This window comes from Ylistrum balloti, unplaced genomic scaffold, assembly GCF_031769215.1.
Source record: "Ylistrum balloti isolate Yb309-2 unplaced genomic scaffold, AGI_CSIRO_Ybal_v1 Utg370838, whole genome shotgun sequence".
NCBI classification, from domain to species: Eukaryota; Metazoa; Mollusca; class Bivalvia; order Pectinida; family Pectinidae; genus Ylistrum; species Ylistrum balloti.
Genome location: NW_026782483.1, coordinates 84,139 through 156,227, shown reverse-complemented (window position 1 = coordinate 156,227; position 72,089 = coordinate 84,139). Strand labels below are relative to the sequence as shown.

The window sequence follows — 72,089 nt, the reverse complement described above, 5'->3', positions numbered from 1 at the left end:
TTAATTGAATCATTGACAAAACAGACAACGTATATTGAATTTGTTTGTTTACAAATGTAGATTATGATATTATGACTTCGATGATAATTATGAACATACCATTTTGCCTGGTTATCCCCCACCTTATCATAGTTTTGACTTACCTGCACATAAACATGTCCGAGCTCAGATACAATTTTTTTTTTATGAAGGATGTGTCGGAGTTCCAACGCATTCTCTCAGATGAGAGGATATATATTCCTATGCTACATTAACATGTTTATTAGAAATTAAGCTTACCAACGAATTTAATAATTTCATAATTGACCCATTCACTGAAGCTTTGATAGGAATATATATATATATTTTATTTTCATTGTGGTATGAAGGGAAAACTAAATTGCAACCTGCATTAATTAAAATATCTAACAGTTGGGACTGTATATCGGGTGTAATTTCACTAGACACCGGCTGAAGTTTATGCGAATCAAAATATGACTTTGTTTGAATGTTTATATACTATGTTTATAACCTGTGCCCACTCAATACAAGATATATGCTGTCTTTGCACTGACCGCAAACCCTCAGCTTACCTTGGACTGACTAGCACAGTTCTCGAACAGAAAAGACTTACCTGCCCGCCCGCCCGCCTAGATACCTCAAGAGAGATCATATTCCAAACTATCCGAGAAGAAATAGTAGTTATGTTATTGCATCATAGTGTTTAGGTATTTTGGATGTGTCTCAGTTTGTGTGTAGATCAGAGACAAGATGGCGGTCACGTAGGAAGTTCTTAACGGTTGCTCAGCGGCATTCGTCGTTTATGAACGTCACACATCGTTTACCGGGCCGAAATGTATATGACCATATAGAGAACAGACTTGATAAGTATACAGCCGTAATCTGGAGTTTGATTGTGCGTATTTCTGATATTTCGCATGTTTTGGTTGATATCGTTACCGATAGTGTATTACTAGTATGTGTAATGAATCATGACCACGTATTGAACAGTGCCCACGGCAGAAATTTCGTCACGTTCTGCTGAGCACTTGGAAGATATACATGTATGTCTGATCCAGTCGATATGGACGCGGACGCGTTGCGGGTGTCATCTGCTTTATCTCAAGCCAGGGACGTCATTTTCGACGATACGAACACTATGTCTTCCCAAGCATTTACCAGCAGTTCTCCACCTAGCAATGAACTAATTGACTTTATGCATACTATTGATTCACGACTGAAGGCTTTTGAGGTACAGATTAAAAAGACAAATGATATACAATCAGCACTGTTGTCATTGTCTGTAAGAGTTCAAGAGGTTGAGGTCAAGGTCACTGACGTAACCAAGGTTACACAGGAACTAAAAGAAAGCACCAAGTTTATCAGTGATATGCATGCTAGTGTTAACGCTTCTGTCAATAAAACAAAGCCGATATATCCAAGGTTGAGGCTCAGTGTAAGGCGCGTGTGGATAAAGCTGCTGATGTTTCAGATAATTTGCGTCTGCAAGCCTATGAACTTAGGGAGGTTGTCACAGATATGCAATGAAGATCCATGAAGTATAACCTAGTAGAACACGGAAGCTTTTGGTTCGACAATTCATATGTAACGAGCTTTGGATAGATGAACATCTTGAATTCGGCAATGTTCACAGGTTTGGTAAGCGTCGGGGAAGCAAACATCGCCCTATCGTGGCTAGATTCATCTACCAGCACCAGCATGACGAAGTTTTGAAGCATGCGTTTCGATTGAGAGGAAAACCATTTGGAATCAACGAACAGTTCCCTCCAGCTATCGAAGAGATCCGGAAAACACTTTATCCTATCATGAAGGAGAAGCGCAGGGAGGGGTTAGGGTCAAGCTTGTCCGGGACAAGATGTTTGTTCATGGGAATTGTACACCGGCCAACCAAGTTCAGATAGTAGTCATGGACGGAATACATCACGTCATTCACCCGTTCGTTTCGACAGTGTTAATGACAATCCCAAGAGGTCGCGCGAACCTTCTACCCCCGACGGAGGAGGCATTTCGTCAACAGCTTACCCACCTTCACGTCGTGCGCGTTACGTTGATGACAATGGCGGACAAAGTGATGATGACGAGGATCAGACGTGTGCAAAGGTGGTGTCCAAATAGGGGTTACAGGAGAGCATTTCCACCATTAAGATATGCTCCTGGAACATTCATAGGGATATTTGCAATAAGATTGTAGATAATGATTTTATGGAACATTTTGAGGATTCGGATATAGCTTTGCTAAGTGAATGCTGGATAAATGAGAATTTTTCAGTGAGTGGCTTTGATTTTTTCCCGCCATTCAAGAGAAGTAAATGTAAAGGGGGTGGTATGGTTAGTTTATTTAAATCATGGATGAAGAAACATATTTCATTAGTTACTGTTGATGCTGACAGCGTTGTTTGGGTAAAGTTAGATGGTGGATTATTTAAATGTAATATTGATACTTATGTTTGTTTTGTATATCTACCGCCAGAAAGACCGACATTTTATGATATTTATGATGTTGATATCTTTGATGTATTGGAGTCTGGCATTGCTAAATACAGCAACATGGGGCGTGTGTTCATTGCTGGCGATTTTAATAGCAGAACAGGAAGAGATCCTGGCTTTATTACGCTTGATTCTCTTCACAATACTTTATACCATGTTATAGATAATGTTATCCCATATGAAGAGGAAAGTTCTAAATTTGTGCGCAAGTCTGAAGATTCGTTTGTTAACCAATTTGGGCTCCGTCTATTACACGTGTGCAAAGCTATGGGTTTTCGGATTTTGAATGGTCGGACTCCAGGAGACACCGACGGTTATTTTGACATTTTATAACGCTTTAAGTACAAGTACTATAGACTTTGTTCTTGCCCATGGAGATCATTTAGACATTTTAAAAACATGTAAAGTCGGATATTTCAACGAATATTCCGACCCTTCACCATTGTTTTTACCTTGAATGTGGCTACTAGTAAGTGTACGTGTTGTGACACAAGCGATAATCTCTATACAGTCAGTTCTGTGTCATGGACAGACGATGCTAGGATGAATTCTGGTGAACATGTTAATGAAAATAAGGAATTAATTGTTAATTCATTAAATGGATTAGAAAATACCAAAGATAGTATTGATTCCTGTCTAGAAGTGATGTTAAATAACGTTCATTCTATTCTTGATAAGCTTTGCTCCAATCAGAAAATTGTGAATACTTATAGTTGTTCATGTCATCAGAGATTTAAACGTAAAGTCAAGGAACCTGATAAAACCTGGTTTGATAGTGAATGTAAACGTTTATATAAAGTATATAAACAAGCTTTGTTTTCTTTCAATAGATGTAGATCTGCAGACAATAGAGATGTTGTGGTTCGCCATAGGAAAAAGTATCAGTTGTATGAAGAAAGAATGAAACGTAATTATCTTCAGATGGAAGGTGATATGTTAAGCATTTTATAGAAAAACTATCCAAATCATTCTATAAAACTTTTTCTCCACGGAAGACTAATGAACTTAAAAATTTATCCTTAGATCATTTTTACGAACATTTTAAAGGTCTTGCTAATATTTCAGTTGATTGTTCCCCTTTAAGTACCGAACATATTACGGATAACGATTGTATCTACTATGCGCTTGATAACGATTTTAGTCTTGATGAGCTGTTAGTTTCAATTAAGGGATTATCTAGGGGTAAGTCATCTGGGCTAGACGAAGTAATTAATGAATATTTTATTGAATACAGTGATGTTTGCACCAGTTCTATTGAAATTATTTAATACCATACTGCATGTAGGTTATTTTCATAAAGTTTGGTCAGAAAGAATTATAATTCCTTTACACAAGAAAGGTGATGAAGATGATGTTAATAATTATAGGGGCATCACATTGTTTACCACTCTTTTGAATAGACGCCTGCTTAAATGGAGTAAGAGCGAAAACGTAATATATGATGCTCAGTTTGGCTTTAAGCCGGGAAGTGGTACCCGAGACGCGATTTTTGTTCTTAATAGTTTGATTACCAAATCGCTACAAAGATTGAAAAGCTACATTTGTGGTTTTAAAATCTATTTTGGGTGTGAAAAAAACTGTTAATAACTCTATGATTTATCTCGAACTTGGTCGTTTTCTATATTATATACATCGAAGGATTTCTATCATTAAATACTGGATACAACTACTGAAGACCGACAATTGTATGTTGCGGACATGTTATAATGAATTATTAGAACATAATACAAAAAAAAACTAATTGTAAGTCAAATTGGATTTTTCATTTGAAACATGATTTATGTTCATCGGGTTTTGGTGATGTATGGATGGCACAGCATGTGCCTAATGAAAAATATTTTTGTCACCATATAAACAACGGATAAATGATATTTATATTCAAGAACTGAGAAATAGTTTTGAAAATTCTCCGAAGTGTCTATCTCAACAAACCATTGACTTTACAAATAAAACGTATCCTATCTAAGGACTGGTTAAATGCACACTCGTTGAATGTTGAAACCGGTAGGTACCATGGTATTTCCAGATCTCAAAGACTATGTACTCTATATGAGAGTAATGAGGTTGAAGATGAGACTCATTTTATATGATTATGTCCAACTTTTTTAGAATTAAGAGTTAAATATATTAATTCGTATTTTTATCGACGACCATCTAACAATAATGTAAAAACCCTAAGGATATTTAATTCATGCTACTGCTAAGAGAAAATTACTTTTAAACAGCTAACCTATTGTTTCTAATATTGTTGTTTACAAATACAAAATGTTGGTGAAAAGCTATGAAATAGCTTTCAATTTGATATGGATATTCTACGTGTAATAGTACATTAGTAATCTCTTTGGCACCATCGATTGAAAAAAAACCTAGAAAACAGACTCCCCTGGTTTTCAACTCGAGGTTTTAAGGAATGTTCATGATGACGTCATAATACGCTTACTTCGAGTAATATAAGTCTTCTTAGGAGTTGATGATTTGGGCAGAGTGAACTTTTTAGATGATTGACGTTGTTCTTCTACATGCTCAAACTTTTCTGGGTAATTTGTTTTGTCTTTTCTAGGCCTTCCCCTGGTGGACTTGGGACGTGCACCCGAAGTAGACGGCTAACCTGGAGGCTCGTTACTCTGTTGCGCGTGGGTGGTATCTACCATCGATCCAGTTGCGGATTCCAGAACTTCAGAATCTGGGACATCGATTTCATTATAGAATCGAGATATGGTTGTATTTGCGTTATCCTGTGATGCTGTCAACCATGTGTCAAATGCTGGAGTAGTGTAGGAAAACTCTGGGGCTTTCTCGAGGGTATAAACAGATTTGAGGAGACTGAAGAAAGAGGAATATTTGTTTTTATGGCGGTGATGGTTTCTCCATAGGATCTCGCAAAGATGGCTTTCAAAGTTGGTGACTGATGTTCCATTTATTTTACGGAAATGATCTTTGGCGTGTTTCCAAGCCCCCTCAATAGTGTTCGTATTGACGTCGACTATTTCACCAGTTTGGAGATTTTTGTAAGATTTACGGAAATGAATTTTGTGCACCAGTGAAAAATGGTTGTAGCCGATACTATTCAAGTGATCGTACCCTCCCCAACTATCTGTATAGATTGACGAATCTAAGTCGACATGTCTCGGTACTTCTATCAGAAACGGGATATAGTATCAATCCCCGCCCTACCAACCCGACAATCCAGACTTTCACACCACTGTTTCGGTGGCCTCGGTTGTACTTGCATTTTTTGCCAAATAAGGACTCGTCAATTTCAACTATACCCTCCAACTTCATACTAAACATCTGATGACACACATATTCTTTAAAAAGTTCCATGATAAAGGAAGCCCAGTCAACTGCTGTGCGTTTGTAATTTAATCCAGCAAGGGCGGCGGATTTGAATAACGTGTGGCCATCTAAAACGTTTATGATGAATTCTAAAATATCTCTGTCTAATTTGGATTGTTCAAAAAAGGAAAACTTCCTGTTGGAAAATTCGTGCTTGTTATTGGCTTTGCACCGCCACGTCATGCCATCTACTTTGTTGGAACGTTTCGCATGGCAGCATTCAGAGTTGCATTTTGGACATTAAAGATTTGATAATAGCCAGCCGTTTGTTTCACACAAGTTTAACACGTCATCGTCCCCAAGTAAAAATGATCCAAAGAAATTCCACGGATTCGAGAAATCGGAAAATGTTATGGTTTTGGCATCTGCTGCTCTTTTTCTAAAGTTTCCGTAATTGGTATCGGACGTCCCTCTTGAACTCATGACCTACAACCGAAAAACGATTAATTTTTGGTTAATTTATCAAAACACTCTTTCATGCCGTAATAATTTATATAATCTACATTTAAAATCAATATTTGGAAATACTAAAATATCATTCAAAATCTTCCAAACCATGGGTTAATCCTTTGCTGGCCCATAAGATATATTTAAAATATTGTTTACAAATTGGGAAATAAAAACAAAAAATGTTTGGACTGGAAATATTTTTAGTTAGTGACATCTCAAATTTGACGGTAATATTTTGGCGACTTGACAATGAAATGTATACCGACATTATTAAATTCTGACAAATTGATATAATTCAAGCTAGATAGTAATAAGAATGAAAGGCAATATTAATAAAATATCATAAAAACAGCAAAGAAAGGAAAAGACTGTACTTGGAAACTAAATTCAATGACATTAAAAATTTAATTTCGTCTTTAGGTATTCTTAATAGATTGTAACGAATTTCTAACTTCGAAATTAATATTCAGTAGTCAAAAATATAATTGAACACGGCAAATTTCCATCCAGACTATAGATTTTTCCGTGATTTACCTATAAAATGTAAAATATTAAAAACAATTGGAAAATAAATCGTAAGACGCCTCAAATTTTTAGTATTATTTAGTCCTTTGACCCAAGCAAATGAAGCTAGCATTATCCTGTCCCATTGTTTTATATATCTGGTCCAGAATAGTCTGCGTATTCTAATCGGCCAAAGTCTGGCCGGACAATTCAAATCCTGGATAAGGAACCACATTTCACGCTGTTTTGTATTACGATCCATTTTAGAAATGCTGACTCCAAACAAAATCCGAAATTAATATTCTGACATACATGCATATGCAAATTACATTCATTTAGTAAAAAGAATATTCCAAAAAAATAAGGGTAAAATTGTGAACATTTTTGGGGTGGTTTGTGATGACCGGCTTGTACAGTATTGCAAACGTGTCGCCCTTCCACTATTTCTATTAATAAACTTGACTTATGATTGACAGGTGATTTCACATGAGCGATCACATGACAAGTCCAATACCAATCATGTCAAAACATGTTTATGCTTAAATTCAAGTAAAACATACATTTTGAGATTTCTGTGTTCCGGGTGCAAACGCCTCTTCACTACTTTTCATTATTTAACATGACCTATGGTTGACAGGTGATCTAACATGACTAATCACGTGACAAGTCCGATACCAATTGTGCCGAAACGTGTTTATACTTAAATTAAATTAAAGCATGAATGTGGAGGTTCAAGGTGTATCGGACATTTACTGAAGGATCACAATTTTGCCTGTCTGCAAAAATAGCAATATACAATAACATAAAGTTGAAATTGTTGAAATGTTAAAAGATTGCTTGGAAACGTAATAAATCGCTGTGAGCCATTTTTCATTTGTGTATCGGACATTTGTGTATCGGACATTTACTGAAGGATCACAATTTTGCCTGTCTGCAAAAATAGCAATATATAATAACATAAAGTTGAAATTGTTGAAATGTTAAAAGATTGCTTGGAAACGTAATAAATCGCTGTGAGCCATTTTTCATTTGTTATCTTTTTTAACGCACTATCATATGGTGGACTGTTCAAATCGCCCGTTATCCATCCCTAAAACATCCTTTTTGTTGTTTATTTTTGTTTTGTATAAGCAAGAAAGAGGAAAGTAGAGAAAAGGTCAATAAACGGTAGGCGCCAACTTAAAACCGTAATGGTATATCTGTTTCATCGCATTATCTGCATGGGTTGTGTGGCAGTGAAATATACCGTTCATTCTACCATCCTGCATCGCTATCATTATATATATTGTCGTTGTTTATTAGGCTGGATAGGAAACATTGTACATCACAATGTTGAATTTATGACTGAATTAATGGTGTGATTGCACTTCTATTGCAGGATAAATGTGTAGCATAGAACTGTTCCAATAAAATTACCGACATTTCTTTTGTTTTCCTGTTAACTAATCCGTTACTTTTTCCTTGTTCAAATTCATAAAAAAAACCTTTACGAATATAATTAGATTGTACCAAAAAATGATTGCCGTGTACTGTCGCTCAATATATTACACCGACCATTGTCCCACTAAAATTTGTTTGTCATTGTGTGATAAGTCAACAAATCAATTATATTCAGTCAAATGATTTATTAACAATTTAAGGATAAAAAGCATTTATTCTTTGTATAGAATCTGAGTTTTATTTCGTCAACCATATTCACAATATAAAATGAAGTGTATAAAAACCAATGCTCGTCGCTCTATATACTACTCCGACCATTGTCCCACTAAAAAAATCTTTGTTTCCCTCCAAAATTGTTCCTAGTCCACTTTTTATTGTTAATATCCCCAACGAAAACCATTTCAGAATGTAAAATTAGAAGAAAGTCAAGAAAGATTGAACTGTATTGTAGTATAGAATGAAGTGTATGAAACCAATGATCGTCGCTCTATATACTACGCCGACCATTGTCCCACTAACAAAATTTGTTTCCCACAAAAAAATCGTAAAGATTTTCATACAGTGAAAAATCTTCAGAATAATTTCTTTTAAAATTTTTAAAAGTAATACTGTAAAAAGAGAAAATGGTATATTTGATGTACAAGTTTCATTCCGTTTAAAGTAGAGTGATTTCATAAGAACGGAGGAGTTGTTTCCCTTCAACACTAAAAAAAATCATAAATAAACATCCGAGGAGTTCCGAATGGAGGGAAAACCCATAAATTTCTGGATTCTTCAACGTCTGGTTGCAATGATCCCATTTGGGACAATGCTAAGATATAGTGTGGAGTTGCGAAATGGAGAAAATACTGATTACCTGGAGACATGATACGACCGTGTCCGCTCACCCTGACCGCCATGCCATGACTCCTTCGGATGGGTCATACATACCTTACACATTCATATATGTTGAAAGGCGAAGCTAACCCTTTGTACATAGGATGTGATGAGCCATTAACCGTTAAACATTAATGCATTAAAACAAAATAAAAGTACCTCACCAGGCATAGATAAACTGTCATATACTACCTTAAAAATTGTCCACCCCATATAGATAGCATTATCATAAAATACATAAAAACATTTGGAAAACAGGAAAATACCCTAAAACTTGAAACAATGCTGAAGTAATCCCCAATATAAAACCTAGTAAGGATAAAGAAGACCCGGCGTCCTAAAGACCTATAGCAGTATCTGTAAGACAGTAGAAACGATGATAAATAATAGACTTAAACTGGATTCCGGAATCGGAGGTCCACACTTGATTCCTTAATTACGCTATCTTCAGAAAACAAATCATTAAGTAAACATAGACATACACTATAGCAGTATTCATCTATCTAGAAAAAGCAAACGACCTAGTTTGGCACGAGAGTCATTTGCTATCCCTTTAAGATAAAGGCATAATTGGAAATATTTTTAGATTGATAACAAATTTTCTTAAGGATAGAACAATTAAAGTTAGATTAAAGAATGAATATTCTAAGGAACATATATAAGACAACGGAGTCCCCCAAGGTAGCATAATATCGTCAACCCTATTAAACATTTACATAACTAAGCTTGATGAAAAAAACTGACGGAAGTCAGAATTAAATATAACATAGGAACAGTAGGTCAGTTTGCAGATAACACCAGTGTTTGGCGCACAGAACACAAAATAGGAAAACACGACGCATTGTACAAAGAACACTAGACACAAGAAAAACCAGTTGCCATGCTATTTTCGAGATGCACCAAATTTCCAAATCTCTTTTTAGGAATAATTTTTGACCGCAAACTAACATGGATTCCTCACATTAAATATATCAAAAACAGATGTGCAAAACCACCAAGCACTCTCTCTTACATCTCTGGGGAAAAATGGGGAACCAACCAAAGAAATTTAATTACACTCTTTAGAATATTGATCAGATCAATAGTTGATTATAGCTCCCAGTCTACAGCCTAGGACAACGCCCTCAAAATACTTGACACAATACAACACAAAGCACTTGGGATAGTCCGAGGTACGATCAAAAACACATCATCAGTCAGTCTCCTAGCAGAAGCTGGCAAACAGCCATTACAACTCAGACGCAACTCACTCATACTCCAATACTGGGCTAGGACACAATGATAAGGCAAACACTTCCCGCCAAATACACTTATTCAACAACACTAAAAACACTAAAACACAACATTCAGAAAAACATGACAAACTCCTTTACAACCACATAATACACACTATTAACATAACACGAACTAACAGACTGATATCAAAATAATGGAAATCCACCACAACCCCACACCGCCTGCAAAATTAGTTAGACCCCAAGTCAGTTTAGAAATATTAAAAACAAAAACCCAGACAAAACCGAAAATCCAGTAGCATCCAATATCATCGCACTATCCACAATCGATCAAAAATACAGAAAACGCATTAATATATACACTGATGGATCTAAAACAAACCAACAGCTAGAGTAGAACTAGGTAACTAGGCCCCAGAATTATGCATCACACTATCCATCAGACTCAGAAAAAAATTCAGTCTATATCACTGAACTAATAGCAATGGGAGTTGTAGATGGCATCAAACCTCCAGGCGGAGCAGTAATCCTCAGAGATACACTCGATAGAGACAGGAAGCAGCACTAGGACCACAGAAATACACTCACTCATTACCACACTAGACATTCTACACACACAAATCGTACGAATAACCCTAGAATACATACCGTGTAGATATACCAAGGAATGATAAGGCAGATAAGTTAGCTAAAAATATTTAGATAAAAACTTCATTCTTTGTAAAGCAGATCATTCTAAAGAAGTTCATTTCATGATCAATAAACCAATAGATCGATCGTGGACAAACTATTGGACGAACATCAGCAGTAATGATAAACTCAGGAGAGTAACAACAAAACCTACAAAAAACCTTAATTGTTCGGACAAACACAAACAGACGATAGAATTATAACAAGGCTCAGATTCATACTAAATAAAATGAAAACATCAACCAAATACGGAAAGATTTCAAACCAAAATGTCGTCACTGTAACAATTCAGAAACCTTAGACCATGTTGTGATGATTTTATTCAGTTTTAGTTACCTCCCTTCATGTAATATACCTAATTAATGTCATTAACAATGATTAACTAATTTGTAAAGGAAACTGGTGTTTTCCATATATGTAATCATACTTTACAAGTGAATAAATATATACGTCTTACGTACTTTGGGTTATGAGATAATTTTTGGTGCTTTATTAATCTGCAAAATAATGACACCCAGAATGTTACACCAAATTTTGTATACAGGCTAATTGAAACCATCATGTGGGCTGGAAGTTCTGAAGACACACAGAGTGTACAGCGTAAACGATAAGGTAAGCATTGGCTGCATACTGTTACCAGAAGCTCCTGCATAAGGGGTTGCCTGAATAAGGCTACTCGGGCAACAGTGTGCGTGTGGTTGGTGCTAGTAAGTCGACGCGTCAGGTACGCCAGAAGCTCCTGGATAAGGAGTCTCCTGCAAAGGCTGCTCTGGTACGCCTGACTGCTGATACAAAAACTGACACCTTACCTTAGTACTTTGTAAAAGCAGGACACTGGCAGGCGACGTCGGAGCTGTACGGTGGTCAGCTCGGCGACGTGCCTGTAGTAGTGACAGTGTCGTGGTGCTGGCAGGCTGTTGAGTGTTGTGGTGTGTGGTGTGATCTACGTGCAGGCGACGGTGTAGGGAGGACAGGGGTACTGTCCATCCTATTGCAGTGTATATTGGTATATTGTTTGTGTTATTTTGTTCAACTGTTCGGCCAGGTAGCCGATGTATCCCGATCGCCTCTGGAGCAGGTAGTTTCGTATAAATTGAGAGCCCGGCGTGCACGCACGTTACCATAAGGGTGCACGTTACAATATCTTTCTCTGGTGTAACAAACATACAATCGCACGTCAAATGTTTTTTACACGAGTTAGGGAAACTAAATATATCCCCCAAACAACATACATACAATATTACCAACCTAGCAGAGCATAAAATCCACAAACCGATGCTAAAATACCTTACACAGACTGCATAGACCCCATTTAAAAACAAACATCTCAAGAGAGGTAACTCTTACAAACAAATGGATCACATATACAAACTACACAACTGCAAGGTCCAACGTGCACCATAGGTTACACATAGACGGGAACCCCAGGATACAACGGTCATGGACTGATGATCAGTCGGATTCTGGCTTTGTACACTGGCTTGTAGTTTCTGGGACCCGGTTAGGTAGGGCAATGGGGAAAATAGCTCTCGATAAGTCTTTATACAGAGCACTTTATTCGACGCTGAACGAAGGGCAGTTAACTAAACACAACCCAATAAATGCATATACAAAACACACTCGCCAAAATACACAAGTAATCTATACAAAACAATCACATAAACATACTAATCTGTCCCCCACCCGCCATTCACAAGACAAAATAAGACAGCATAAACATCGCAGAAAACTCTCGCATGAAAAATAGAAAACCAACCTAAAGTAACACGACATACATCACATCAAAGAAAGCACACACTATCTAAACACATGCTACCTAAAATCAGATATTAAATGGTGATAGGCCCACTTTATCTAAACCCCTTAAAACCAGATAGTTATTCTAATAAACACAATAAGACTTCTACCAGAACAATAGGCAGAAATTAGTACACATTGATCTCTCAGTCTTCTATCCATCTGTCTTCTCTGTCAAAAAATACATAAAAGTTCTAGTGCTAACATGGTACAACGTCTCAATACATAACCTAATCTAATCCCCCACCCCTACCCTGAGTAGTTAATCCCGCTATCCATCTTGAATAACCTTACACTAACATATCACTTTCTACTCCAACATAACATCTCATCATAAACATCACTAACCCGTTTAAAAACCAAGCACATTAGCATAAATAGACGGTAAGATGAATCAGTGTATATTGAAGGGACAGAATGGAATTACAGAATGTCATAGACATTTTGGAAAGCAGAACAGTTTACTTGTAGAGAGGTCGGAATGTTAAACAGATGAATCAATGTATATTGAAGGGACAGAATGGAATTACAGAATGTCATAGACATTTTGGAAAGCAGAACAGTTTACTTGCAGAGAGGTCGGAATGTTAAACAGATGAATCAATGTATATTGAAGGGACAGAATGGAATTACAGAATGTCATAGACATTTTGGAAAGCAGAACAGTTTACTTGCAGAGAGGTCGGAATGTTAAACAGATGGGAAGTAAAGTAGTAATTTTCACACCAGCACCAACTAACAACTAATTATAGTCCGGCGGACGGGACTTTAAACGGTGGGCTGTGTGAGAATTGTCCAACCTCGCACGAGAAAGATCCTCTAGCGGTTATCGATAATAAGAGTATGAGCTTAACAACGCCCAGGAGCCCGATTAAGCCCAAATTAAACATAACAACTTTCGGCCTAATGTCATGTTTTCCTATTGAGAAAGGACTTCTAAATTTCCCATAAGCAAAAATTAATAACCATAGTAAGAGAGCCTGGAGATTCGTCAGGAGAAGACAAGGACCCCCTCCACCGCCAGAAGTCCCGACACATCATCACAAGATTAACTGATAATTTTATTCAGGCAAGGATTGAATTTGTTGACCAGTCATCAAAATGTTACCTGTATAAGTTTCTGATCGACAGTTTTCCATTGCAATTTTATTTGACAAAGTCTATCCCTGATGTGTATCACTAAATTACGGCTCTCATCGCACCAGTTATCTGTAGAAGAGGGACGGTATCGTAAAATTCCGAGGGCAAATCGGCTTTGCCGTCATTGTGATCAAAATCAGGTAGAGGACGAATTCCATTTTGTTTTGGTCTGTCCATAGTATGTTTTCAATTGCTTTCTGTAAAAAATAGAAAAGAGCTGTGTTATTTAGGGAAGTTTTTGCAATTAAGTTTTTTAGCTAGGTCTAGATTCTACCATTAAATTACTACTGTTTCTATCTCTAGGTTTATATTCGTTATATTTACTGTTGTCGTCTATCTCCTGACTACACCACTTTGTAACTGTTATAATAAGCTTTATGCCCAAGCTTATGTAACGCTCAGATAATGCAACTTGTCTTTGTCTTCTGTCGTCCGACTTCAGTTTGTTAGATCCATTATATTAATATATTTTATTCTCAGCATCCCATCTTCCATTAGTTTGTATATCTTGCACATCAATATTAATTAACTGTATTTAAACTAAATGCGTATATGCCGTACAAGAATGTTATATATGTACTCTGTATACTTATGAGCCGTCGGGCTTAAAGTGAATAAACAATACAACACAATACCTTTAGACCAGGAAGTCGTTTCCAAATTACATACCAGTCAACCCCCAGACGACACCAACCCATGAGTGAGCACCCCCTCCCTTTTCTCACGACGCCAGAGAATCGACACACGTCGATTGGACAATGCCCGGCGACGGACAGAGTCACCGAGACGAGAAACTAACACCATCATCATCATCTGCACTGATTGTCTTGACCAGCACCAATTTGTCGAACAGTGAAAAGGTACTCTCAATTTCATAACAAAAATAAGCAAAGTACTGAGAGGCAAAACGTATTGCAAAATGTTCACAAATAACCGCAAAGCTATATTCCTTTCCCCATACTCCTACACTTTGGAATACAAAAATTACTAAAATAAGAGAACCAGAGACTATTTTCCTTAATTTTAAGCGATTTTATATCTTCTTTCATTCTTATTTCAAATTTGACGACAATAATGTGAACAAATCAAAATAGGTAAAAAAAATAAAATAACAAAATAAACACAACCATATATTCATCGCCAACAAGCCAAATGATAAATAGCTCTATGATGAAGTTGACTAAATAAAACCTTTGAAATACCCAAGATGTTGCAATTACTATACTATCAATATGAGGATTCAGACAAATCGAAAGGACTTTATACCTACTTCTTTATTTTAAGTGTATTGCAAAGTAATAGTCCTTACTTATTATAATTATATTTGTAGTTGAGGAAAGTAGATAAGGTATACACAGCATTTCAGATAGATAAAGGTGTAAGTAATTACATTAAATGTATTTACATGCCTATCTTCCTTGAAGTACCATGGTTAGACTTTTCTTCCAGTAATTATATCTATAAAGACATAGTTATATGAGATTAAACTAGACTTCCATATATATACAAAATTTACAATATTTTCACTATAGCTACTACTATTTCTGATCTCCAATGCATTAGATAATGTTACCATGACACGCAAGATGAATAAATATGTTATGGAAATATTTCGTTCTAGTTAATTGATAACTATAGACATGAATATTTTGGTTTTTTGTACGCGTTTTGTTTGAAAGAATATTTTCATTTCAAGGAACGTTGATACATATTAACAAACCTGGAGAAATCAGCACAATCAACCTTCATCAAATAAAACTTAAAGACAAAAAATATAAGTTATAACAAAGTCAACATCATGATCAGTACAGTATTAAAAATATATCATTCATAAATCATGAGCACCAGTTGTACCTTGCCTACGAAGCGCAAACTTTTTATCTACAAAAACTTGAAAAAGTGTCATGGCGGTGGGTGTGAAAAACCTTAAAAAAGTGTCATATCGGCGGGTATGCGCGTGGGACGAACAGTCCAAGTTTGTGACGTCTAATGAGGTAAAATGATGTTATATATTAAGACGATCTTGCCACAACGACAAGGATTAAAGCAAAATTGATGTTCTGTTTGTAAGTTTTGTTTGTTTATAAGTGCTGTTAGTTAATAATTCAAACCAAGCCCCCAGACTAGCTTCTTATCATGGCGCCAACTCGCACGTACATTGTTCTGTACGCTTACGTCATGTCGAGAAGGATTCATAAGCCGCCATACAGTAAATACACTGTAAATCAAGTCACGCAGTTACAATAAACTTTGAAGATACAAGAAACCATTTTTTGCTTACTTACGGCAGATACGTATCTCTGCTTACGGTTAATATGGTTGTTTTCTAGGAATATTCACAGCACAGGTCGAGGATGTCCGTGAGCAAATTCCGTAAAATATATTGTTCAAAGTTTATCAATAGTTCAACAACACCGTGCTTCTTTTTTGAAATATATAGTAATCGTATTGTTATTAATAAAAATAAACTTATTGTGAATGCTTTCAAAATAGCGATTTAAAAGATCGCGGCATTATTTACGCAGAAAATTGCCGCTAGAGGGCTCTAACTCTTTTCGATATTTCAGCCAATGAGAAGGCCAGGATCGGTAAATTTTGTCTGAAAGGCCGTCGCAATAGGCTGTACGTACTGAGTACGTTTAGCCTAATAATATTAAATCAAAATGACGAATCATAAAAAATACATTGGTCAGACCACGGACTTGTCTATATTTAAGTCCGTGGTCAGACAGGATATCATTGAGAATTTTAGTGTCACGGATTTACAAAACATTTTTTACGATATAGAGTGATATTTCAGATGTGAATAGCTCAAACCCGATTTTTGTTTTTAAAAAATCTAAAGTAAACAAAAGGTATTGGTCATAAAAGCTAGCGAGATCAATTAGAAAATTGAGATTTCTACTGTTTGTTTTTGGAAAGATTAATTAGGCACTTTTGGAGAAAAATGGTAATCAAACACAGCAAAGCTAATTAACTCTAACTTATACAGTATTTCTATTCAATATATTCCATAATACAATACAGAAAATGTCAATCTATACGTTATAATTAGGACGTTTCGAGACAATCATAAAATCATATTTCAAAATAGATACAAACATGCATTTTCTAGCATTTGAAACAACTAAGAAAAGGTAGAAAAACAGTCTCAAATCTTTTAATATTACTTTTCTGAATTTACCTGACATAGCTAACCTTCAAGACTTGGATGCTAGTATCGCATTTAGTATACTGTATATCAATATATTGGACTTGCGAAAAAATCACGGACTTGTTGCTCGAAAATTAAGGCCATGGTTTGATGTTGTAACAACCACGTAAAAAGGTTACAAAATAGTGTTGACTTAAGGACTGGTATTTATAAATGCAAGTCATAAAGCTTAGTGAAATTTGAAATGTACGAGTTCAATGAAATCGAGATTTGCTCTGTGTTCATATTCGAAAGAATCATTGCCACTGTAGAGGAAAAATGTCTTTTAAGAAATGAAGTGGATGATATCATTGTCCTTCTCCTTAGTGTAATGAGTTAGTTTAAGATAAAGTTAACGGTAGATGATGTAGATCCCTTCCGATCAGAATTCTTGATGAAGAGTTTTCAGTTCTTAATCTTCATATTGTTATTGCTACTGTAATAATCAATTGTTCTGTTCATTTTTGTTCAAATTCAGGATCTTCTCGCAGTTTTATTTGTTTAACTAAATCCTGTAGTGTCTTTATCATACGTCCCTGACCAAATCAGATAATTTCTTCTTTTATTGACTGTAGTAATGTGTGAAATCATATAGGACATAGAGTCAGACGGTGAGAAATTAGCACGTGAAAGAGATGGCTATAGTTCACACCTGTTTAGTAAACCACAGGGGTTCTCAGTTGGGGTTTACTGGCGTGTCCTTCGAAATAACCATATGCACTCATGTGATAAATTGTTATGTTCTTATTCAATAAGATACGGTTGAACTGAATTGTAACACTCTGATTGTATATAATAATGTCTGAAGGTGGTTATTTATTGTTTGTGATTTTGAACATGGACAGTTATGTTATCATGGATTCAAAATCGAAACAAGTCTGACATGTTAAGTATTTATCCTCTATGTAGGCTACAACACAAACCTATATAACTATGGCTGTACGGGTCTCTGTGTAAAGCAGTACCTACTAAGTTGGAAAAAATCACTCGTCCATGACTGGCCCCATTCTACCTGTGGGTTCCCGTGCCTACGACTCGATAAGCGCTAAGGGGACGCAACCCATGGTATCTCATAAGAATAGCTGCATATGTGACTGACAATGGAATTCCGGTTTTTATTTAAGACCTAAGTTAATAAATTATCATGCGAGGTTTGCGATATCCTTTTATGAAAGCTGTCTTGATCAATTTCTTTAGGAACTTGTGTTTCGTTTACCTGACAAGCAACGTTGAGTGAATACTTGGCCATGTCTTAACCTGTGAAAAGCATTTCGACCAATCAGAATACAATAAAAAATACAGTCGTACATTAAATGTATTTACCGAGGACGTCCACAACAGGATCGGTCAATTGTGGTGAAAGGTTCACCCTGCAGTGTATAAGCATGATGATTTGAAAGTTTGTGTTAAATGACATTGATACATCGATCATAAATACCAGATCAGCGATTACAGCCCGTCGGGTCTCTTGTTTCTGTGCGGTCAGTTTATACTTCATCATACTGAAAAATAAGTTTCAAATCTTGCCTATATGTTAATAAGTTATATTTGTTTGGGTAGATGTTTGATTCAATAACGATGGCACATGTTAATAGATAATTTCATATTATTAACAGCAAAAACATGTCTCGCGTCATAGCTGTCAGTACTTTCAGTACTTTGATTTTAATTTACTAATGATGTCATAAAGTTTCATGTAAGCCTTGCTCTGCTGAGTAGGGTGTGAAGAAATATATACCTCTGACATATACCTTAAACCTGACCTTGACACCTACAAATCTACAGAATGAACGATTTATGGAGATATTTTGCCATTCTTGGAAAATACCTGACGTTGCATGGTATTGTGAAGCATGGGGAAATGAACCGGGGTCAAAATACCATAACTTGTGGTAAAGTGTGAAATGACCCCCTCCCCCGAATAGGTCAAGCCACTTTATATTTTGTTTTTAAAGTTCCTTCAAACATAATAAAACTGAAAAATAACAAGGGTAGATGAAATTTAGGGTTAGACATGGTGAAGTGAACGGCGGTTCACTTTACCATGGGCTTCACTTAATCATACTACACCTGATAGTACAATACGGAAAGTCTCTGACTTTTCCGGCCTTGTGATATCAGATACCAGTACTTAGTAAGGTATACATGTAGATATGTGTCGTGCATAATAATCGTAAATTTGTTTAATAGCACACACATGACTTATGACCTTTATTAACCATCATAACAATCAGCTGGGATCGAAAAATACCAGTACCAAAGCCAAACAATGTAGGTCGCCATTATAATAGATACCATTGTACATAAGATAGATGTCGTAACCGCCGCCAAGTAAAAACAACACCACTGTGGTACATCAAGAAATAAAACAAAAACACATATTAATAATAAGTACAAATGATTGATAAAGGTAAGTAACATCTAACGTAAGGAAATGACCAATAAAACCACGTTTGATTTGTATGGAACTACTTGGACCAAAATTCCACAGATCGAAAATATATGTGGTATCGACATAAATTTGATCAATCGTTTATGACGTAAACAATATTTAGAAATTTTAATCTTTACAGATGTACGAAACATGATGAAAATACAGCTAACATGAAAACGAATAAAAAATATAACATATTGTCAGATTTTGTTTTTTTAAGTGTACCGACACATCCTGGGATTTTTTTTTTTCATATCCTGAAAGGTCACCGGAACATTAGGAACGACCTGTATTCTTTGATTAGACGTCAGACATGGAATTTGGTGGACGATCGATTTTCTAATTTGTATTTATTTTAGTCGAGCAACAGTTTACTTGCTGACACTTACAATTTAAGAAGGAGACTCCCGATTTTTTAACCCTTTTCAAGTGAATTTACTAAACTATTCTTATATCTCAACATTCCAGAATATGCCATTAGCCATCATTTCCTGTTTACTGGAGTGTAAATTCACATATTTTATTTGTGCTTTAATTTTTAAGAACTAATTCGTCCTGTAATTTTTTGTAAAAATGGCAAGTATTCAAGTAAGTGATCTTCCGGACTTTGAGGCAGCTACCGTACTGCATTTAGTATCGCCGTATAGTCGGGGTCTCAGAAACGCTATAAAGCGACCGGCTGTTTACTTTTTTGGCCTTGGAGGACAATCATGCATGTGTTCCGGTCCCATTGTAAATATTCGCTGTTAAACCGCTCACTACATGTTTTGAAGGACTCGTATGGTCATCACTCAAGTAGAACATCATTATGTGTACAAGTTACCCAATTATTTTCAACGACACCACAATATTATCATGACCTCGACTTTGGGAAGAAGAAAACGTCCACTATTTGTAGGCGTAATGGAACAGGGATTCATCTGTCAAAACACAAGATAATTCAGCTACCTGTGCGATTTTTCAATGATTTCAAAATTGACGACAATGACGAGAAAAAGCCAGTCAAATTTTCCACTCCCAGGGATCGCATACATGGCGGGAAGTACTCTGATGACAATATACTTATGCCAAGCTTTCCAGCTTATGTTTTCCCCAATCTTTTTGGAATTTATGAGAATATCATGGCTGGCTCTAGAATCAACAAAGTAGACAGTGAGCTTACAGTACTAGATTTCATGACTGCTGCTAAAAAGGTAAAAATCAAAATGTGACCAAATTACTTTACACTTATGTGTTCACTACAGTAGCTACTTTTATTATTTTTATTAAAAGACAAAGAATGAAAAGTGAACACCATGCTTTTGCTAACCATCAGTATTCTGTATTAAAAAAAATATAAGCTTTATTGATCTAAACTCAAATTTCGAAACCATGGCACATCTATCAAACTTTGTCTCATTTATTATCTGTATGTGATATGAAAAAAACCTGGTTATGCTTTTTCTTGCCTGAAATGAATTCAGGGTTCATATTTCATTAGGTTATCTGAGACAATTTCTAGGGGTGACCTAATACAATACCCTTATGTCCGGCATTGTGCATTGTAAACTTTTAACATTATAGACTCCTGAACCGATTTCAATGGAATTTTACAGAAACCTTCCATGTCTAAAGGTGCATTCAATTCGTAAATCATACGGTCTCCAACCCCCAGTGGTGGGAGAGACGGGGTCAAATTTATTGAAACCTCAAAAATCTTCTCAAATCCCAGGTATGGTAGAATCAGTTTATATAGGAAAATTACACTTTAAGATGCGGTGCGTCTGTAGGACGCTCTTTGTATATAGCCATCACCTTGATCACCTGCAACTAATTATAGCCTGGTCTGAAGTTTACGCTACAAAAAGACCCAACAGCACACATATACCTCAGCAAAGACAGTATCAAATGTGTTTTGAAATTAGTTAATGAAGTAGTTGATGCTGTTATTAAGGCTAATAGATAAAACAGAGAATGCAAAAATATTATAAGGAGTCGTGATTTGGATGACAGCTTGGAACTATTTCGTGCAGATATTATCATACTTCTTCTCTGATTGGAAGAAAAAAACTTATTATCTGCACTCTTTGATTTCTTTCCCTTCATCCATACTTTCGAAGTTTCATATCCACAAGTTATTTTGCGATAAGGATCTTAATTCCAAGACTCAACTAAAAAGATGTTGAAATATTTTTGACTTTTCTGTTGAAGATATCAGTGTTGCATATATCACAAGTTAAAAGGGTAACTAATTTCCAATATAATTGTAAAATCAAAAAGTTTTTATTTTAGTTTCATTTCAGTATATTTACCATGCATACGACAGACTTCTAAGATCAATTTTCTGACATGATTTATCACATAGACATTTGAAATATATATCACTTTTCAAAAAAGTTATGTGATTACAATAAATTAATTGAAAAGTTTGCGAACATTTTAAATATGAAACAATAAAGACCAGTGTAGAGCTTTTATCATAAATTCTGGTTCTAAGCTTAAACTCTGCTTATAAGCATGGACAGGAAAACGATTAAGAGCATGAAAGATGTATTGCTTAAAGAAAAAAAACGTTGGCAAATTACATATATGCAAACAGTCTTTAGATAACATCATAAAATATTCTGAGCTAATAAAGGTTAGCTCCTAGCTGTAGAGATTTGAATTAGGCCTATAGCCTATATTCTTCTTCATGGGTTTTACCTCCACCAATACTAATGATTCTTGTGAGGTCTATAGTGACACTTTGGTCTCTAGTCAGACAATCTACCAATAGTTCCCACAAGCCATGGTTAGAAAGGTGACCATGAGTACCCTCAACTTCTAGCATCAGGAGGACTTATCAGTTTTAAACCTAAGCTTTGTGTTTGAGAACTACAGGGTTGTAAGGTTTAGTACTCGAACAAGCTATGAACTGATGAAATGTTATTGGTCACTTTTGTGTAAAGTACTTGAAAATGATAATAATAACGAAACCCAGGTAATTGGATAAACAAGCAAGTAATTGATCAGATACTAGCCAGTTATAGTAAATGATCAGTGATGTTAAAATCTCAATCCATATTCCACGAACACAAGAAAATACTTGACTGAGTTCATAACTTTAAACCTTCAGTGGCCTATAACTGTACTTTACACTAAAAAATGTGTAAATTTCAGAGTCACACTGTGACTGGGCTTGTCATTGCCTCTCCAATCACACTGGCACCAAAATGTTCACATGAAAATTTTGTCATGGCTATATTTTGAAGATATGTATTTTTAGGTCACCTGAGCCTAAGGTTCATGGTGACCTATTGCCATCATGATTTGTCTGTCGTGTAAGGTTAACTTTTCACATATTTGACTTATTCTCAAGAACCACTGAATGGGTTTTGACCAAACTTGGCAAAAAGCATCCCCATGAGAAGCCGCTTCTGGTTTGCGAAGAAAAAGGGTGTGGCCCCAATAGGGGCCGCAGGAGTGGGGAAAGGGGGGGTAAAATTAGGTAAATCTTTAAAATTCTTCTCATCATGAACCAACACTCAGATTGAATTCATATTTGATATTTAGGGTCCTTATGGCAAGGTCTACAAAGTTTGCAAATGAAAAAAAATCGGGTCAAAAACGGCCCCACTAGGGGGTGCTCAAAAGGGTCGAAAATTCAACTTTGACTGATTTCAACGAAATTTGGCAGACAGCATCCCTTAGTGAAGGACATATGAAATTAAGTTGAAAAAAGTGATAATGTCCCCTTTGGGGCCCATAAGGGGTGTAAAAGGGGTCATATGTAAAAATCTTCTTTAAATGACCTTCTCAAGAACCAGTGGATGGATTTTGACCAAACTTGGCACAAAGCATCCCAATGGGAAGCCGCTTCAAGTTGGTAAAAGAAAAGGGTGTGGCTTTAATAGGGGCTACAGGAGGGGGCAAAAAGGGGTAAAATTAGGTAAATTTTAAAAATCATCTTCTTATGAACCAAGTATCATATTTTCCTAAAATTAAAAATTAATGGTTCTTAGAGCAAGGTCTACAAAGTTTGCGAATTAGAAAAAAATTGGGTCATAAACAGGCCCTCCAGGGGGCACTAAAAAGGGGTCTAATTCAAAGTTGACGGATTTCAATTAAATTTAGTATATAGGGTCCCCTAGTGAAAAACATGTGACTTTGAGTTGAAAAAAAGTGTCAAAAAAAGGGGTCAATTAGATTTTTTTTTGAAAATGGGTTCTAATGGCATTGACCATGTTTTGGGGTTACAACCACACTAAGCACAAAGAATCTGTGTAATAAGACACATTTAGTTTGAGGGAAAAAAAGTAATGGCTGCAATAGGGGCCCTAGGTGGGGGTAAAAAAGGAGTTAAATTAGGTAAAATAAGCTTCTTTAAGTTTACAATAAAAAGGTGTGGCCTCAATGGGGGCATATTTAAGGGGCAGAAAGGGGTAGAATTTGTTAAATCTTAGCAAATCTTGTTGTCCTGAACCAAAAGTGTAACTTCATATAGATGATCTTTAGGGAATGGACTGCAAAGTTTGTGAGAATAAAAATAACTGGTCCAAAATCAGCCCTTCTGATATTTGTTACAAATATATCTTTAATAAAGACATGTTGTGTGTTTATGACAACCATATAGGTGAGAAAAAATGTGTAGCCAGATCTTTCATCAAACTCGGATCTTATTATTTGCCGAACCTTCTATGTTCTGAGCTACATGTATAATATGGTTCAATACCTGTGGTAACACTACATTTCTCAGCCTTGATACATATATATATTCCTGTCTCAGAAGTACCACAAGATGTTTTCACATTGTTTTATGTGAGGTTTTTTTAGTTGGATGCCTTATTGTATTAGGCAAGGAAAAGATTGTGGATAGACTTGAAATTGATCTGATTTTTTGAATACTTTAGCTATACATGTATCTACTAAACTATTTCAACTTGTAAATGAAAACATGATTTGCTTTATATAAATGTGCAACCCTGGCCTCTGTTTGGCTAAGACATTTTGGAGTTCCTCTCAAGAACCACTGAGTGGATCATGTTCAAACTTGGTACAGATGTTTTACACGGTCCTGCACAAGTGTTGTTACATTTTTGCACCATTTTAAAATCCCCAGATTATTGACATATATTCCTCAGGTGACCGTTAAGGCCCCTTGGGCCTCTTGTTGAGTGTTACCAATCACTAAATATCATATGCCATTCCATACTGATTAACCGCTTTCTTTATTTTTATAATATACATCATACACAGCATCTTTGAGTGTCCTCAACACTTTGATTGAACATAATTTAAGACAAGGTCAGGTCTATGTATTGAGTAATACTCCTAATATGCTACTATGTACACACAGTCCCGACTGAGTGAAATGACTCCAGGCATTTCAGTTGTAGGCATTATTCCCAACACACTTAAAAAATATTAAATTGTAATGAGAAACCAGCTTGAACCAACATCATTGTTCCAGCATAAGGTATATACTTAGGTGGAAACTATGCAAATATGCTATGTTGACACTGACTATATTTAGATCGTCCAGATGTAACTTACAAGTACACATTTTAGCAACATCCAGGATTTAAAATGTAGGTCCAATATATAGGTATACATAACTAGATAATATCATGTTTACAAATGACAGGTTATAAACACCTGTATAGATTTCGGATGTCCTATGATCCAATCTCCTTATATCGTATATTATGATGTAATCCCCATAGCCTCGACTCATGTACAGACCTTTCATACTGGTGTTTCTTCTGAGCAGTTTGTTTGGATGCCTCAGTCTGGACTGCTTTATAAGCACACTCCATCCTTTTCCGCAATTTGCTAACATAGGAGGAGTGGTCCCCTGCTCCCTGCTGACCAGGGTCAGCACCAAAAAAGCATCTACCGATAACCGAGGGTGCCATCGAACATGAGATAGTGGGATGAAAAGCTGGTGGCGCCGCTCTTAGTGGTGTTATATGCCTGAACCAGTGATGCTATGTAAGACTTCCAGTCCGTTTTTCTCTCATCCTCTATAAGGTAGCAAACATACCCAGGAGAGTTCTATTGAACCAGTCAATCGAGCCATTTCCCGCAGGGTGGTAAGAAGTAGTCCTGGTCGTTTTGACCCCTGCTAGCTTGCAGAGCTCTATAATCACTTTGGACTCCAAGTTACAAAACAATTTGGTGTAATTTTGTGATTTTTATATCAGAAATCATTAAAATCTTTGTTTAGATCAAGATGAAGAAATGTCAATCGGATCAATAATGTGTAAAAATCCTCAAATAATGCAAAATAAACACAAGGAAAAAAGTTATATATATGTTATTTTTGTGGTTTATAAAAAAGCATGTTTTCTCAATTAGCTGTGATGGCAATGATGATGATGGTGTCAACGTGATGATAATGAGTATTGTTTAGTGGATTGATAGTGAGCGTTTGAAACGTCTTTGTGGATATTTATTTATATTATATAGAATCTTCAAAAATTAAAAAAATATGTGAAAAAAAATTAGTTTTCAAAAGATATTGAATAATCTTCAAAAATATAAAAAATATGTGAAAAAAAAAATTCAAAATTATCAGAAGATATTGAATAAAATTTTATTCTGTCCACTGAAAAGGTACAGATCTGTGATAAAAAGGATGAAGTCACTGCAATAGTATACGCACAGCAAGGTTCCTGGAGTGTATCTCAGACAATCGACATGCTAGGAAACAGGAACAACATGTACATGAGAAAGTTGTATATTGTATAATTACTGGTTTTTGGGGGCAAATCTCCCTTTCTTTTTCATGTATTAACCATCAAACTCAATTTCAGAATGTGTACTATTTAAGTCTTGAACCTGGTTTGATGGTGCAGTGGTTCAGGGTTCAATTCCCCAAATGGATGTGAAAATGTATTGGGTCACCTGCCTGGCCGCGTAGGGTTTCCCCGGATACTCCAATTTCATTCCACAGTAAGACCCAAGCGTGCTGACATTCGGGCCAGCAAGAGTGATTAATATAGGCTGTTTCACAATTGTTGTAAAGTAAATAAAGTTTATTTATAACTTGGACCTGACCATTGATTTTTAGGTCATCTGACCCGAAGGGTCTGTAGCATGCTTGGTGCTAGGGCTACCAAGTTTGTTGATATGAATGACCTTGACCTGCTTTCAAGGTCACAGGGGTCAAATAGCTTTAAACCTCTTAACAATTACTCAGTAACTAAATGGCAATGGAAACTGGTATAAGGTCTGTAGCATGACAGGATGAAGGGCTACCAAGTTTCTTAATATGAGTTACCTTCCTACTTTCAAGGTCACAGGAGCTTAAACGATTTCTTCTCAACAATCAAAAAGCACAGGGTGCTGATATTAGGCCTGTAGCATGCTTTTTAGATAAACAATATGTCTGGAGTAATGGCATTTGTGTAATGCATATATAAAGAATATGATTTCAAGTTTGCAGAAAATTTCTATGAACCTTCTATACAAGCTGTAGTGTAGTTTAGCAATTAATTTTAAACCTTTTTGGCTTCTTTCATATACAGTTAGATGACCCTAAAGGCTGCTTGGCCTCTTGTTTGAGGATATTTTTTAAAAGTAAGTCCAGAACACTGATAACAAAATTTCCGTGTTTCCCCATAAATAGTATAGCATGATCTCAAAGTTGGAGTGAGTCCGACAGGAATAGCATGAGTCCAGGACTCAAATATTGGAGTCCGGGAAATCACTGCTGGAACTTCTAACTCAATGTATTATAGAACATAGCTTGGACTCTGATTCCTGAACAGTCAATCAAACATTGGAAATAGGTAATTCATTATTATACAGTTTGACATATAATAAAATGTCACCCTGACAAATCTCTACTTGACCTTGACTCTAGATATTTTAAAAACCTGTCTGATACAGGTTTCCAGAGCATACCTTGCCTATTTCTTCATTCATGGACTAGACATTTTATGTGAATGTATAGTATTATATCTGGTATATGTAAGAACTCAACTTGAATGAGGGGGTGAAAAAATGACATTTTTGTTTTATTAATGACAAAGAAATCTGAAGACCTACTCAAAGTGAATTAAATATCTTTGATTATATTTAATAAAGGTAGAATTCAATCACAACATACCCAAGCGTTACCAATTAGTGGGGAATTTATTATGGTCGACTAGTTTCGCCTCTAGGGTGAGCTTATATTTTATATAAAAAGACATTTGCAATAGATGAATTTTCAGTAAGATTGTTTGTAAGGTTTTATCATTTGCTGTATTTTTACTTTTTCCAGGCTGTGTTTGTAATAGCAAATCTACTGTCCAGTGGAAAGGTTGATGAAATAGAAAGTTTAACAACACCAAAGGTAAGAACATATTTTTAGGCAATGTGTCCTGCTTTTTTTTTCAGAAGTCTGATTATGGAACCTTGTCCTCCCATCAGTCAGGGTTGAATGATTTGCTATAAATTCACAGTCCCATTAAGTGTCTTATATGTACAATGTGGTAACTCCCCAGGAAAAGGAACTGGACAAGTTTTACATATAAAGCAATATATAAAGGTTTCCTGTTAAACATGACATATATTTCACAAATATGACAGAATATCTATGATTTTTACGAGTGTGAAGGACAAGTGACAGGTAAAATATATATGATATTTCAGGAGAAACACTTAAGTTTTCATTTTATTACTTTTTAAATTAAAAAAAAATAGAAGAAAGCCAATCTGAACGTGAAACTGGAAATTGTTTGCAGACCATTTATCAACTTCTCACCCGTATCTAACATAATTGGAAGGCTATGCTTTATATTATCAATTAGGGGTTTGTTAGGCATAAAACTAAGCATGTTTTTCATGTTCATTTAACTTCATACTGAAAATTTTCATAGAGTACTGAAATACTGTTGCACAATAACAGATTTCTTAAAATACTTACAAATTCCTTTGTAACCTAGAAATAGGGCCAAAGTCTTTAATTTGAACAGAGGTGATAACTATTAAAGTCTAAATATTGCCACTTTGTGTCTCTTGTTTATTGAGAAGCTGTCATTTATAGAATTAGTATTTTTTGTATAGAATTTAATTCTTTGACCTTGAAAATGGGTCATTATGACAGTAAGTTCTCCTGATAAAGTGATTTACCAGGCAAATGGCAGAAGGTTGAAAATTTGATAAGAAGAAACCCTGATGGTAAAAAACAATAAGAATATTAAAAATCAAATAAACTGGTATGAAAAAAAGTTTGAGAAATAAAAGTGCATTCTTTGATGTTGTTCAATTCGATGTTACACTTGACAACAACACAACAACATTTTGAATTAGCAGGTAACTTCATTAGATGGTATGCTACCATTTTCTGCTGGTAAGAGTAACTTACAAAACTTTTATTACAAATAAGAGAACCTGAAATGTAGAAAAAAAAACCTATTCTAAACGGGCTTCATTTGTGTCAGAACAGGAAAGTCATTTTCAGTGATGTGACTGGAAAGCACCACTTTGACGGGTCAAAATCTGGTAAAATAAGAACTGTATGGTTGTGTTGTTTGATACTAAATTATCAATTTCATGGCAAAATTTATATTTCAGGCCTTCCAAGAGATCAAGAAGAACTTTCCCAAGATACCTGAAACTCACCTGAAGGCCCTAGAACAGGAGGAGACCATGATCCTTATACCTTTACGCCACATACACCGTGTAAGATTGAATCACAAAGGTATCATTTTCTATATTAAAAGATAGATGACATTATCAACTAATGATATTTTTATACCCCCCGCAACGAAGTTAGAGGGGGTATACTGGAATCAGGCTGTCCGTCCGTCCGTCCATCTGTCCGTCTGTCTGTCTGTCTGTAGACACATATTGTCCAGCTAACTCTTCCTAAACCTGTAAACAGATTTTGATGAAACTTTTACAGGAACATTAAGGATAATGTGTAGATATGCATGCCCCTTTCTTTTTTTGAAAATTTTGGTTGCCATGGTAACTGGTCACTATAAACAAGTTTTCTAATAAATGTCCATAACTCCTCAGTTATTTGACCGATTGTATTCAAACTTAGTAAAAAGATGTAATTCAGTAAGGCCAATAATTGGACATATTAGACGTTTCCCATATTGTTACCGCGGAAACACAATCCTGGCTTCTGATTGGTCAAAATTTAGATATTGTCCAATTTTGACCAAATTTGGTATATAGGGTTATTAGGGGATGCCAAACATTATAAAATAGGTTTCGTTGCCATGACAAACATGAGTGTTTAGTGTAGATCAAGAACATAACGGCAGACATTTTTCAGTTAAACAAATTTGCCATCATTGGTCAAAAAGTTATTAAATATTGCAGATTTTAACGGTTTCTCGGCATGAAGAAGAAGATGCAGGCACATGCAGAATATGTCAATTACTCTCAGAATAACACTTTAACTTATCCATTAACTCGTTGCAGTGTGCGGGGGGGTATTGGTCAGCCATCTAGGCGACAGTTCTAGTTCCAACTCCGTGACTAGCTGTAATCTAAGTTCATGTGATTCCTGATAAAATGGTTGACCTGACATCTAAAATTTAAACATGGAAAAATCTGAATGAATGGTGCTGATTTCTGAACAAAGTATATCACATCTATTGTAATGACCTCTATATGGATATATGTTAGAGTTATTGAGCTTGGAATTGTGTAACGTCACAAATAGCAGATACCATATACTATTTTTAGCAGATAGTGAGCCACATTTTATGTACCCTAAGGGAGTTACAGACGAAATTATTTGTCCTGATGAGCCCGGGAGGGCATAACCATTTGACAAGTACCTATTATTACATGTCCACTTCCTTGGCTGTTGTGATATCCTTACCTGATCTTTTATAAAAGGTTTCCAACCTTTATTGAAAAGAGAAAGTGTACCTCCATCAATTTTTGTAATGTAAGTTGGCAGAGTTGGAATTGTCTCTTTTCATGGAAATAAGATAGAAATATCATTTAATACAGGTATTGTAAAACACAATGCTCTAAAAACTTTGGACACATATTGTGCTTACATGCTGCGCACACACGCAGGAAACAGCATTGTGCGAGCAACTGTACAATAGGATTTATTTATATTATATAGAATTTTTATGTTTATCTTTATGCTGTTTTGTATGGTTGGGTAAAAATGGTTGGCTATTATTACGGATTGAAACTCAAATGGAAAATTTGTGAATTGTAAATTACTAAACAGCAATCACAGGAATATTAGAATTGATTGGTAATAATAAAATTCATTTTAATTTGACAGTTCTCAAAATAACATTGGACATGCATTAATTAGTCTTGTATAGAAACAGCAAGTAAGTGGTGAGTAGTGGTGCCTCATGCAACAAAATTTTACCTGTATACAGGTATATGGGTGACAGGTCCAGAACTGTACCAACTGGGTCATATGTGTAACAATCACAACACTTACGATTTACCTGTATACAGGTATATACGTGACGGGTCCAGAACTGTACCAACTGGGTCGTCTGTGTAACAATCACAACACTTAGGATTTACCCGTATACAGGTATATACGTGACAGGTCCAGAACTGTACCAACTGGGTCGTCTGTGTAACAATCACAACACTTAGGATTTACCTGTATACAGGTATATACGTGACAGGTCCAGAACTGTATCAACTGGGTCGTCTGTGTAACAATCACAACACTTAGGATTTACCTGAGCATGTATATTTTTTGTTTACCAAATGAATGAAAAATGAGAATAATGCAGATGTAATAAATGTGTATTATCCTGAAAAGGCTCTACAATAGTGTATTATCCTGTAAATCCTTTACACATGTGTATTTTCCTAACAAGGCTCTATACACATGTGTATTATCCTTAAAAGGCTCTACACTAGTGTATTATCCTGTAAACCCTTTACACATGTGTATTATCCTATCAAGGCTCTACACACATGTGTATTATCCTAACAAGGCTTTATGCACATTTGTATTATCCTGTAAACCCTTTACACATGTGTATTATCCTAAAAAGCCCTGTACACATGTGTATTATCCACACAAGGCTCTATACACATGTGTATTATCCTAAAAAGACCTATACACATGTGTATTATCCTGTAAACCCTTTACACATGTGTATTATCCTAAAAAGCCCTGTACACATGTGTATTATCCACACAAGGCTCTATACACATGTGTATTATCCTAAAAAGACCTATACACATGTGTATTATCCTGAAAAACCAGGTACACATGTGTTTTATCATAAAAAGGCCCTTTACACTTGTGTACTATCCTAAAAATGCCAAATACACATGTGCTTTATCAGTTTTCTGATACTTTTAAGTTTGAATGTTTGTTTATGTTGCTGGGTTTGATCAGCCGGGGCCATTTTGGTGCAAGGTCTCCATGTAGCTGGTGACCATGGCTCTACACACAGAATACCTGTAAATGCTATCTAGAACAATTGGTATAAGACATCTTGCCAAATCGGTAAATGTTTCTTAGTTTTTAAGGGAGTTTTGAACCATGCACCTCAGATATTCTGAGGCTATGTTTGTAACCACTGAACTATTGCACTCCACCTCACCCGCAATGGGTAAGGCTCTCAAGCTGTGTTTCATATATATGCATTTTATACTTAGTTTATGTGGCAGGCATTGTCTACTAGGTATACCTATACTCACACCTGGGTATTCAGTGTATTTACCTGTAGCAACATTAGATATTATGGTGTATTTGAAAGGTCTGTGTAACATTTCAAATTCAAATATTAGTTAGAGATTTAGGTTTCATCTTTAAGTAACTTAGCACCAAATGATTGTAATATCTTTAATTTTTAGATTGTTAACCAAACATCTGGGCATTAATTATCCAATTATTTGAGTTTTTAGCCCAAATTGTGCTTTGTCCAATTTGGATTTATAAGAAAAACAAGATGGCTGACAGGTGGCAGTCTTGGATTTTGACAAGAGATTTGTTGTCACTATTTTTTTACAAAATAATTGATTGATTTTTCTCGTACATTTTATTTCACAACTAGTTCCCAATAGATGCTTGTTTTTCATTAATTCTCAGATCAATAAAAGTTGGGTGAGGGGCATCCATCTTGGATTTTATTGCTATTTCTTGAAAAGTACTGGTTGGATCATTCCTAAATTCTGCTAATTTTGTAGGGTCCACTTTAGCTTGGTCATGCATTGTCTGTTTTGGATCAAATCAGATAAAACAAAATGCTTACAGGCAACCATATTGGATTTTACTTTTAAAGATAAACCAATCACAAACATGAGGAATGAAGACAGATGATGTGTTGTTGGGCACCACATGACTATGTAAAGTGGATAACTTGTACTTTTTCTTTGTTGATTCGTTGATTTTTTATGGATTTAATTATTTTGAGATGTGATCGGATATTTATTATGTGGGAAAGGGTTAGCATGGGTATTTACTCAGCTTAAAATTCCTGTTTTCTTTGAAGCCATGCCAAATGAAGCAGAGTCAGAGGAAGCAGCACTGGAGATTGTGGTGCTTTTTGAAGGATACATGAGGGAAAGTGTTGATGAAGAGCCAAAAGTGTTCGTCAGTTTGAAAGGTCGCAGCAGATTCTGTTGTACTGCAAGGTAATTATATTATAACAGACTGATGAAGTTGTCTCCCTTGAGATGTTGTTTGCCAGTACTTTACATGTATACATAACCTCTCATTTAAAGACGAGTCTGCTTGGAACCATTACAGATAGTGAAAGTATCCCGCTGAAAGACTTCCTGTTAATACACAAGTTTGTCTTTTCAGCATTGCTCGGCCACCTGTAAAAAGCTGTAGAAAATTAGAATTTTAGGTTATCCTAATTACAGATTTTATATGCCTATCAAAAAAATTGACAGGATATGTTGATAGAATTGTCCATATTTGGAGAGTCCTAGCCATTGTTGCTATTAAGATCACATTTTTGCAATGTCTGGTGTCACTGTGTGACTTCTTCTAAAAAACCCCTGATCTGATTTCATTGAAATTTCACAAAAAATCTTCTCTGGTCAAGGAGGAACCAAAATAGTGAATTTTACAGTTCCCACCCACAAAGGCCTGAGGGACGGGGCCAAATGATCAAATTGTATCATATTCAAAAGTCTTTTTCTCAGCACCCAGATACAGAGAAATCAAATGCTGTTCATGAATGGAAACCTGTTCAGGTGTTTTTCCAAACTTGTGAATTTCATGGCCCTAGGATCTAACATTTAAAAATTAAAAATTGACTTTATTTCATGTAGGAAAATTACATTTTTGAGCATAATTTGTTTATCTTCTATTGGAAAGAGTGCATGCTTGGTTACAATTGTTACTATAGAATGACAGATTGATGATATGTACATACTGACCTTGGCTGACCCCTAGAGGCTGATGGGTGGGGCCAAAAAATGGATCAAATTGACTGAAATTTCCAATTTAATACACAGATAATTAGAACTCAATACTCTTCATAGATGGATATAGTTGTAGAGAAAAATGTTAGTTAGGGTTAGGGACCATAGCTTTCGAAGATTTTGAAATATTGAAAAAATTTTATAGCTCTGTTTGTATTTCTGTCTTGAATTATATTGTTTTCAATATTTCTAAATAAATATTTCTTTAATTGTTTGTAGGTTTGAACGTGATTACCGCAAAGATTTGGACAACTCAACATGGGAAGGCTCATCTGCATGGAAAGTATCTGGAATTTCTTACCTAATCCGGACAGTAGATGATGTAAAGGAAGAAGTAAAGGACTATGCTATTTAAACTTTAAATTAAAGTTGATGACAATTTTATATTTGTATCATGTCTTTAACTATTCGTTATTTGAGAAGTCAATAAAAGACAAGATGTTTGTTTTTTGAATGTTTAGATCTTCCTATTTCACCTAGCCTGAAACTCCAAGTGAGTCTGTGACATGACAGAGGTCAGCCCTCAGCCCAACAGTCAACTTTAAGTATAAAAAATTCCTAGGTATCTATGAAGATTACATTTGGTCAAAATTTGTCTATTTAGATGACAAGAACTAAACTTTGTGTTAAAGATAGGTCTTGACCCGAGGACCTTGAAAGATGGAATCCAATATGGTAGTTAGTGTTTTACCTTCAAATCACAATTCTGTCCAGCTGAAGGTTTCCCCATCCAAATATACACGGATTAACAACATCCATTAGTGAAGGTGTAACAATTTTGTAAAGACATGGGTCAGGTTTCTTTAGGAGAAAGAGGGGCTAGTTCTTTAAGTCCTTCTGTTATGATGAAGTTGATTTGATGATGATTTGGTATAAAGCATCATTAGGGAAACGGGAACCAATTTCATTATGAAAAGAAACTGCTGTACAATGTATTGTGATAGAATACCACAAATAAGCTGTGAATTGTTCAATATAAAAGAGGTATGGCGTGCAACAGCCTGAACGTGGCTGACAATAAAGAGGAAAAAAATCATTTTCAATTTCAATGGATGTGGATAGATATACCAGAAAAATATACACTAAAACATAGTGGTATCTCTTACTTCAAATACAATTTTGGCACACAGTGCACACGGGTACCAACTTTAAAACATTTGACCAAATCCAGTATTATCTGATGTAGCTGAAATCCTACCCTCAAAAATTGGTACAAGCGTGTGTGGATAACGACAAAAATGAAAAATCAAAAGTTTTTTTACTTAATCTTCCAGTTTTGAATTGACGACTGAAATTTTGATGATTTGTTTATCTGTGTCTAGCACTGACGGTTAGACGTTATATTAGCATTAGCAGTGTTCTTACTAGGTCACATGTTCAATCTCGTCTACCAATATCATGGGATTTTTTGGCTTTTGTTTTAGTACACATTTTGAATCAACTAATTCTTGTGGCGAGTATCCCTTCAAATTTATACATGTATGCCTAGCAGAAATAACTGACCAAAACCCAACCTTTTATCTTTGGTGATAAAAAATGCAGTCAATGAGCTACATGATAGCACTAGTGACAACAGCCCCACTTAATACTGATGTAGACATGGAAGTCATATCAATGTTCAATGTACCTCCAGGATTATAAAAGGTCATATAATAAGCAGTAACCAGGAATCAAATTAATCTGCTAGATTGCTTTTTTGTACATTTTCACCACTGACACCTCTATTTGCAGACATATATGTTCTATATTTAAACAGAGTGACGCTGAATGCAGTTTACCTGTTGTCATTAGTCAGATATTTCTACATCAACCAAGGCAATGAACTTATATTTGTGGTTTTCATTTGGTTTCAGTTTTCAATCCAAAAGGAAAGTTGTTTAGAAACAGGCAGATTTTAACTTAATAGATGTTTATAGTGTACACTCCTCAGCCTGAAATTATTATCAGTGACACATTCAATATACTTACTGATATCTTGAAAAAATTATGTTATCTCTATGTAACTAGAAAATTTTTTTTTTTTTTTTAACAGGACTTTTTATACTGAGGTGTAGATGGACAATAATGGACGAGATTGTCATGTTAACACTGCAGCCATGGTCACTAATCTCTCAGATAGTTGTATCAGAACAATAGTTATCATTTCAAAACCATGACACTCATTCAGTTCACCCTTGAAATCTGTCAATTTCAGAAGTAAAATGACAAATTTGAAGAGTCAAAATATACATAAAAAAGACTTTGAAATAAATACTCAAAAATTCATTTTCAGGAGTCAAAGCTGTCAAGGGCCTACAGAATGTCATCTTATAAAATCTCTTAAGAAAAGTCTCACATATTCATGTTACACTATGTCATTTATCAAAACAAATAATTACACCGCTGGAGAACCAGTCCTGTCAGGAATATTAATTTATACATTTAAACATACTAGTGTGCATTACAAAATTGTATTTTTCACATGATCATTCGTGCTGTTTGTATTGTTAAAAGATGGAATCTGTAATAATTTCAATAGTTCAAACATGTTAATAAGAATGATACCACAACCATACAACCTGTACTTTACCAAATAGCAGTAGAAATATTACGTCATTTAGATATTTTGGAATTTTACATGTAGGTTAAATTTAATTGAATATTTGTGTGTGATTTTTTTTCCTGGTTATTTAAGTCTTAGTTTTCTGAGTTGTTCTTCATGTCTCTCCTTACCTTACAAGACTGTTCACTGTTGTCACATTGAAAGAGAGAGAGAGAGAGAGAGAGAGAGAGAGAGAGAGAGAGAGAGAGAGAGAGAGAGAGAGAGAGAGAGAGAGAGAGAGAGAGAGAGAGAGAGAGAGAGAGAGAGAGAGAGAGAGAGAGAGAGAGAGAGAGAAGAGAGAGATAGAGAGAGAGAGAGAGAGAGAGAGAGAGAGAGAGAGAGAGAGAGAGAGAGAAAGAGATAGAGAGAGAGAAAGAGAGAGAGAGAGAGAGAGAGAGAGAGAGAGAGAGAAAGAGAGAGAGAGAGAGAGAGAGAAAGAGAGAGAGAGAAAGAGAGAGATAGAGAGAGAGAAAAAGAGATATGGGTGGAAAAAGCTCTCAAGACGACTAAATCAGTTCAGATTATTTAATTATTCAAAGAAATATAACTTATAAACTCTAAGGAGATGTTTATGTGTTATTTTGTTGTCTGTATTATATACCTGGGTAACTACCTGATCTTGATGTTTTAGGTAAAGCAATTTGCCAATTCTACTCAGAAAACATATTTATAGGACGTACATAATTAGTTGTTCACGAACACACACAACTTTTAATGATGGTCGGTGGAAATTCAGCTCCTAAATAGAGACTATGTGCCATACAATACGGAATCACGTTCATACAATATGAGTACATGTGTATGCTGGATGGCTGTTTCAACCTTCCAAATTTCTTCAGTTTTGTCATAGACTTAAATTGTTGAAATTACTGACGGAGAGTTTGGAAAATCAAAACCGACACAATATGTTACTGTAAGAAAACATCACCATTCCTCCCTCTAGGAACACACTATATTACAATGTACCATACATTTCATACAGGGCCTAGGCATGAAACTTCAGTAACCGTCTCGACAAAGCCTCCTATGACTAGAACACTTCCACTAAATATCTAAGAGACATGCATTCAAAAACTTTTCAACTTAAAAAGATTTGTGTTACAGGAGTCATTTATTTCAATTCAATTATTTTCAGGGACTTCCAGCTTACTAGGTAACACTCAACTGATTGAGCTAATGAGAAATTCTCTTTAGTTCTCCAGGGTTACATTTTTATTATCTCACCTGGCCTAAGGGCCAAGTTATCTTACCCATGGTGCATTGTCAGTCATCGCAAAAATAAATGACCCTGACCTATTCATTATCAATGGGGTCAAACGAGTTTCTTCTTATGAACTTAAAGGCCTAGATTTATGATATTTGGCTGGTATATTCCTATAATAAAGCCCAACTTGTTTTGCGAAAATAATTAACCTTAACTAATATTCAAGGTCACAGGGGTCAAATTTGTGTAAACATTTAAACGACTTTTTATAAACTACAAAAGCCTAGAGGGGGCTGTTAACGTGGGACGAGCGACGGTTGGTGATCCGGGAAAAGAAAGCTGGAAGAACCGATCACAGTATAACAATGATGTTTATTTACAATGAAACAAATAAACTATATATTTAAAGATGTCACACTCGCTAACTCACACACTCATAAACCAAATAATGATAAGTGTCCCTGTAGCTTCTAGCTCACGAAACAGAACAGTGTTCCTGTCAAACCCAATAGAGTTCCATACTCTGAATCACCGTGACTCAATCCAGAGTCACCGTCCTCAAGCAGTTCCACGCTTGTATCACCATAATAGGCAACGCACTTATGTCAATGACATGACAGCTGATTAAGTGCTGAATTCAAGTCGCCGACCCTGGCAGTGTAACTTCTAAGTATGCTCCCTCGCTGACCTTGACCCTGAATGAAAGTCGTTACTTCTGGTCGGTCCTGACGCTTGGGTCGCAATGTAAAGGAGAGGCCTGCCTGGTCCTGACTCAATAAATGTTCCAACCCGTCATGTGAAGCTATAATGATTAACACAAATAGTTATAATTTCCACTCACACTTCCATACTATACTAACAAAACACATGGTACAAAATACTTATTATTTACCATAATTATTCAACTTTAGAATGAACCATAATTAGAAAATACTGAAATACGTTCATATTAGCGTCGAAATAATGTGCGGCTCCAAATTACGAACAAAATAAAACAAAATTACGAAATACACCAACTGACACCTCAAGGCTTCCATACTTTTCCCACTCGTTCACGTACGCACTACGCTCGGCACTAATAAATTGATCAGGGCTTCCATAGATTTTAAAATCGACCCGAAACATGACATAGACTATGCAGTTTCATGTACAACACTCCAATATGTTTATATCATGTGCATATTTAGGAAAACAAACATAATATATTCAATTATAGTACGAAAACAACAAAAATGAAAGTTATCAACATACAAACAATAAACAATGGTCACGGCTGACTGGAGCGCACAGATACTTAGATTGTTTGACCCGATATATGGGCTGGTACAAAACAACAATACCAACTAATATAGAAAAGAAAAAGAGATAAAGATTACTTACCACAGTGAGTCCCCTGTGCCTGTCTCACATGACGCTAAATGCCGATAAATCCATATCGGGTGCACGGTAACAATAACACAATACCTGTCATGCGAATCTCACCCCGTGCACACCTACCCGTGACGCAATTCTGCCTAGCGGTACCCTACCATTAAGGTGACTTACCCCAAGTGTATACAAAATATACATGCTTACGTGACAGGGGCGTGATATTTGGCTGGTATGTTCCTAAGATGAATCCCGACAAAGTTTGGAAAAATAAATGATCCTGACTTATGTTCATAATGACTTCTTCTCATGTGCTAAAAGGCTTAGATGCATTATATTTGGGTAGTATATACATACCAGAGGAGCCCTGCAGGCCCATTGGACCTCTTGTTAAATTATGTCGTTTTTTATGTACTAGTTAGTTCATTATTTTGTCTGAGACATGAAGTCGTACAATACAAACGCCTCTATCCTTACCGATTCGCTCCGTGACACTTACTGGACAACAACAAACATTCCCCGGCGGTTTGTATTTTTGATGTTCCTGTACCAGAACTGTCGTGAACGTTAATTGCCATGGATGTTAAGCTGATAACGAAATGTTATCCCGAAATAATTTTGGAGATTTGAATTATGAAAAAAGTAAAAGGTTTGCAGCTTCTGATTATACGTGTATAAAGTCACAGTGTCAATGATTTTGTTTTCTCAATTATTTTTTTCATCTCAGTTGTCAACATGAAGTTGTCTCCCTTTTAATCGCTTGCTTGTTATCATTGGCAATTTCATGTAATTTATTCTGACAAAAGATACATCCGTTTAATCGGCCACAAGTACAATGTACACCTTCAGTCTGGGGCTACAATATGAATGAATGAGTGACAGGCCCAGTTAGGGGACGAGAAATGTTCAGCGACAAGACCAGCATGGTTAGCAATGCAGCTTTCAGTGACAACCTTTTTATTTGATTAAAAACCGACAAAATATAACTGCATTCGCTAGAAGTTTGATTGTTCATTATAAAATGTCATTGCATAATTTGGTCGGTGTAAGTACAAGGACAAGAGAGATAATGTAAGCGATTTGTCACAAGGAGACTGACTGATGTATTTTTAATGCGTTCAATACAATAAATGCTGTCCCGTAGATGTAAACAGTTTTAAGGAAGTAAATACGAGATTGTACTACTAGACCAGTTATTACCAATGTGAACGACTTTTAACATATATATACCCACATTTATGTTGGGAATCTTTATATAAGCAATACCACACAACGTACGGTTGCTGTTTAAGGTAACTTGCCGCTCCGAAACTCTTAAGTTGATATTGAAAGATAAAAAAAAAATGGAAGTCATGCGTATGCTTTTTGTGACATACATGATACTTGTCAGCTATTCAATGTCACAACCACTGACGGCCAGGGAGAATTCATTGTTTGGACTCTGTTCTAGTGTTGAACATAATTTACTACATATTCAGCGGATCGAAAACGCCGCATTAAAGAAACGATTAACGAGATATGATGGACAGTTACAAACATTGAAACAACAAGTGGAACATATGAACGAAAAGCTTCAATATCTCAATAATAAGTATGACAGACTAGAATATTTGCTTATGGAAACCGGAATGCCGACATCGACAGGAATTTCTGCCGACCAGTTCGTGGACCAGGACAGTAAGTATTAGGAGATTCAAATACATGTATAGATTTGTAAATTCATAAAACTTCCTCATGCGGTTTAATTATCACAATCCATCCACATACATTTTCCTTTTGCATTTTCTTGTTTTGAAAGAAATTCGCAGATTAAATATGAGGATTTTTACTGTAAGACATAAAGAAAATACAGAGTTGTTGCAGTTTGTTTCAACTCACATACACTCCAAATCTCTACTCACGACAAAAAGGTTTGATAATTAGCAAGATTCATCAGTGTCTAGCTGTACATGTATTCATTTATACAGATTACAGTAATGATAAATGTCTGCAGTATGTTAAGCCATAGTCGATTTGATATGGCAGACTGGAGTGCCTTGTTGGTGCCTTCTGTAGTATAATTCAGTGTGATGACACTATAATTTCTACACCAGTTTCACACTATCAAAAGGATGTTTACACGACAGTGCTATATTCTTAACAAAAACGTACTCAAAACATTCACTCACCTCGCATACACCAAGAAGCTGTCCTTCATTAACAAAAGTTGTTGATAAAACAATAGGCAATATACAACCGAACCTTCAGTGTAGATCTTTGGTGTAAAGACAGTTTAAAACGCTTCCTATTGAAATACTTATTTCAATGTGATTTCAGCTGAGATAACAAATCTAACTATCAATTATCTGTCAAAAAAAAAAAATTCCAGATGTTGAAATCACAAAATTCGGCAACACCAACAACGTTTCTGTGATCGAGTAATTTCTAAATGACATTGATTGAAATAACAAAATACTTTCCAATGATGGTTATTGAGACCTGGTCTTTAGAAACACCTGGTCTTATTTTCCTTGTATAATGTCTAGATTCTGATTGCGAATTATATTGTACCTGGGTTTTCTGGATTTTGAGCTGAAGAAAGATTAAATTTTACGTGTTGATAATTTCTTGTTATTCCTAACATGGCGGGTTGGGACACATAGCTGAAAAGAACCCAAAATTACTAACCTAGAGTTAAATAAGTTCCGTCATATTAACTGCAGTCAGTAATAGGACCATTTAGACGACAACCATACGCCGTTTCTGTTTATTGTTTTCTGCCACACCTAAGCATACAAGGACAAAATGTTGGATATTCATCACTGAATATTTCATATATATGTAACCCTGGTAAAATACTAGTCGCAATATACCACTCGGCTAGAGAGGACTTCTCATTAGCTCTATTGGTTGAGCGTCAGACTAGTACGCCAGGTCTCTCGGGTTCGATTCCTAGCGGAGGCATTGAAATAAATACTTACCTCTGTTACATATATAGATATATATATATATATTACGATAAACATGTACCTTGTTATCTATACTAGCCATTTCTTTACATATATGTATGCCTATTAGAGCGAAGGGAAGTTAAAGTCTACCTTGTATTTTGCTTGCTAAGACGCAAGGTATAATAGGGGAAAATGCGCATGGCACGAAGGAAAAATATTTACAATGTTTTCTGTCTGTTGCAGATCAACATATCGCCTTCTACGCTGCTGTAAGCGTTGACACAGAAACAAATCCAGTTGTTTTTGATAAAGTGTACCTAAACGACGGTGATTGCTATGACAACACAACTGGCATTTTCAAGTGTAGTGTTAGTGGCGTGTATCATATCACGTGGTCTGTGGAGACATTCGGAGAAGTGGACGTCGGCACTATATTGGAAGTTAACGGAGAAGAATTCGGATATACTTGGACGGATTCGGAGGATCAGCAGTATGACACAAGTACTGGGATAGCCATATTGAGACTTCAGGCAGGTGACATCGTTAAAGTTACACTACAATCGGGATCAAAGATCGATGCTCGCCAGTCAACATTCACAGGTCATATTCTCTTTCCATGAATGACCGGTCTATGAAAACTGTCCTTTAGCAAATGTTGGCCTAACATGAGTTATCTGTAGCTTGACTAATTTCTCAGGTAGATTTATATTTATTTATGATCGATAACTGCGTTGTTTGTTGGTGTTAGAACGAAGCTTATATGCAAATGTCAGTTGTATTTTTAGTCCCTATGAAAAATCACAATTTTCCCGTGACTTATATAACTCACTGACGAGTCCTAGAAGGACGAAACAGTTGTATGATGCAGTTTGATTAATTGTGTGGCTCTATTGAATCTAACTATACATTTTTCAAAGTTGCCAATCACTTATGTCATTGGTGCACTCTTTGAGTTCGGAAAAATGAACATCGATTTAAAACAACGTTGAGATAATGTAGCAACAAATGTGATAAGACATGTAAGATTTTGATGTTTGAGAAATTTGGGAGAAACCAGGATCATTTTGAGGTAGGATTTTATTGTATAATCTGGTGACTACCTAACTGAATAGAGTACACGTGCAGGAAGCCTGTTGCATGCCATTCAGAACAACCGGAGTGAAACACTTACCAACGACTCAATCAGCAGGACATAGGACGCTTCCCCGGAAACACAAACCGTCCTCAGTAGGGACAGGAATTAAGTGCGAGCAAACGAAAATTCCAACAAATATTTCAATGGAATGGTATGATTCATTCATTTTAGTACATAATACGTGCATTTTTGGTTATGATTTTACAAAACCGGCTGGTGATTTCGGGATAATTAGATGTGGGATGTCTTTGTTGTACTACTTTATCGAACAATATACGAGAGGCCCGTCCCATACATACAGAACATAAACGACAGGTAACGTAGGCCGACCCTCACACCGTCTGAGCTCTGAGCTATTCCCCCACCACCCACTCTCCAAAAAACCAAGTTTTATTATCATTACATACTGACATACAATATTTAAACAATACAATACAATCAGGTATACGTGTAGTCTTTTGTATTATCTTCTCGATGCCTTTGTTGTTACTTTTGAAGAAATGCGGCAAGATTAGCAATATCCGGAACAACTAGCAAGCCTATCGTTGTGGTCAGGAAGATAATAGCCAGACACCCCATGAAAACACTGCTGGGTCGAGAATCATAGACGCTGACGAATTTACGTCTCCGAGAAGAGAGATATCCTTTGTTTATAGCAGTCTGAAGCCTCAGTTCGTGTAAACGGTTGCGCAGTTCGTCTGGATTGATTTGCTTGCTCTTGTTTTTCTTCTCGCAACAATTGTCACAAACATCGGACGTTTTTGTATTTCGTGTGACGTACGAAGTTGTATTCGTCGTTGATGGTATATCAGTCGAAAAGCCAGGTGTCTGCCAATGTATCTCGTTACTTGAGTTAACATGGCCTGTAGCATATTGTAAAAATAGAATATATGAAACAACTGCGAATATTTTTAATCATTATTTATATAAAAATTGCTCGTGATCTGATTTTTCCTCTGAACCAAGTATTATATGGCGATGTAGAATCATTACTTGTAATGTATGGTTCATTTGTAAAGTGTTTTGATATATCAGATGTAATAATCTGATACATTGTTTCCAGAAAGCCTCGTTTAGCAATAAAGTGACAAATATCTTCAAAAAATGTATCACTTTATACTTTAACCTTCAACAAAGACATTATTACATTGCAGACGCCCTCAGCGTATCACTACGTCCAAAACTTACAGAGAGATGAAATATTAATGGTAATTGAAAACCTGTGGAAAGGTTTAACATTGATCTTGTGCACAGTTCCATGGAATAAATTTTATGCAAATAAAATGTGTTAAATCTAGAACTGGAAGCCGAAGCAATCACAGCCACGTTTTATTTCATATGAATAATGGCCCGATTCAGATTATACACATGTATTTGGCACTGCTCTTTGTCTGATAAATGAAATTTACAAATTATACTTAATCACGGGGCTGCTACACCTTCCCGTCTAGATTGTGACTTTTCTTTCGATCACTTTTGATTTGCGTTAGTCGCCTCCTTGGCTTTAAAATTGAGACCCCTTAGCAGCACTAACGAGTCCTAGAAGGACGAAGCAGCTGCATAATGCTGTTTGATTCATTTTTTGGCTCTACTGTATCTAACTCCAAATTATTAAAATGTGCTAGTTACTTGTGTGTCCTTTTTCCAACCTTTGATGGGATCGATACATTGTTTAATCAACATGAGAAAAATATTAACCGAGGCTTTTATAAGAATTGATAGTTTCTAGACGCATTATGATCCAAAAAAGTTCCTTTTAGACCGAGAAACAAACGTGCAAATAAGGGCTGAGCATGAAAGGATATCAGATAAAACATAATTGGTACACTGATTAATGTAGTAAGATAATTACCTGTATAACATACAACTGTATCGTTGTTACAGACAGTTAACGACCTGTTACAAAAAACTGATAAACAAGAAGTGGATGTTATGGATAAATTGTAGGTGTTCCCTGGACAAATGTCCACTACATCTATCACCGACCTGAAAAAAACAAAACAGAAACGAGTCAAGGAATTAATGTTTAGAGAGGACATTAGACATAACACTTTCTCTCACGTGCACACGTGACAGGAGTAAGCTTTGATGAATAATTTATGTATAGAGCAATAAGAAAAAGAGTCTTCTTTTACATAGGCACGTGATACAGAAGTAGACATGTGATCAAGACGTAGGCACGTGACACAGAAGTAGGCACGTGATACAGAAGCGAGATAATATTTGTGTTCGTATGTAATAACTGATATAAACTTTATTTCATCAATAATTACATACATATCCATATAACATAGCATTTAGAATCACATTTGAATCGGATTCAGATTGATGTTATGTAACTTATATGAACATGGACATGTTCATAACACATTGAATTGTTGAGCAACATCAAACGGCAAAATAAACAAATAAAATGCTTTCTGTATTTGTGAAAAAACAGGAAGTAGAAAGAAAAGAAAAATGAAATGAAAAGGATAGGAGGGAAAAGTAGCCATGACATAATCTGAACGGGAAATAACGTGTTATAAAACGGGTGTCCCGGGCAAAAACGATCATAAAAATCATACAAATTATACAGATTACAAAGTACTGAACAGAGGGAAAAATCAAGGAGGTTTTACTGAATCAATCTTGTATGATTATACTGTAACGGATGCGTACTGTCAGTTCGTTACCAAGTTCTATCTTGGACCCAGTAACTGTTTAACAAATAGTAAAATGCCCACCATATATATACAAAATACTGGCCTGTCTACCTGTCTCAGATAATGATATAAACTGTACGAATTCAATAACTATACTCTAAACTACACCCGGTAGATAACTAACATTTATTTCACCTTAACACTGACATGTATAGAGTCTCAATACCAACTAAAACACTATATCACATATATACCCGCCACCCTGTGTCGGTAGTAAATAATTAACCTTTTACCACAACACCCGTGACTGTACAAACTTGACCGTGACACACTTTGACCACGTCAGCCTTCACCGCCACACACGTGCATTGACTGCGTCACCTTTTGCCTCAACCACTTGGACCAAGTCAGCTATACGTTGTGTCTCGGCAAAACCTGTGCCTCGGTACCCTGTCACTGTACCTGATCAACTACACATTACCCTGTACTGTGATCTCCCGTGACTTTGTACATTTGTATAAAACGTGTAAGAATTATTGGTTCCGATTTTAAAGGATTACAGTGGAGCCCTAACTTATTCAGCTAGGCCCAAACTTATTTTCAGCTAGAGATCCTTTACGTCTGTCAGCATCAGAGAGAGAGAGAGAGAGCTTTTCGTCTGGTGGAACCTCTATTTATACGACTACCCATCTAATGAAATGCCTTCTTTCAAACAACCAATCAAAAGTGCTCTTTCTTTTACAAACTACAGAAATAACTACTACAAGTCTACACTGCTAATCCTTTATTGTATAATGTTGTAAATCACATGGAATCAATCGTTTCAATACAAATCATTATTTCCGTATTCAAGAATAGGCCTACTTAGAGTAAAGGAAAAATGAACTTAAACCTACGTGAAATATTTAACTTTGGTGAGATATTAGTTTCAATATACTGAATATGCTTTGTTAAGCCACCATTATTAGATAAAAACAGACCAAGCTGCTTATGTAAAATAACTTCAGTAAATAAAGTGTTGTTCATGACATATGAGGGGAGTTTAAAATATTCTAGATATAGGTAAGGTCTCAAAATTTTTGAACATTTTCTTCAGGTAGGTAATGTCAATAGAATAGAAAATTTATAACACAACGAATAGAAGATCTGCTACTCGTTGTTATAAGAACTTTTGTTCTAGTGAGGTCTCAAATTTTGCGGAATTCTACCAACCAATTTGCAAACCATTTAAATAAATTCTATTTAGATATTTTTTTAAAAGTTCTTCACTTATGAAATGCGTGTCATCACGGCCATACTATTCAACCAATAAGAACATTTACCACGAACACCTTTTCTGCGACATGAAAGATATTTTTCGAACCATTCTATAAGAAAGCCTCGACTTCCGAATGAAGAGAGCTTTGTCAGTCACTTATGTCAATCGCGATCAAACGTTTATCAACATCGCGAAAATATTTGTATTTTCCTGCCGTCGTCTAAGGCACAGTATAATAAATGGTAGTGGGGTATTGATTGCTTGATAGGTGAATCCCCGCGTCTAAATCCACTTAGCTTACTCTTTACTAAATCTGTTATCTGAAGTCTTTCCAACAGAATTGAAATTGAAGACCTCTAATGTAACTCCTGTGTATAAAAAACCCACAGGTCTCTCCTAACTATGTACATGTCAATCTCCTTATTATCTATTGTTGGGAAACTAATGGTATGATATGTTTTCACGTATGTTTATAATTTCTTGCATGCTTACTCCCTTCTCTCCCCCAAGTAATAATGATCACGTGCTATGTAATAGCTATCGTATGGGTACTTGATCACAAGGTTAAGAGACTAGGGCTTGTAGTAGTCGCACCCAATAGTTATTATGTGGACACGAGATATAATGAAATAAACTATGAGCGCGTCGTAGGGAAATCTGCGAGTCCTATGCATCTTTTGTACTGCTTATCTTGAATAGAACAAATAAAGAAACATGTCCTTATTTCCCCTTTCATTTCCAGACTTTCAGATAATTGCCGATATTCATTTAGAGATAATCCCAATATTTCACTTTCCCCTCTCCTACAGGGGTATTTTGAAATGGATTTATCTATTGTAACGTTATTAAGTTCGTTAGATGTCAAAATGTATACCTGTATATATGATGAATCGATTGTCCTCCATTTGACGTTATATTTATCCATGTCTCCTGATCTTGAATATAACTGTAACTACCATTCTTCTTAATGCAGTCTTCTTTAGCTCCAAACCAATGCCTATTGCTGTCCCAGTAAACGTCATATTTCGCCCAAATGAATGCATCTGAAAAGTGAAACGAGAAACAGATTTCATCAATGCATGAATGATCATATCTCTACTCGAGATGTTAATGAATTTGAAAAAATCAAACTGTTTCAACATCATTTACATGTTTCTCCTGATCACGATTGCGATTGAAACTTAAGTAAGAAAAAAATGCTATGTTACTAAAATGTGCAATAAAATATATGTTAACCAAAATTATATCACAGTTTTTAGTACAGGAATTTCAAGGAAAGACTAACATCGACAATGTGTCCTGAACTCTTTGCCACGTTGTCAAGGCGACCGACCCCTTTCATCAAGACATCACTATAATTTGAACAAAAGATAAATACATCATTGATTTCATAGATAATAAGGAAAATCGACAACCGTGAGTCTATTTGATGCTCAAAACATGCATGAATTCATTCACATGGTTGCAGCTGTTAAAGATGAATAGTATACACCATAAGTATTTTTACTTACAAAAAAAAACCATGTTTTACATACAAATTATATGTTATGTATGAATAATCAAACATAAACTGGTAACTAACAAATATCTTTGTTCTTGCATTGATCATTTGTAAACCTGCTGATTTTATACATATTTTAAAATTTGTTTTCAACAAATTATAGCACAATTAAACATTAATTACTTACCTGGATGTATGAGAATGAAAACCAACGCTGCTATGAGAACATTCATCAGTGACTTCGAATAGGAATAATAATGGAGAGCAAGTAGGGAGGAACATCGGAGATATATACCCTACATAGATATAGTTGGTATCTTACATGTTTGGTTAACAAACAAAAAATGAAAACTACACTGTATAAATGAAATTTAATATAAGGAAATACGTAATCTATATGTAAACGTAATTATGTTCTCGGACACCTGTTAAATAGATATAAGCCATATTATCGATGTTTCCAAGTATTTCAACCTATAGTAAATTAACATATGGCTAGAATTAATTAATTTCGTGCTACTTAAAACTAAATCGTCCTTATAAGACTTTATAGAGTAAAATATATACAGCCATAATTGACTAAGTTAGAAGATAGAGCCATGCAGTACGGTTTGGTTTTACCTGTATTAAAACCAATCAATAACACCAGGAAGTACTATTGCTTGTTACTGGGCACGCTATCACCCTAATGTTGACCAAGGGATCACAGTAAACCGTGTCTACAAAAATATATTGAATTCAGATCAATCTAACAGCTCGAGATTTTACCACAAATTTAACACCGCTTGTATCAAGGACGTGACAAAAAGTCCACCAGTAGTGTCTACTACCTGCATCTCGAATACTACACATCAAATATACAAGTAAATAATACATTTCCATACGACTTTATAATTACATACTTTAGATCCAAACAAAATGAAGCTGCATTTGTTTCGTCCTTCCTGGTAAAATACCAATATATAAGTAACGCGAGTGAAATGTTTAAACACTGTCAGATATCCTGTTTATTACATTTACAAAAAATGTATCAGGTTTTTGACTGGTTAATTTCACATAGAAGAATGTGTTATCTGCTTTCATTGGTGGATTTAAAAAAATATACTTTCTCCATAGATAACATAATAAAATTGTTATTTTTCTTGATGCAGTTTCATTCAGTGTTTGGCTCTACTGTTTGTTATTCTAAATTAAGAAAATGTGTTATTCACTTGTGTGTCTTTTGTACAAACGTTCTCTCTTCCGGAAGACATTGTCTTATTCGTCTTGTTCTTTTTCAGGAATCCCTCTATAAATATTTTTTTTGTTTCATATTTCAACAAAATTTTAATAATTTGAGGTTGGGATATGATTTTGTCACTTATATGTCGGTATTTTTCCTTTGTTGATGTTGTCTTTTCATTCACGTCTCAAAATTGACTGGATGTATTACAATATGGTATATATCCACATCGCTACATAGTTTTCAGCCCATCAATCCTTCACTCGTATTCAACTCGATACATTCATGTATAAATCTTTGACATGGGAAGGGGCGTATGTTGTTCGCCCAGTTGTACTTTTGTTATCAGTTCATTACATATTTCTCATTGGAAGATTGTTTGATTTCAGCGCAACATTTACCTCAACTATTCTCAATTCGATCTCTCTACGAGCAGATCAGGTAAACAGCAGAATATATTCTTTTATTGATGGATTTTATGGTATGTCGTAAATCAACATATAAGTGATGTAAAACATAGAACAATGGTCAAATAATTAAAATCAGACATTAAATCACCACAATAGGATGTTGTAGAGTCGGTACTAGGGCAAGTTATAGACGGCAACTTACGCATAGCTGTTTATTGTACAGTATCCTTTCAGACCTCAACTACAGAGATAAGATAATTATTTATATATTTATATATCCCAGTGGTAACACGGTGGCGGACATGTGTTATCATTTGACCTTTCTTGTCAAGAACACGTAATGACATGTTTTGGCCAATCAATGAAAAAAGGAAGTAAATACGTCTGTTTCTTAGGCCATGGTCGTTATCTCCGTTATAACCTAGAAACAAACTGTCCATGAGGATCGATGTGTTGAATTCACTCCAACCCAAGGCACAAATCATTTGCTTACGAACAAAATCTTCATAAGCGGTGGTATACATAACAAACCAGATGATGTGATATTCAAAGCTGACGAAATTTACATCGTTAGACTATCTTAACATAAAATATGGAAAAAAGGAAACAATCCAAGGCCATGATTTCTTTATTATGCCTTTGGTCATTCTTGATTGCGGGAACTGATGCATTTAAGCCGACCCTTGGTCAGGGAGATGACCCGTCTACGTTTACACACGAGTCAATTACAGCGAAGGGTGTGGACAAAGCAGCTGTGGACTTCTTAACATCTTCTGGACAGCTCAACACTTCGATGACAAATCTCGGTGCTAGTGATATTGTCAAAGATCTTTTCTTTGGATCTGGTAAGTGAAATGCTATTATTCGTTGATAATTGAATAAATTTATTTGCTCCCGTTTTTCCTGGATATTGTATATATCATACACAAGTGACTATCACCTTTCAATGCAAAAGAATAAAATATTCTGTACAAAAAATAATGAAAAAAACTGCATTATACACCTGTTAAGTCCGTCTACGATTTGTCGGTGATGTTAAAGACTGATAGTTTTAAATATAGGAGGCGAAAGAGGGAAGAAAAAATATCAAATTAAATGTCAAAATCTAGTGATAAAGTGCACTAGTAATATGATTATATAAATTTCGTAAATTGAATACATCCGAAAATTTTAAGTACATGTAAATAATCCGAATCTTATCAGTAATTAATTGAAATAAATGTGTAATATAGATTACGGTTAACCTCGGAGATTTATGCTTAACATACGGGAAACGTAGTTTAGGCCAGTTATATGGACCACTTGTTGATGAAAACCTGATAAATGAGTAGGTTAGTTAGATTTGCAACGTTTTACTTCAACAGTATTGGTAACCATAGTTGCATGTTATATTTTATGGAAAGTGTGTAAAGACTATTATGACACATCAAACAAAACATTGCAAAGTATCTATTTCTATAATTTAATAATCATATATGTAGAACAATGGTGATAACGTATTTGTAATATTTGAAAATCAATCTATGGAATCTGTATGTCTTTTCAAACATGAAAATGTTGGATGTGCCGGTATTGATATATCTTCCTTTTGTTATAGAGCTTTCCATATTAAATACATAAAATTAAATGTGCCCAAGATATGATCTCATTTTTTCTTACATGATAGTAAAGCAAAACAAAGCAAAGTCGGGACTTATTTTTATTGAATCGATGCCAATAAGTTATCGGGTTAATATTTGAAATTTCTAAAATTTATTGTTAGGAGACCGCCGTCAAGATGGGTATGTCTTTCGTTTTAAAGTGTTATCGAAAAATTGACCTGGTTTTCAGTGAACCTATAATATTATCACATATGAATGAATTGTTTAATGATGTGACGTAAGGACACTAAAACGAAATAACGTTTCACATGCTTAGATCGAATTTTTACGTCAGCATATATAAGTTCCATATAAGGCCAAGATAACTGACATAACATTTCTTATTTGTTCCACATAAATTTATCAATTATTCAAAGAAATTATTTTTTCCTTAATTCTAACTCATTTCAGTGAAATTCGTCTCAAATGTTTCGAGTAATCTCCACAGAACGATCTTCGAAGGCACATTACATATATAGAATTGAAAATCTAGTTTAAATCTTAAATTTACTGATATAATAATTATTTCATGTATCAGATACGCATGGCTACCAGATATACCTGGATAGACGCCAGAAGTTCGCAGACGCCGTAGTGAAGGTGTACCGATTGTACCGCAATAACCCAGATTACACTGTAAACTCTGAACGAATACGCGAAGGTTAGTGTAAACTGATTGATGCAAAAAGTGTATTTTCAATGTGTTTGTCAACGTAATCATCACAATTTCATCGATAGAAGAATTACGTATTAAGAAATTAAATTTAAGAAATATTGACGTTTTGATGAGCGTTAATTTGCCAGGTTCAAAAACATAGGAAAGAGTTCCAACAATAATAAATTTCATGTAGAAAAAACGTAGCAAATGTAGTGTTTGTCCAGAACATACCTTTTACCTTTACAATTTATGTATTTGGCAGTTCAAAATCCAGTTTTATAATCTGTCGTTGAGGTCATTTATATGTACCTATGGTGTTCCTCTGACCAATCATTTATTCAAGATATACATATTTATCAAGTAACTCGCATATGTTCTACCTGTTTGGCAAACTATTTTTCCATGCTTGAGAGTTCACGATGTTTTAACTAACTAGCTGACAGTCTCGTGAAAACGACAAGATTAGAGATTGCTTCCATCCTGTCAAATGGAACATTAGCCAATGGATCGATAGACCTTTTGATAGATAAAGTGGGGAAGTGTTTGATGATCATACAGTCCTTCTACAGCAACACAAATTGGATAGAGATGATGGTGAATGGTGGAGAGTCCTTTCTGAAATTTGGTAAGATATTCAACCAGATATTATTTTTTTAAAATGGATATTTTGTTCCACGTGCATATCTTTCCAAAAACGAAGGTCTTTACATGTCGTGAGTTATTACATTTATGCATAATTAAGTGGTCAATGTGGATTGCCTTGTCATAATTGGCTCCAAGTCTATGTTATTATTAATGTTAAATTAAGTTTATCGGTAATAAGAAAATAATCAAATAAGGTCTACAATGTACTTGCATGACCCGGAACGAAAATGGCAGCTTGCACAGTAGTATTTTTGAATGTTTGATGTTTACTTAATAAAAATTTTAAATTTTAAACAGAAATGGTAAATTAGTTTATTAAGAATATGCAATCACATAATTTGTGATATATTTGTTTAATGGAGATGACGAGACTTGTTTTGTTTTTTTTTTTCGTCGTAACAAACTGATATTTATTATGTCAAGTGTCATTGAAAATATAACTTTAACATTGCATTTCGTTCAATGTCAGAACCTGAATACATAAGCATGGCATTCCAATCGGTCACAATATACTGAAAATGGGATAATCCGACATATCCGCTTAAATAACAGCAAGGACCAGGCATATGGACTTCGTCCTGTCTAGGCCATGACGCAGAATGTTTAACATTAGTAACAATTATTATTATTAGTATTATTACAATTTTAACGACCGTCGACACATAAAAGGTCAATAGGACAAACAACCGGTAAAACACACCCCGATCCAAAAAGGAAAAAAAAACATTTAACAACCTAAAAGGTAAAAGATAAATGCTAAAAATCATAAATGGTTATATTATCACAAAATATTAAAATGGTATGTCATAGTCATTAATACAGGCCAAAATCTTTCAGATAACCTAGAATTGTATCAATCACAACAGATTCGAAAATGATTTATAGACTTGTAACGTTACGATAAAAAATTCTCGAGTAGACAGAAGGTTAATGCAGTCCATTAAAAAGTGCTTAACTGTGAATGGTTTATCACATCATATGCACCGAGGATTATCTTAGCCTTTCAACATATATGAAAGCGTAAAGTATGTTTGGCCCAACCGAAGACAGGCAAGGACACCTTCGTCTCGGTGGTTGTCTATAGCCTGGAGACCATTCACCGATGATAGGATTTCTGGAGTGCATTTTATTATTGGTATATGTATTCCATTCCTCCTGCCACTGACCTTTTACAATTTGTTTAATAAATGGTTTTATATCGGTAAAATGAAGTTGAAAAACAACATGTCGTAGCAATAAAGCTTCCTTTGCGACACGATCTGCTTTTTCGTTGCCTGGTATTCTCATATGCCCAGGAACCCAGCAAAATGCAATACGAAAGCTAAAGGCAAGTTTTTTGATATAGTATTAATGTATAACATTAGCAAAAAGCAAAAAAGGTTTTCCAATTATTCAGAAATAATAAATCATATTATTTTATAAGTTTATTCGTATTCCTTAATATTTTGACTATTAACAATAACTTTTCATTTTCACAGGAACCCTCGCTCCTCTCACTATGAATGTTGCAGCGTCTGGAACTGTTACCTGCCAGAACTGTGATTATAGCGTCCCTAAGTAAGATTTGTTCATATCTTAGATTGCCAAAAAGCTTTTGTGAAATCTGCTGGCATTGCACTGAGAACCATGATCATTTTGCGCTTTTACTGTCACGATTTTTTTACTTTAAGTGATTCACAAGAGTTCTTATCGTTTGAAAATATTCAATCGTCTTGAAGTGCTTTCACCGATAAATTCCATTCCCATAAGCAAATGTTTGGTTAACACAAAAATCCAGTAACCGTATAGACGGTTATGTTCGCCGGGATGATATTTTGTTGTTGTTTAATTTTTTTGTAGTTCATTAACGGGAAAATATAATCCGTGAAATATTGACTCATTTGTGTATGAAATGTTCTTAAACATCCAAATCAATAGCTAGATTTCAAGATCAATTCCTTCTCTATAAATTTATCTGAATTGTATTAAAAATCCATCTTTCTCGCCATATAAGACAACACCTTTCCTAGGCTTACATTAGCCTTCTGTACATCGCTCTACTCATAACAGGGTGAAAAATAAGAGCTGAGCTTTTTTAGGCCTACATTAATAGTGAATGAGAATGAAAAGCTTATTACGAGGGCTTGTGAATCCCTGCTAATATATTTAAACCATTTCCTTTCATTTGATCGTTTAGTGCATGCAAGAATAACCTTCTTGTCCACGATCGTTTGACCAGTGGATACCTATCTGGTCAGCTGTACTACCCGAAACCTAATGGTGAGTGAAATGTTCTATAACAATGTGACAGTGTGATAATATATAAGTTGGAATAAAACGGCACATGCTTTCAAGTTGCTTGACGTCAAGTTTCACTATATTATAAAGATACAGCAATTGAAAACTGATATTATACTTTATATTCATAATGTTATCAATTAGCGCACATTCATTTGTTTTATTTTATTCCGAGAAGAATTATACATTCACTCAATGTCGCATTGTATCACATATCTAACAACAAGATCAACACTTTATATACGGTGACAAGCTGATCCACGTGCTACTGAGGGTAAATGCAGTCATGGTGGTGTGAATGACTTCGGTAGGGATACTGCAGCCATTGGGGGAATAAACAAAGAGACACCGGATTGGAATTGGTCTCCACATGCTCATCTACACAACATTTCAGGAGAAACAGCCATTGAAGCAACGGAAGCATTCTTCATGGACGCAAGTATGGCCCAATATCTACATATATTAAATGGCTTCCAAATATAAACATCAGACGTTATATGTAAATGAATAAGTTTATTATTTAATTTAATGGAACGGAAACTTTTACGTGTGCTTTCTCTCAAACATTGATGCCAGTTTGATATTACCGCTCTGTCAATGTACATGATTTATCATTACAGTCACATCGGATTTTTAGTCGAATAATGCAGGAAGTAAATACAAAGTAACTAACACTGATTAAAAATTCAAACTCGTTCGGATCAATGCCAAACAGTAAAACGAGGGCATCTGTCTTGAAGGCAATATAAATGTGATAAAACATTGAAGTTGTATGGTATTCCTTTCAGAGTCGTATAGTTTGCTCATATAACTTCCATCAAATTTACCTATATTTTACCGTAATGTATGTAGAAATACATTTCATCCACAACCCCCTTCTCCCCAATGACAAAAACCAGTTACATGCTAATCCCTATTATATACATGAATAATGCATTGTGATAGATACAGATACTATAACTTAGAAGACCATGACATGTTACTAACTTATGAGTAGAAAATCGTACAAAGGATTGTATATTATGATACACTATACTGCTTATCTTATAAGATCACAACATGTACTCAATACAGTGCTTTGATGATAGCATTGTTGTTGGAGGTTTGTTTTTTAACATCCTATCAACATCCATGACCATTTATGGACGACTTCCCACTGTATGCGAAGTCAATGTATGTGTTGCGCGCGCTTGTTTGTATGACGGAGTTTGTGAAAATGTCAAGATTTAGGGACGGACAAAGCGTGGTTGCGTCTATGAAGAACTGGCTTCATGTTAAGATATGATTTGAAATTATTTTTTGTCTTCTACTACTGCGCTTTTCATAACGATGAATGTTGAATGTGTAACATATGCCTACAATATACATTCTTGTCATGAAGATATACGTTTTAATTGCAAGCGACTGGATTACTGAGGGGTATTGAAAACCAGACCATTGAATATATATTTCAACTGAAGAAGGCAAAGCAGAATGTTTCAATGGGTTTCGTCGTTGATGTCACTGGATCAATGTCAGATGACATCAGCAGTGTGAAGAAGTCGTTAATTAAAACAGTCTCTGCAGTGATTGGGACCGAAAATGAACCTCAAAACTATGTCTTAGCGACGTTCAATGACCCTGGTAAGTGTCATTTAATCAAGTGACCATAACAGTTAAGCATTTAGCACATACATACATTTTTATATATTTGATATCGTATCAATTTTTAATATGAAGAATCATGACTGAATCAAGTGTGGATTTATCAGTTTTTATCCAAAATAAATAATGAAAATCGACCACACTTTTCCAAATATGTTGGTCTCCTGACATCATACATATAAATCTTTGAAAACGAAATGAATATAGGTGTAGTCTTTTTTATGTTATTACCATGGATACATAACATTTACGTGTTGACAGGACAGCACGTTTTATATACTACTATTTGTACCTTTTTCTCTGGTATCTTCTGAAATTATCAGTTGGTCGTAGTGGCTTTTAGGCTTCTTATTTTTATGGTCCGCTGACAGTTAAATCATTAAGGGTAAAAACACAGGAAATATGAATATCAATACAAACAATGAGAGAGAAAAGGAAATGTTGCAGACATCAAATATGATGTCGGCGGATTCTTGGATCTATATCGGCATTCGAATGAAGTTTTTGAAGTCATTCAACCAAAAATTACAATAACCTTATAAAACATTTATCACATTTCAACGTTCCCCTGCACGCATTCTCAAATTATTTTCATTAGCAAACCTCACCACAGTCAACACGACAACTGACGGAAATGAGATGATACAGTGGATAGACGCACTGAGAGTGTATGGAGGAGGTGACTGTCCAGAATATGCCATGTCTGGAATACAAGCTGGTATGTTTAACGACAGGCCCATTTGCCTTAACGGTCATCTGACTATAAAGACCTATATATAAAAGAGGCAAAAAAGGCCTAAATAAATTGTACAATTACTCCTCAGCTAATGTGAAAAATTGATTGGTTCGTCAAGACATTTTTGTGCAAACTTAAAATTATATTCGTTTTACATGCACTACATCATTGCCATTACTCCGCACGTATTGCTTGTTGAAAAAAAATACAGGTCACGAGCCTATTATCAATACCCTTGACCTTACAGTTATTGAGAAGAAATTATTTTAACATTTTAATATATTGGATACATATGACCTAGAACGTAAGTTAAAGCCATTATATGAACAAAATTGGCAGCCCTGCGGTAGGTTATTGAGAAGAAGTCATTTAATGATTTTAACATATTTGATCCCTGTGACCTTTGAAACAGATTAAGGCCAGTCCTATTCACGAGGGGTGATGTTTTTGTCTAATTTTAGTTGAAATCCATTCACGCATTAAGAAAGAGTAGCATTTGGAAGCAAAATCTTGTCAAATTTCCCCTTTTGAGGCCCTGACCCGAAGTCCCTACAAGTCGAATCAGCTTTCGGAAGATCGGACATAATTCCCCACTCTCGATGATGTTTCAGACCAAATCTGGTTGAAATCTATTAAAGCATTACCAAGAAGTAGCCTTTGAAGCAAAATATTGCAATACTTGTCCTTAAGTCCCTAGTGATCAAATCAAATTTCTGAACTGAAATGATTTCCTCTCTCAATGACATTTCACTATTTTTTTTGAAATCATCATCAAATATCATAAAGCATTTTTGCCTCACCAATATCTGGTTTCTTTGTTTTCACCAAAAGAATGCATAACGATGATTTAAATTGCTGATTTTAATGGAGGAATTGTTAAACTATCCGACTTCCTGATCTTCAACGACGGAACGATAACTTAATAAGAAACGAAATATTAAAAGTTAACCAGCTGCACGGTATCAAACACAAACTAAAACAATTTAAAACAATATTCCAACAGCACCATTATTTTCTAAACTAAATATGGCCTTACGATCACGATCTTCATACATCGTATTGAGTGATTAAAAATAGATATGAAACTACAGCAATAAGAATGTTTTTCCATTTGCCTCTGCAAGCCTGTGTTTGAGGCATCTCTACCTTTGCGCTTCGGCGAGAAAATATGTACACATTTCGTCCACATTCTTTTAACATAGAAAGTAATTAAATTTGCAGCTATTGCCGCTTGTATTCCACATTCCACCATCTACGTCGCCACCGACGCCGATGCCAAAGATGAGTATCTATTTGACACTGTACAACATGCGGCGAATGCAAAGCATATCAAAATTACATTTATTCTGACTAGTTCATGTGGGCGACGCCGACGAGGTAAGACAGCAGTAATGCAAACATTTATAATGGTATATATGTATGTTTTCATGTTATGTCCACAACTATGATTATGTGATGACGTCAACAGTTGTTTGGGGCCTCGAAACTGTGGTTATATAGCGTCATTACACATAAATGTCGTAACTGGACGTGGACACAAAACAACTGTCCAAAATCCTGATTGATAATCTTCCTTTTTATGACAGACTCTGAATACCAAAATCAAAACGTTTTTGCCGGTCGTGCTTCCGGTTTGATTTGGTTGATTCTGTGTTTTTGTTACGTGCATGTCATTTAGTTAGGTTTCGATATTTTCGTATACATCAAATTATAGAAAGAAAGAAATGAAACTTATAGATATACTCATTTTTAAAGATAAATGCAAAATACTATATTTTTTAAATGACTCTTCATTATATATTCTGACAACGGGCAGACAAATTCTGATTATGCTAGACACAGTTCAGTGAAAATTGAATTTATTTTGCAATATTCATCAAAGATTATCTCGGTTCTCCTTGTGTAATTGGTGTAAAGTCGCTCACTGAGTCTTACTTGAAGGTGAATCGAGAATGGCTTTAACATGGTTATCATTGCATCATTATTTTTTGAAAATAAATTGCATCATTAGTCGCATTGTCTTTGGAAAGAATCACACTTTAGCCTATTGTCAGTCTCAACTCGTGCAATGTCTACCTAATACATATAAAATATCTATCTGTTTTAATTTGACCATGAAAGACCATTTGATACTGAATACTTAATTATGACACATACAATTCTAGCTAACGATTCAGGTGTCGTTGTGTCAAGCGCGACTACGTAAACTGTCTCCAGTAGACAACAATCACAAAATACTCCATTATCAACTTTCATTTTGTCCCAGTACAGTATATGCGATCTTATATGTCCGATAAAGAACTCCTATATAATTTTTTTCTGTAAGGTGGACTGTAGTACAGATGAAATACGTGTAATTAATTAATTGAATTTAAAATGCAAATACCTTCCAGTAAACCACTGGCAAGCACACGAGAACAAACCTTCGATTTCTTGTCATGTGTCCATTTTGGAGCTGAACAACTGAATAACACCAGAAAATTATCAACTTTTTGTTACACTTACAATGGGATCTGTGATGACATTTAAGTGACATTAAAGTGTTCCCAGTGTCGATTTACCTGTTGCTGATGTGAATATAAATAATCTACAACAAACAACAACTATTCTCGAATTCAAATGTGTCCTCATCAACAAATAAAACAAATCACCACCAACAAATGTGTAATTACATTAACATGCTAGATTTTAAGATGATAGTCTAGAATAGTACTTCCTGTCACAATAATGTGACTGTAAAAATGTTATCAAACTTATTAAATTTACTAATTATGTTAAACAAAAACCCTCTCAAATTCGTGACAAACCAAAGGCATAAAAAGGACTTCACGATTACTGCTTTTCAGTGAATATTGAATAATATGACCCGGTTATGGTGGCACGCTACATTGTCCGGTTAATGCCATTTCAGTGTTACAGCGCCATGAAAATCTTTTGTCAGTACCCACATCATCCCTGTGTATCTACTTAGCTGTTACAAGGACACATAGTCCAGCCAATAAACTATTCACTTATCAAATTAGAAATTCACACCAATTAATTACCAATCTTCATATATATGTTTAAGATACCCATTCATGGCAAAAGAGATATAACTCGGCTTTTGAGGCACTCGTTGCAAGTACAGGAGGAAACGTTTATCATGTGGATCATAGTGAGGTTACATCAGTACTTGACCATGCCCTCGAGGTAAGCCTTTTCGCAACCCTTAAAATTGAGCACATAGTGTTACCGATATCGTTCACGACATACGAGTCTCGATTCCAATGTCATTACTCCATGCATAAATCTTCACACAAATGTCACATACAACAATGTCACTGTCAGTACATTGCATCTATACCAAGTAATGCAATCTTTATATTCATTCAAGCCTCAGGTTTTTTTAATTCAAGTATGCAATTCGCTTAGGATTGTCGGATGGCGCGGTGATAACGCATTCGCCTTTCGTCCAACGGTCGGATGTACGATTCCCAAGGCGGACTGTCCCTGAATACTCCTACTTCTTTATTCAACAGCAAGTCCCCTAGCCTACTTCTATGCAGGCCAACACGGACGGTTATTATAAGCTGATTGCATGTTCCAGAACATTTGCAAGATAAAGATTATGTTCAATGTTCTTTTACACACACTACATGATGGTGTATCCTAGTTAGGAAAAGAAACAGCAAGGTTTTCCAATGATGATCCACGTCCAGGCCTAACAGTTACATACAGTACGTCTCATATAAAATCTACATATTGAGTTACATTATCTTTCAGAAAGATTTTCCCTCCTCAGAAGCAATAATTGATTACTTTGTCCAAAAAAGCTCTGAAAACGACACGATGGATATTACAGTTGATTGTGCTGCAGCTGTTCTTGTTATCGCCATCTCTGGACCGAACAGTCTAACGGAGGCTTTTTTGTCAGACCCAAATGGTATAATCTTTTTTTGCGTTGTATTTTTCACATTCTTCTATTGAACGTCAATAATATAGACGATCTCTCGTCATCCGATAATGTCTTTCATATTTTATAGTATTAGGTTTATGAAATTTCAAGCTTGATAAATCACCTAGGAAATGATAACGTACCTTTCAGGACAGGATGTTGTATGCAATGTCTTAATCATTAATACGTTGTATTCATTATCTTCATCTTCCAAAATGTTGGTAACATTTTCTTCATCTTTCAATATTCTGTATGCAATATTTCGTTTTTGACTTCATGGATCATGTAGATAAATGTTATTATTTAGGCGTTTGCTTCTTCGTGATGCAAGCAAATTGATGCTGTGTCTACCTTGTAATTCATATCAAGATTGCCTGTCGACACGAGCAGATAAAGGAATATATGTATGTACGACTTTCTTATTTTAATTCTCAATGTGTTCATGTAGCGTCATTATTTTCTATTTCAAACATTAGGAACAGCCCAACGCTTCCCAAGTAAGGGTGCTACCCAGTACTATTCCAGCCATAAAATTACCATGTCAGTTCAGGTATGAACGAGTGATATTTTCACATACAAACAACTTTTGCAGAAACTTTTCATGGTAAAGGTTTACCACAATTGTGAATTATATGCTCTGTAACATCAAGAATGAGTGGCAGGAGCAGAATCGGTCAAATGCTTAATTTCACAAATATCTTCAGAAACCCAGACTATTGAAGAATCAAACACATTTCATAGATGGAAGAGTCTTAATGTTTTTTCCGTAACTGTGACTTTATGACTCCAAGTCTGACAATTCTCCATAGGAAGGTGTACATTTGACAAAAGTTTATACAGGATAAATATATTTTAAGCATAATGGATTTAGTTGTTTATTGTTATCGCTAAATCTTTATCTTACAATTTTCAAAATGGGAAGGCATTTGATGTTGTGCATACTTTACACTGGATTGCATCAAGCTATCTTAATTTGCTCACCAGTTCATTTCTATGATAAATGAAGCATACCTCAGGAGAACGATAAGTTCCTTAGACTTCTTTGTCATGTACATTCATGCACACTCTGTTACTGTTTTATCTGTAGAGACCATCTGCTGGTATTTGGAAATTGACTCGATTCGGGGATTCTGCATGGAACGTTAATGTAACAGCCTCCACCTATTTTGATATCGACAGCCAACTCAAAGAAACGGACAGATCTGGAATATCTTATGTTTTGGACAGTAATCCAGTTATGGGTATGTCATATAACTACATGGATCACGTTATTACAGGTTTATTATCACATCCGACTGAAAATAGGAGGAAAATGTAATACCGCCGTCCATTAATCATCCAGTCTGTCCATAGATCATTTTCGAACAATAAATTGAGTTATTTAGGACCGTTCAAACTCAAACTTAACACTACGCTTGGAATTGCATTTACCTTACCTGCGTGAACGGCAAGTGAACTTATACCGTGGCGTGGTATCCGTCGTTCGTCCGTCAGATAAATGTTTTCCCTTAAACGACTTCTTCCCAACCACCACTAAACCCAGGGTACTAATATTGTAGCGTGTTGAGAGAAAGGGCTACGGAAATTATTTACTGAAAACCCTGACCTACTTTCAAGGCCACAAAATCAATTGTTTTAAGTCGTAATTTGACATCTGATCAAAAACAGCTATTCCACTTTTTTTGTTGAAGTCATTGAAATTGACCAACGCTCATTCTAACTTGGGTAAAATGTATTAAGATCCTTTGATAAAGATCAAAAGGGGCTGATATTGACATCATAGCATGCTTGGATGAAGGAAACCAACAGATTTTATTCAGATGCTTAACTTTTACCCAATTTCAATTAAGTGAATACTTTTTCATATTTTGAAAAAAAACTATAGGTCCTGGGTCATGGTCAGAGCGTTTTTGTAAGCATAAGAACATGTGATTGATTATAGCCTCTTGTTGTGGTGAGAAGAAAACGATTACTTACTGTGAATAGGACATTGGGCCAAATTGCAAGTTGTATTTGAACCGATCGAATTGTAAAGTTAATAACTGTTTCTTGGGGAGTGTCGGCTTTGGTTAAGTTAAAAAATTCAAACATCAAAGTACGTATAGCGCCAGTTTAACTGTATCGATTAAACTCAAGCTTTATACACTACTTTTTAATTAGGTTTTTTTTTTAATGAAAAGTTTGAATGAACTCGAACTTGACTCAAACTCAGATTTTACACAATATATTAAACAAATGTGATTGTTAGTTCCGCACTGGTCCGCAAGAGGAATTAAGTTTTGCGTGTGCCTGTCATTCTGTTCGTTTTCCGCAAATTTATTCGGAATCTTTTCTTTCATACACTTCTTGTCATTAGAACGTCCAACTTTGGATATATGTTCGCGTTGGAAACGTGGCGTGACATTTATCAAAAGGGAGTTATTCCTTTTGACCAACATAAAACAGTTCTGTCTCGTACTCATATTTAACTACAAGTCACTGGAGAAAGGGAAACGAAATGGTAACGTGTACTTTGGCGTTCTTATAACAGGCATGTTTAAGCCGTTTTCATCAAATGCTATCTTAAATGTTAGTTATCGTGTTTAAAACAGTTGCATACTTGTAATACACAGGTAAATCCTACATCCTGGAAGTTCTAGCTTATAATATGAACTTGAAGTCGACATCTTTCACACTGCACATCATAGACGAGCAGGGAGACCTTATTCTCAGCCGGGTTATGCGTTTTATATTCAGTTCTTCGAAAGCAACAGGCTATACGACAGTTGTGATTCCTTCTAAGGTAAGAGCAAACGGAGCGAGTATTCCTGGACATCATATTTTAAATTGTGCATATTTCAACATATTCTTTTTTAAGACCAGAATATTCAGAGACAGCGACGCTCTGCGATTGATTGTCTTTTATTTTCTCCTCGTCTGGTAGTACAAAGTTCCTCATCTGTTAAGCGAATCCATAGACTTCTTTTTGTTCGCCTAAGGACAAAGTCATTGTGGTTTAATTGCGTCCACACTCGTTTACGGACAGATCGACAATTACTTAGAATACCCTACACGGATTTTTTTATGACAGTAAAACTGCGCTGATGCTCTAACATTAGCTGGCCAATACATGCTTGAAGCACATTCCGTAGGGATACGTCGATATATGTTATATACATAACAGGTCACGTGATACTGAAGTTACATACTTTACCCGAGAAACGAGTTATTGCTTCAGCCAAGTTATTGTCTTTTAGTAACAATAGTATCAGTACCAGTTACAACATGTTGGTGAACGTTACACTAAAATAGTTATCCAGGTTTAAGTCGATTTTTTAAACAGCCACTGCATAGACGTTCTGTCATTTAACTAATTTAAACATGTTCTAATAGAAGTGATCAAAGTACACTTTTTTAATATGTTGATAACCGAAACGAATACAACGTTTTGAGATAACTGAACGGGTAAATCGGTCGTCTCTTTCAGAATTTCTACGTGCAGCTGAGTGGTGTTGACCAAAATGGTTTCGCATTCAAAAGAATGTCTCGAAAACTCTTCACACCAGTAAGCGTGGAGTTATTCGTACAGCCAATATTAGGTGATGTTTTAGCAAATCAGCCACCAAATTGATCACTTTTTTTGTTAAAGATATTTTTTGAATATTTGTTATGAAATGTTCTCATAAATAATAAGAACTTGTATACGTCTTCGTTAGTCACCCTTATATCTTTTTTCTGTGAGGCAGAGTCAATACCTGAACACTGTAATAACTATATAAAATTTCCTTCGTAAATAAACAAATGATATTTTCAACAACAAAAAATTACGGAAAATATTGAAACTAGCACTATTTGATGGTGTAACAATAATACTGATTGAAACCTTAACACAAATATATTTGTTTTTAAACAAAATAGAAATGAACGTCTTTGAAAATGAAACGTCTTTTTTCTTACAGGAAATCTTGAGGTCGGTACACCGCAGAATATAACATATAAAGTAAGTAACTTTGGTGGTTCTACTCAGACCTACACCGTTAGTATCACCGACGACAAGGGTAGGGTTCTACATCCAACATATCGACAGCACAACTTGCGGCCAGGAAAATCGGCAACAGGACACTTCCAGATAATGGGTCGTGTTAAATTGGAATTAATGTAAGTAGTCTATGGACAGTTATTAATAATGTTTCACTGAAAATAATGTACAAAAATAAATAGTCACTCCGTTAATAACATTCACATATACAAAGAAACAATGATGACATATAAACAAAGAGCAATAATAAGAAACATCGCATTAACAAGGGCAAAGGTTCCTTATTCCTCTTCTTTATGTCTAACAAAATCAAAAAGACATTTTAAGCCTTGCACCTTAAATAAACTCAATAAATCATATGTCTAGCGGTTAAAAACTGGCAAAATACTTGACGAAAAGATCATCATTTCTTCGGGAAGTGTAGCCAAAGTTACGGTCTCGTTCTGTGGGTTAAGTTACCTCAAAATGAAGCAGCATTATACCACACAGAAATTTTCAATAGTGCAATCATCTCTCGTATGCCACGTGATTTGATTATCTTTTTTCTTTAATACACTCCACAACCATATTTGTATTGTGTAAAAGTAATTGTAACTCGCTGCCAGTAAGCCTGGTTCATTATCTGGAGAAATTATTAACCAAATAAAAACAACTGTACAGAAGATTCATTTAAAAATAAGCCAATCTTGGAAGGCAAATCCTAATAAACAACTGCGTCAAAGTTAATACATGTAATGTGAATATATCCAGCCAAAGCTTGCCTTCATAGGTTAAGAGAAAAAGGTAAGACGTAATGGTAATTGAATAAGAATGAAAACAATAACTGCACATGACAATGTTTTGGTTCTGAAGGTGTATATGTGTTCGTAACAGCTATGACCATTGTAGGCAGTGAAAACAGATCATTGGGCCATTTTCTGGCAGTTTATAGTTCTGTCGCACCGAACACAGTAAGGTCATCAGTCCTTGCTGACAACAAATTATTAATGCTTATGCAAAAACAGAAAATATTAATATCAACGAGTTGTTTGGTTTTTCTGACAAAATCGGTAGTATTTTGGTACATTCCATATTAGAATTAGAACCAAACGGCAGGAACTGTTAAAATACATCTCGAAAGTATGAAACATAATATCTTAAGAAGAGATATGATGAAACCTTTGTTTTCATGTTTTTTTACATTTATATGCCTATTTATCAAGCGGTTATATCTTGTTTTAAAAACAATGATATTTACTTAAGTGACATGAAGTCCATTTCCGTTCTATAAATAATATACTTTTCGTAATTGCAAATAATAATAATAATGGAATATAATACAATTGTAGAACCTACACTGTGAGCGTGAAAATATCTGGAACTACTGCTGTTCTTCAATCCAGTACCACTACATCCATGGTATGTAGCTTATAATCACAGAGCTTAATCATAAGTACATTACATCGTCCACAACTCATTTAGAATTAAATTTGGTATTTTATATAGCACAAGAATCCAATTTCCTGCAAAACAATTTTTTAGCCACCTAAAACGCGTACATGTTGATGATGTCATTAATCGTCAAAACTAAGGAGGCGACTGAGGACAATTAGAATTGGTCAAGTCTCAATGTTATTTTTAATTTACTGACCTCAAATCAGTTAAATGCAGTCCATAATTGTAATCAGCATTTCATAAATTATGTAAAAGAAACGATTTTCCGTATGAACACAAAAACATAAAGAGTAAATAGTTTAAGCTCATATTTGATACTTTACTCTTGCAAGACACTCTAATCTATCAGGTTAAATTTTGTTGAACATTTGATGGTTCAAATATTTGTCGCTTGAAAACAATTCATAGATGAACGGATCATAAGATACTATATTTGATAATTCATTTTCAAGGTAGTAGACGCGAGTTAATTGTCAACTCACGCAAACCAATGCTAAGTAATAATGTATAGTGGTAGATTTAGTTGGTTGCGTCTTATAGCCAGTTATGAATTAAATGGTATCATACAGTTGTTTCGTCCCTCATCAGTTATATAAATTATCTACATTGTAGTATTGGTGGCGTGACTATTTTTGTTGATGTTTCGCCGTGTAGAGACTTTTTTAGTAGGCAACCTCGTAATCTAACATTTACGTACCATTTCATATTTGGTATCAAACATTGTTTTCACTATAAAGTTTGCCGGGTCCGTCTGTTCATCCTTCATATCTAAGAAGTGCATATCGATGGATACCGGAAGTGACTGTTCGTTGTACAAGTGGTCTGCAACAGTTGTCTTTTCATTTGATGTGTCAACATACGCCAACAGCTCCGGTATTTCCTTTTCGTTCGATTCTACCGATAAAAAGCGTATACATGCCAGGTAAGTACACAGATATTTGAATTAAAAATTTTTTGGTAGTAGATTTAATGATGTGAACTTACTTAAAATTATAACATAATACAACATATATCTGAAGGTAGTGAAAATCATGAAAATGTAAGTAAATTACATATGCAGGTATTTCAGTAAAACATCACAATGGGCTAAAAACCAACCGGAATGTGTGTTTAATTCCAGCTACCGTACTGTTCTATGTATGTCATTCGAGCAATATTTCGTATCTCCTAGCTATTTTCCTTTCATATCAGTGTGCTGATATGTGACTATGGCTTTTCTGGTTTCCTTGTTTGGAAACCAATAATGAAAGAAATATGTTATACAGAGTTTGTGAATAAAATAAATCGTGACAATATAATGAATACACACCTGATAACCGCTATGACTGCCAAAATTAGGTTTTGTTAGAAAATTGATTTTTCCGCCATATGGATTTTGTTACATAAAGAAAACAAAAAGGAAAATAACTTTCAATGTTCTGCTTCGATCTCTACAATCAGACAGAAAGACAAGCCGTGTATAATTTGAACCAAGCCAATATGAAATTAATTCAGACCTAAAAAGCAGTTAACGACCAACCTCGGGAATTAAATGTCTACAAAAAAGTATCATGTTAGCAATCGGATTCCACGACATAAACACAAGTTAATAGCATCTTTCAATACCAATTCCGAATGGGATAAGGTAGAGCAAAAAATAATTTAATTAAACCATACAGTTTAATCGCCTCCGTGATCCAATTCATGTATGGATACCTTCTGTATATCGCTTGACCTTTTGCAACCGGGGATTTTTTCTTACTCTTATATCGTGAAAGAATTGACATAAAAACTTAAACATGATATTTATAATTAAGTATATATCAGTACAATATTTTATATGTAATTGCTTGGACGTTATGTATGTGTTATAGTGGCACATGCTGTCAGGAAACCCTCAACGTCAATGCTAGTTCATCTACCGGAAGTTGGTGTCAAACTTCTAAACGCCTGATCGAATCAGACAAGGATACAGTCGATCTACATTCTGACGGAGGTCCTACTGAAACACAGGACAACGTATGTATTCTGTCTCTTACGCTGATCTGATACTCATCTGCAACTTTACCTGAACACGTTATTTCAATTCTCTATTCGTTCTTGATTTATTTCAATATTAATTTACTCATGCGACCACGGAAAACCATGTTGGTTCGCTGCAGAGTGCTCACGACTTTCACAGTGGAAATTGATTCTTACTTTGTTTTCTGACCTTAATTATTATTTATTTAAATTTTGTAACGTTAGTTTGTTTGAAATGAAAGATAAATTTGTTGTTTAGAAGAAACATGTTTAAATATTCTGATTTATTAAAGGCATTACAAGTTTTATATGGATGTATATAAAATTTGTTTCAAAGATAATGAATAAATTCTGAGTTATTAAACGGATACCTTTAATTATCAAGTTGGTCAGAAAGTTAAAGTCAATGGCCAGCTTCGTCAGATGTGATATCGGATGATAGGTTTGCCATCAGAAATATACATTTACAGGCCAGCTATGAAAGCATTCCCTCTTATTCTTGAAAAGATATTAGTCAAAATTGTATCAGACGTATCACTCCGATCTCTTGGGCATAGAAACACTTTATATGAAGTAATACAGCACATACAGGACATAAGAAAAAACTAATTAAGGTATATTTTGTTATTAACATAAGTTTTGTATTTTTGAAATAACGAACCGAAACCTCCCTTTACAGGAAAGCGAGCCAGAACAGAATCCTGTATCGAAAGGTTCCGATACTGGGCTTATTGTCGGTATTGTAATCGGAACTGGTGCTGTCGTTGGCATTGCTGCTAGTGTCGCTGTTTATAAAGTTAGTAAGGATACAGCCAAAAAAAGGAAGACTGCGAACTCTGTTGAGAAGAACGGATATCGTCCAAACCCTAACAGTGGTATCGAAACAGAAGCAAAGCAAAAAATCTAAGGATATCAAAACTGTTCTGTGCTTTGTCTGTGTCATAATCACCTGGACATTAAACAAAGTTTGGATTTTACGAAACCTGTATAAATTATGAAAGACAGATGAAACCGATCTTATTTCATTATCATTTTCCTAAATAGTGAAAATCAAGATAACAAATATCAGCTCAAATCAATCATAAACTGAACGTGAACGATGGTTTTGATGATTGTTATTATCCAATTACTTAAATGATGTGTTGATTTTGAACCAGATAATAATAATTTGATAAGATTTAACATTGTTATACTATGTGTAGAGTGGTATATGGCTATTTGTCTACACAGTGCATCCTTATCTATTGGTGTTACAAGTAAATAAAATCATATATCTTGTCCACTATGTTGATTTATTTTTTATTAGTTAGAAAATAAAATCACACCACGAAAATGCTATCATACAAAATAACGAACATTTGACACGCCAGCTTTACATCGAACAGAGAAAATGAGATAAATTTTTCAATGGCATCTCTATAAGAACAGTAAAACTGTCCAATAATTTGTATTAATCTGCACCTCTTGAAACTCTGTGTCATGATAAAAATATCTTTCAATAAGACCTTTATGACGAGAGTAAGATTTCCTCGTAATTTTCACCATTTTGCATATCTTTAAACCCTTTATTTTGAAACTGAATAAATCAACAATGATTATAAAAGAGGGACGATAAATTGAAAATAGAAATATAGTCTGTTTCCGGTGTTTTGAGTTTAGATTAGACATACTTACTCTAGCCGATCATCTATTTTACTGTCCCCTCTTGGTACAGATTTCTGCCAATCACTTCTTTGCAATATTTAAGGATCTTTGTGATACTATATGTAGATTGTACAAAAGACACGCAAGTAAACTGAACAGTTCTATACAAATTACTAAGATACAGGAAGGACAAACTATGACTGATTCTGAATCATATCGCTGTTTCTTCGTCAATGATGCTAAACGTAGGAGACAAAATACAGTAAGAAAAAAAGGGGGGTACCAATAGAATATGGACAGATCTCGGCATCACAGGTGCTGACAGGTTTGAGGTAAGTACTATATTTCCATCATTAGACAAACTATCTATACCCTTGATTCATCAGAATAAAAACATATCTCCACACATCAATGTGAATACTGGTATGGTAAGACCCTGTTTTCCTGTCTGAAACTAGACAAGATTTCCTTCAACCTGAGCTTTTATGACGTGATAGAAAAAGTAAGTTAATTTTAGTCGGATTTCATCATCACAGAGGCAAAAGCAGGATCATATCTATGACCCCAATGACCACACATGCAAACATCTAGTGGAGGTAGGTAGATCTCTATCAATCAGATTCCTTGATCTTGTTAATTATGTCGACAATCTTCAGAAACAAGAAAAACAGTTCTCCTTACAATGTTAAAAATAACATTTTTAATTTAACACTACATTTTGTGATGAGCATGTCCTAGCAATATATGCAGGACTTACTGACAATAACACTTCCTAAACCTTGCCATGAAGGGTATACTTATCACGTTACGGGACCATTCTCATTTTGACTACCACACCTATCCCATTTATCAAAAAAAACCACGACCTGTTGGTCAAAGATTTATCCGTCAAAGATTTGAAAAACTAAGAAATATCACCTTTCATTTATATTCTTGGCACTAAACCTATGGAGAGTAACTAATCCAGTTTTGTGAAAATTCTTCGAAGATTTTAATTATCATCCATCTCTTGGTTGAAGGGTTATATATATAAACCATTATTTCCAATAGATACAAAGGCTATATTGCCGACAATATGGACAGGTCGATAAAACCATAATTAAAATTCACAAAAAAGACAATAATGCGATTTCAAATAAAAAATAAAAATGAAAAATACTGACATTAATCTATATAACGTGATATTTATTTCTGCATTTTCGCTACAAGATGATTTGATATTTAATGTCTAGTAAAAACATGCCAAACAACAGATCTGACAATACCATTAATCAAC

The 72,089-nt window shown here is 35.1% G+C and overlaps 3 protein-coding genes across 3 annotated transcripts; all 3 read left to right on the top strand.

Annotated features, from left to right (window-relative positions):
• The first annotated feature begins 20,290 nt into the window (after positions 1-20,290).
• On the top strand, positions 20,291-34,378 carry LOC132558885 (uncharacterized). Its single transcript, XM_060223503.1, has 5 exons — positions 20,291-20,775; positions 27,810-27,881; positions 29,105-29,231; positions 32,986-33,127; positions 34,148-34,378. The coding sequence occupies exons 1-5, from the start codon at positions 20,293-20,295 to the stop codon at positions 34,281-34,283; spliced, it is 960 nt and encodes a 319-aa protein (XP_060079486.1). The 5' UTR covers positions 20,291-20,292; the 3' UTR covers positions 34,284-34,378.
• A 6,046-nt stretch (positions 34,379-40,424) lies between these two features.
• LOC132558891 (complement C1q-like protein 2) lies at positions 40,425-42,631 on the top strand. Its single transcript, XM_060223509.1, has 2 exons — positions 40,425-40,758; positions 42,255-42,631. The coding sequence occupies exons 1-2, from the start codon at positions 40,425-40,427 to the stop codon at positions 42,629-42,631; spliced, it is 711 nt and encodes a 236-aa protein (XP_060079492.1).
• An 8,143-nt stretch (positions 42,632-50,774) lies between these two features.
• LOC132558890 (von Willebrand factor A domain-containing protein 7-like) lies at positions 50,775-70,076 on the top strand. Its single transcript, XM_060223508.1, has 20 exons — positions 50,775-51,027; positions 52,361-52,483; positions 52,917-53,105; positions 54,604-54,682; positions 55,302-55,384; positions 55,656-55,841; positions 56,804-57,025; positions 57,645-57,764; positions 59,004-59,159; positions 60,850-60,971; positions 61,545-61,704; positions 62,193-62,266; positions 62,804-62,957; positions 64,329-64,498; positions 65,183-65,294; positions 65,655-65,853; positions 67,063-67,132; positions 67,906-68,090; positions 69,022-69,166; positions 69,849-70,076. The coding sequence occupies exons 1-20, from the start codon at positions 50,775-50,777 to the stop codon at positions 70,074-70,076; spliced, it is 3,030 nt and encodes a 1,009-aa protein (XP_060079491.1).
• Positions 70,077-72,089: the final 2,013 nt, after the last annotated feature.

Excerpts from the sequence above, each read along its gene's own strand:
- LOC132558885 (XM_060223503.1), top strand. The coding sequence starts at position 20,293 with ATGCATGTGTTCCGGTCCCATTGTAAATATTCGCTGTTAAACCGCTCA. Across the intron at positions 27,882-29,104 it reads AAAGTTTAACAACACCAAAG|GCCTTCCAAGAGATCAAGAA; the intron begins GTAAGAACATAT and ends TTTATATTTCAG. Across the intron at positions 33,128-34,147 it reads AGATTCTGTTGTACTGCAAG|GTTTGAACGTGATTACCGCA; the intron begins GTAATTATATTA and ends AATTGTTTGTAG.
- LOC132558891 (XM_060223509.1), top strand. The coding sequence starts at position 40,425 with ATGGAAGTCATGCGTATGCTTTTTGTGACATACATGATACTTGTCAGC. Across the intron at positions 40,759-42,254 it reads CCAGTTCGTGGACCAGGACA|ATCAACATATCGCCTTCTAC; the intron begins GTAAGTATTAGG and ends TGTCTGTTGCAG.
- LOC132558890 (XM_060223508.1), top strand. The coding sequence starts at position 50,775 with ATGGAAAAAAGGAAACAATCCAAGGCCATGATTTCTTTATTATGCCTT. Across the intron at positions 65,854-67,062 it reads CGTGTTAAATTGGAATTAAT|AACCTACACTGTGAGCGTGA; the intron begins GTAAGTAGTCTA and ends ATACAATTGTAG. Across the intron at positions 68,091-69,021 it reads AAAAAGCGTATACATGCCAG|TGGCACATGCTGTCAGGAAA; the intron begins GTAAGTACACAG and ends TATGTGTTATAG.